The following is a 68,647-nucleotide window of genomic DNA, read 5'->3' as shown; positions in this document are numbered from 1 at the left end:
TGCAGCTGCTCGACCGCCACGGCCGAGGTTTGAAGGAAAAGAGCTAGGGTTAAACCCTGTTTTGCCGCTTAGACCGGCTGGTTGTAAATATTTTCTTGTAATAGACCTTTAAATTATATTTTTGGGATCCCAATGTATATAATAAACGTTATAATGAAACGTTATATCTTAACCAAAATTTTTAAATCCCTAAACCGCTAATCATACTTAGTTACACGATTTTGGCCAAATGACTCGATTAGCGAGTTTAGCACTGTTTACAAGGCACACTGTAACGGTCCTTGGAGTTTAGGGCGTTACAGATGACATCATAATAAAAATACATAAAATAAAATACATAAAATAAATAACTAACAAATTAGACTGATATAGAATAAAGACACATCATACTATTATAGACTATTCTCACTACATCATTCACTCCCTCTATGAAAGAACTCGACCTCAAGTTAACTCTTATTGATCTTGTGATAATGGTAAACCCCAAGTGAAAAGTCTCTTCGAATCTCATTTCAAAGCCACAATGGTATCAATGAAATATCCAAACAAAATAATAAGAAATTCCAAACTATCCACCATTATCGTCACATTTCCTTTCTAGTCTTGAAGCCCCCAAAATCAATACGAAGATTATCAAACAAATGGTCAATCACAAGCTTTGGCTTCACCACTAATTTGTGAAAAATTATTTTCTCAATCGTTGGTACTTCAATTTTGATGATAGCAACTTCTTCCGTGAGTGTATCTTGATTATTCTTGCTTCCATCAATAATCTCTTCTTCCAAGTCAACACAAAAAGAATTTTTAATTTAACCATAATAGAACCAGTTTTCTACAAATACCTCCATTTGCAAAAGTAGTGGGTCTTTCTTTTGGCAAGGTGGGCCTGGAATTGATGGATGATTGCATTGGTGACATGGCATTGGGCCTTAAAAATGGGCAGCCGAAAGAATGTGGGGAGCCATCTAATAAATTAAGTGTTGGGCTTATTTTGAACAAAATATTGAGGACCCATTTAGAATTCGGAAGACTTGAATGTTGGGCTTTAGTAGGGTTAAAAGAAGGTTGGCCCACTTCAGCGTATACTCATCATTTTGCTAGGTGATAAACTGTGCAGGAAACTCACCAGCCACACCTCTTCTTGCCGTACGTCCATGACCAGCCACACCTCCTCTTGCTCAGGAGGAAATGACTGTACTCGAGGGTTGTCAGACACTATTCACTGAGGACCTGAGGTAAGAAAACTGCACCTGATCTGTGTTTTAAGCTTGACCCAGTTATAGAACATGGTTATCATTATGCTTAGGATGTTTTATTAAACATGTTAATTGCATTGTTTTTACTTGTGTTAAGTAATAACTGCTTATCTGTATATGTGATTGAAAAGCTTAGTTTATAAGTCGAGGATTACCTATTATATTTGATTGGAAGGCTCGACTTATAAGTCGAGAGCTTATTGGTTATATTTGATTGGAAAAACTAGACTTATAAGTCAAGGTTCTATCTATTGTATCTGACAAAAGCTCAGCTTATAACTCAAGAATCCATCTATGATGTCTGATGAAAAGCTTGACTTATTAGTCAAGGATATATCTGTTTAAAAGACTCGGCTTATAAGTCGGAGGTTTAAAAGTCTCTGCTTATAAGTCGAAGGTTCAAAAGACTCGGCTTATAAGTCGAAGGTTTAAATGACTAGACTTATAAGTCGAAAGTTTAAAAGACTCGACTTATCAGTTGAGGGTTCAAAGGCTTGGCTTATGAGTCAAGGACGACTATAGGGTGCTGAATGCCGGCTGATGTGGTTAAGCTAACCAGGAAGTGTGATATACGCTTGGACAGTCCTAAGGCCGCCTGAAATAATAAGCGTCAAGTACGCTTGACCAGCTCTAAGGCTGGTTATACAAGGAACTGGGCAGTAGGCCCTGATGTGACTTTTTAGTCACTTAGCTGGATTGATTGCATGTACGAGTAAGGTTATTACTGCTAGGTATGTTGATTATGATCCGGTGATCTAATGATTTACTGCTTATAAGCATGATTATGTTTTCTTACTAAGCCTCGGATCACAGATGCTAAATGGTGCAGGTAAAGGAAAAGAAAAGTTAGATCAGTCATGAGTTTGAGAGCTTTAGGGGCAGAGTGTACATATGCGGCCTGCTCATCTGCCACGATCGATGTTATCAGTTGGAACTGGGGTTGGACCTTGATTTTGCCGCCAGGTCGGCTTTTGTATACATTTTGGAGTTTGTAATAGTTTTAAACTGTGTTGGGATCCCATGTATTGAAATCAAACTTTTTTAATGAAATGGTTGACTTTTGACTGAAATTTTTAATACCTAAACTTGTGATTAGTTTAATTACACGTTTTAAGTCCAAATTACTATTTTAGCGAGTTAAGCACTATTTAATTATACAGTGTAACAATCCTTAATTAGGAAAACGTTACAAAACACATCTCATACTATTTTAGACTATTCTCACTACATCATATTGTTATTGTAATTTATTACAAAAGTTATCTCTTGCAAGCCTGCACTTAGATCCTAAATCTTCCATCTCCATAAACCTTGTCACTTGAAAAAGCTTCAATGCCTCATTAAATTGAACAATAAATAGGTAAGATGAATAACAAAGTTGGACAATTCTGCAGCAGCAATTGCATGGATAGCAAAGTTTTGATTCATCAATAACTCATCCATCTGAAAATTAACCATATATGCATTCACACTTAGATGTACATGACTGTGTCTATGAAGATCAACCATAGTAAGAATCCAACTAAGTGAAGCCTTCCACTTGAACATCTTAATCTTTGCTGGAACATTGAGAGATCAAAGCTTTTTCCACCATAAGGAATGACCTGAAGACAATTACGCTTAACCCATTATTTTAGCCTCATGAACCGCAACTTGATAACCACTTATTTAAAAATGGTGTTTCTATTGACACTTCTATTTTTTTTCTCTCCACATCCTATTCTAATTAATTTTTTTTCTAAATATTTTTTTATAATAAATTTACACAAAAATGTCCTTCGGTTTTTATAATATCCTTCCTAGTTATTAAGCAATTAACTTATATTTCTTAACACACATATAGTCATCACTAGTATGCAATAGATTATCAATATTAAAAATGATCTTTTTACATATTTAAAATTTTTACAAACACGAAAGTAAAACACATTGTAATGTTACTACTAATTTTATTTTAATATAAGATAAGTTTTTATATTATTTGTTCTTATTTTGTGTATGAAAGAATAACGATTAATTTTGTTTTTATTTTTCTTTGACAAAAAATGTAATGCCCCGAATTTCCTAATAAGGGTTAGGACCTTGATTAGGAGGCTGGGTGGGCCATAATTGAATTATGATGCTATTTAATGATCATATGCACGTTTATGTGAATTATATTATTATATGATGGTAAATGCATGCATATGGGAGTATTTATAATTATGAGGGCATTTTGGTAATTTGGTCGCAGTGGCCGTAATTGTGTATTTTGGGTGTATGTTTGTGATTAATTAATATAGCCACATTATAAGGTGGATTGGTTCGAGCTATTCGGCATGAGACGATCATGAAATACAAGTGTTCGGTCTAGTCATAACGGGTTTAAGTTCGAGACTCGGGGTGAGTCTCGGGTGAATTTAGTGATTAGAGCATTACCGAGAATTAAAGGGTAATGGGATATGGATTATTGGTGTTTGAGGTTATTGAGAATACCGGGAATTGGAAGGTGTAAGTTATGATTAACGAAATAGGTGCGAAAGGACGGTTTTGCCCTTGGTGGTTGTTAAGGTTTTATTTTAGACCTAAGGGTATTTAGGTCCTTTCCCCTCAAAGGATATATATCAGCCATTAAGGCAGAAGAAGAATAATAGAAACAGAGTCTATCTCTTTTCCTCCTCTCCCGATAGATTTTCTTCCTCATTTCTCTTTGGATTTTCAAACTTTGTTTGAGGAATCAAGCCAAGGAACCAAGTTGGGATAAGCTAGGGTTATGCTCCACCATTGAAGAGGGTGTGTTGCTGAGATTGAGGTGAGTTTCTAGTCATTGGAACTCTTAGTTTTGCTCTGTTTTCTTAGTTAAGTTTCAGCTGGTTTTTGGGTTGGAAACTTGGGAAATGATTGGAGTTTGGCTAGGGTTCTTATGCTTGTGATGTTTGGGGTGTGTTAGGATGGTTTTTGGGTTCATTTGGCATCAAGAATGGGATTTGGAAGCTTGGGAATCAGGTTAGAATCGAAGGAGTTGAAGAAGGTCGGTTCAGGAAAGTTCTGGTCTGGAGGTAGCGCTATAGCGCCCATCTTAGGGCGCTACAGCGCTCCTCAGGAGGCTTTTTGGCATGTTGGTGGTTCTGAGTATAGCGCTGGGGCGCTAGGGGTTGAGCGCTATAGCGCTACCCTGTTCTTTCTAAGTCTAGTTTTGAGTGTTTTTAAGGGTTTTTGACTTGGGGTTTCAATCCTTAAGGCCCGGGATTGAATCTACTCACCGTGTGGGCATGTTTCGAGGTCCCGAGAGTGGGGTTTAGGTTAAGACCCTATCTTTGGTAATTTTCATAAATTGGAGATTATTTTGGTTATGACTAGGTGACCGCTAAAGGATTAAGGATCGATCGTTCTCAGGGGTCGTTCTTGTTCTAACTCTCACTCGAACCGGAGGTAAGAAAATTGCACCCTGTGTTTATGTGACACGCATGGCTATTCTTGATGCATGTTGGTTGAATATTAAGTATGACATGCATGGCTATTATTGGTGCATGTTGGATTGTTGCATATTAAGTATGACATGCATGGCTATTTGTTGACGCGGTTCTTCGGCAACAGGTAATTAAGAGAAGAAGAGAGAGAGATTAGCACTTGAAAGTAGAACCGCCGCAGATATGAAATCTTTGTGAGAAGAACTAGGTGACCCTAAACACGTTTTTTAAGTGGTTCGAAGGTTAAAATCCTTCTACTCCACTAGTCAATATTATTGATCTTTCCTGGGTAATTGGTTTACAAAATATATAGTTCTTACAAGACTATTTTTTCCAACCCCTATCAATTCCCAGGGTCTCCATATTTATAGGAGAAGGCACCTGGAAATTGGTAGGGAGGTCATCCCGTGACCTTACCATTTGTCATATCAAGTCTGATATTCATGATTACTTCCTAAACCTGACACACAAGTGTGGTCTAATCAGTATGGAAGGAGGTAATGGGCCGCACGGCCCAACCCATCCGTGGGTGTCTGAATACGCACGTTCCTGCGGCGTGTCCGAGAAGTCAGGGGGATATCGGACACGTGATGGCAGGATTATGCACGTTTATCTTGCGTGTTGACCTCCCATAGGGTCAGAGCTTCCTGAGAAGCTCGCTACCGGAGCAATCCATAACCCGAGCTGATCCTTCAGTGGTCGTCGGATGTTGTTCCCAGCTCCTGGAACAACAAGACGGAGCAGGAAACTCCATCCCCTCGAGCTAGAAAGGGCCCGTCCTGAAGATAAAGCCTCTGGCCTGTGGGAGCCTCGGGCTAAATCATGTTTAGTCCGAGGATCGTTCTGCTAAACAGCCCGTGGGAAATCCAGGGCGTACATCTGCCCCCCAAGCTCCTGCTCGTGGTACATGACGTCAGACATGGGAGACCACAGTTGGAGCTTTTAGACTTCTCCCACAACCCTTCGCATTCCATGCTTTTCGCATGCGTCTGATACGTGGAACGCCGCGGGTGGCGACGGTACATTCTACGAGAACCGCATTAAATGGCCTAGCCTACTGTCCAGCCGTCGTTTCACATTTCGAGTGGAGGGTCTCCCAGGAGCCTTTTACACGTGATCCCCCCTTGTATAAAAAGGGGGTGGTCATCCCACGCACGGACCACCTTACCATTCAGAACCTCTCAAATTTCCTTCTTTTCTCTCTGACCTTCGAAGAGCAAAACCCTCACTTCCATTGCTCTCATCTTCTCCGTTCACGAAGCTTAAGCGTGCGAGTTCCTTCAAGGCCTTGGAGACTACTGTGCCAACGAAGCCCCTACCCGCGCAGCAACCTCGCTCACCATCCAACCCTATACTGTAAGTCTTCTGTCCCCATTTATTTTTGAAAGCATGCCACTGTAGCCTAGGTAAAAATTTTTACTGTAGCCACATGCAGAGGTTTTCTGGGTCGCGCGGATATGGAGGGTGATGGCCCTTCTTTGATTAGGGCACATTTGCCATGGGACATCGCCTTAGAACATGGGTTCCATGATTCTTTCTTAGGAACAATTTCTGGTAGGATCCGTAGGAACTTTGGGTGCAAAAACCGGGTAGCTTAGGGAATACGCCTTAAAAGCGGTTTTGCCACGCCTTGCCTGTTGAAACTTTCCCCCCAAGGCAAAATTTTTATTTTTTATTTTTTTCTTACTCTGAGCCATCTGACACACGAATTCCGAGTAATCTGGGATCTGTTGAGGGCATAGGCGCGTGTTCCTTGGAACGCGTGGCACCACTCTCCACGGGCTGGGCTTACCCCAGCTCGTGCCCTTAATGTTTGCCTCACTCTCCTGCTTGGGTCGCCTTTTCTAAAGTGTTTTCTTTTGCTCGATAGGCGACCAGATGGCTCCAAAGAGAAATCTGCCACAGAAGAATGTGGGAAGTTTGTCCTCCCAGAAGGATAAAGGAAAGGCGGTGGTGACCAGCTCGCCAATTCCTCATTTTGGACCGGCGGTGGAGAAGCAGGCCGAGGTGGCTCCTGACGCGTTTTTCGAGGCGGAGAGAATCGTCTCGAAGATAACCAGCCAGGCAAAGATCACCAAAATCTTCCTTAACCACAACATTCCTCTGGGGAAGACCTCCGTGATCGCCCGACCTGCTGCGGATGGGGAGAGGAGCTGCACGCCGCTCGACGAGTCGTTCGCGGCCTGGAGCGGGGAACACTTCAAGGCAGGGGCCTTCCTCCCCCTGGATCAGTATTTTGCTGATTTTCTGAACTACGTGGGGTTGGCCCCATTTCAGCTCCCCCCCAATTCCTACCGTCTGCTGGCGGGACTGAGGTATTTGTTCCAAAAGCATGAGTGGGAGGTCCCCACTCCTGCTGATATCTTGTACTTCTTCTGCCTCAAAGCCAGCCCGGACCAGCGGGGGCGAGGCGACGGGTTCTATTACTTAACCCGCTTCCCTAACACAGCAGCAGTGATCGAGCTGCCGAGCCATCCAAACGACTTCAAAGACCAGTTTTTTATGTCTACTGGGTTCCGAAACTGCGATCATCATTATTTCAACCGCCCTCGTAAGTAATCCTCCATTTAGCTCGCCTTTTAACGGTTATCTTATTTTAGCCCGTCCCTTATTCCAATTCTGATTTCGACCAACCTTGCAGCCATCTACTCGAGGACCGAAAAGTCCGTGACCCTCGGGGGTCAATACGACACACTGGCGAACCTGCCTCCCAGTGAGAAAGACTACCGCGTGCTCGTGACGGACGAGACGATGGTATTCTGCAAGCTGATTTTCCCAAATCAGACTTTGAATTTGAAAAGGCCCCGGGGGCCTCCCCCAGCCCGCGACAACAGGCCGATCGCCGCGGAGGAGGTCGCAGATGACGAAGGCGAGGAAGAAGGTGAGGAAGTTCCTCTGGTGAGGAACAGGAAGCGGAGCTTGGAGGTCGCCCAGGGGATGATCGAGGAGAGGGCCCAATCCGGAGCAGCCGCGGGTCCTTCCGGTTAAGGTAATTTTTACTTGTTTAAGAACGTAGATAGGGCCACTGCAGACCCCCGGCTGGTTAGGTTCAACCCTAGGCAGCTCGTCCATCGTCACCCAAGGAATCCGGACCTGGACACGCTTCTGCTCCACTGCGTTGACCAGCTCGTGCTGGACAACCAAGAGAGTCGGCCCAAGGGTACCGTAGTAGTAGATAATACCCTAGCCTTTAGGTCGGCCATTTTTGAGGAGTACGGGACCAATTTACGCACGTGGCCTGCGCTCCAGAGGGGCGTCTACGCTCCGGGGATTAGGCAGTACGTAGAAGAGTCCAGCCCCGATTCAGAACCGGACCTAGAACCTTTGCCAGTTCGTGAGATAATCGTCCTAGGCTCTTCCAGCTCGGGGGGTAGGGCTCCCTTAGTATTTGCTTTCTTATTGCCTTTATTTCTGTATGATTGCTGATAACCGTGTTTTTTGCTCTTTGGCAGAAGAGATGTCTCAGCCCGGGAATAGTCTGCGGGGCGTTGTGTTTGTGGGAATCCCCCAGCGGGGCCGAGGTTAAAGAGGCTTCGCGAGTCCAAGAGCTCGACCGGGGTCTCCACCAAATCCCCAGCTACGGAGAAGGGGAGAGACCCGTCATCCCAGGTCGCGGGGGCGAACCTTCTTGTCGCCAGGACAGGACTCATGCATCCGCCACCCCAACGATCTCCACTGGCCGCCCAGGACGGGGTAATAGAGGTCGGGAATCAGGCCGCGGTAGCCCCGGACGTGCGTATCCCGGTCGACCCCCGGGCTCTGGAGAAGATGCCCGAAGCATTCCGGGGTACAGTGTACGAGTCGGCCAGCTACGCCGTCAGCCACTATTACAATATCAGGGAGAAGGAGCTCCGGGCCATCGAAACAACGAGCCCGGTCCGAGTTATAGAGTCCGCTATGGACATGACTTTAACGGTAAAGTGCCCCCTTCTTTTAAGGCTTTGACACTCATACGCCGCCTTTCTCCTTCCAGTTTGCTAATTTATCACTCTTTTCTTGCAGGGCATGGCTGCCGCCTATAGAGGCATCGTTAGGACCAAGGCCTAGCTCGAGGGTTTGGAAGCAGATCGCCAGACTGCCCTCCAGGAGTCTCAGGAGGCGAGAGACGCCTTGGCGGCCTCAAAAGCCGAGCTAAAGAAGGTCCGCTCGGAGAACCAAGAGCTTAAACGCTCCCTGGCCGCATCCGAGCTAGAGAAGCTTCGCTCCGAGAACCTAGAGCTTAAAAACTCCCTGGCCGCATCGCGGGCAGACCTTGAGGTGGCGAAGGCCGAAGTCCAGACCTCCCAGATCGCCCTGAAAGACGAACGGGTCGTGTCGGAGCAGTCCTTACAGGACCTATTCTATCACTGCTGGTCCCACAATCCGGACGCGGACTTCTCCTTCATGCCGCCGGACCTCTGGGCATTCCTGTTGCCGTGGCTTCAAGCCCGCCTGAATAAGGAGGCTCCTCCATCGGAGACTGGAGAGGCTTCTGCCGCGGCGGAGCAGGGTGAGACCGCGACCTCCAAAGGGCCAGCTGATGGGGCTTAGGATGCTTCTCGTTTTCGTATTTTGAACTCTTCTTTTTCTTTTATTGTAATTCTCTTTTTTATGTGAGGCGTTTCCGCCTCGAGACAATTTGCTCAACCAGTTTTACATATATATTTTCATGTATTTGGTCATAATTTATCTCTTTATTTTTATGAACGTAGTTCGAGATAACTTTATCCGTATCCCGGGCTCTTTAAATAAGATCCGCGTTCAACAATTTTCTAGTTCACTCCTAAGCTTTCTGACCTGGTTAAGACCAGGAGCTTATTTTTAAAAAAAAACTCAAATTGCGTCAACTTTTATCCGTATCCCGGGATCTTTAAAGAAGAACCTCGGTCAACAAATTTTAGCTAACTTCTAAGTTTTATGACCTGGTTAAGACCAGGAACTTATTTTGAAAAAACTTAGTTCGTGTCAACTTTTATCCGTATCCCGGGCTCTTTAAAGAAGAACCTCGGTCAACAAATTTTAGCTAACTTCTAAGTTTTATGACCTGGTTAAGACCAGGAACTTATTTTGAAAAAACTTAGTTCGTGTCAACTTTTATCCGTATCCCGGGCTCTTTAAAGAAGAACCTCGGTCAACAAATTTTAGCTAACTTCTAAGTTTTATGACCTGGTTAAGACCAGGAACTTATTTTGAAAAAACTTAGTTCGTGTCAACTTTTATCCGTATCCCGGGCTCTTTAAAGAAGAACCTCGGTCAACAAATTTTAGCTAACTTCTAAGTTTTATGACCTGGTTAAGACCAGGAACTTATTTTGAAAAAACTTAGTTCGTGTCAACTTTTATCCGTATCCCGGGCTCTTTAAAGAGGAACCTCGGTCAACAAATTTTAGCTAACTTCTAAGTTTTATGACCTGGTTAAGACCAGGATAGGACTTAGTTTGTGATAACTCTTATCCATAGATAAAAATTAACACCTAAGTCGTTAAGGAGACCTGGATATATCCGGGTACCATATGCCCCCCAAGTAACTGGGAAAGGGTCTTTCGTTGTTACTTTAAAATTACCCTTGCAAATAACGAGAAACATTTGATTTTTATTTATACATGGGAGGTGACCTTCTAGGTCTTACACATGTTTATTGATGATATTTCTTTAGGTGGATTGCATTCCAAGTCCGCGGGACCTCCCCTCCACCGAGTCGAGCTAATTTATACGTCCCTTCTTTGATGACTTCGATGACCTGGTATGGTCCTTCCCAGCTTGGTCCCAGAACCCCATCTTTGGGATCTTTCCCGGCCAGGAAAACTCTCCTCAAGACCAAATCGCCGACGCTAAAGGCACGTCTTTTGACCTTAGCGTTAAAGTAGCGAGTGATTTTCTGTTGATAATGGGCGAGCTGGAGTTGTGAATCCTCTCGCCTCTCATCCATCAAGTCTAAGGAGTGGCATAGGAGCTCGTGGTTCTTGTTCTGTTCGTAGGACCGGACCCTGTGCGATAGGACCTTTACCTCCACGGGGAGGACCGCTTCACTTCCAAAGGTTAGGGAGAAAGGAGTGTGACCCGTGGGAGTCCGATGTGAGGTCCTATAGGCCCACAGAACTTGGGGGAGCTGTTCTGGCCAGATCCCCTTTGCCTCATCTAGCCTCTTCTTGAGACTTGCCTTCAGAGTTTTATTGACAGCTTCGACCTGGCCGTTCGCCTGGGGATAGGCCACGGATGAGAAACTTTTCACAATTCCGTTCTTTTCGCAAAATTCGGTGAACAGGTCGCTGTCAAATTGAGTGCCATTGTCGGACACGATCTTTTTGGGTAGGCCGAAGCGACAAACGATGCTTTTAACCACGAAGTCTAGCACCTTTTTCGATGTTATTGTCGCCAACGGCTCTGCTTCGGCCCACTTTGTGAAGTAGTCAATGGCTACCACGGCGTAACGGACCCCGCCCTTTCCGGTGGGCAGGGCGCCTATTAGATCTATGCCCCAAATGGCGAAGGGCCAGGGAGACGATATCATTTTTAGCTCGGTTGGGGGTGCTCGTGCAACCGCGGCGAACCGCTGACATTTGTCGCACTTTTTTACGTATGAGATCGAGTCTTTGGACAGAGTCGGCCAGTAAAAACCCTGCCGAAGGATCTTCAAGGCCAGGCTTTGCCCCCCAGTGTGATCTCCGCAGAATCCGTCATGAACTTCCTGCAGGATGGCCTTCGCCTCACTTGGAAGAACACATCGGAGGAGAGGTAATGAATGCCCACGTCGGTACAACACCCCCTCGACTAGCGTATACCTCGGAGCTTGATAAAGGACTCGCCGTACGTCGTTGCGCCCTTCGGGTAACTTGCCCTCGACGAGGTACTCAACAATGGGAGTCATCCAGGTCGGCCTGATGTCAATCATCTCAATATCCGCTCGATCTCCGTCTATGCTTGGTTTGTCCAAGAACTCAATTGGCACCAACCCCAGGGTTTCTGCCTCCCCCGAGGTGGCGAGCTTGGCGAGAGCATCTGCATTGGCGTTCTGCTCTCGAGGTATCTGCTCGATCGACCCTTGCCCAAACATAGATAATTCGGATTTTACCTTAGCCAAATAAGAGGCCATCTTGGGACCCCGCGCCTGATACTCGCCTAAGACCTGATTCACCACGAGCTGGGAGTCGCTGAAGCACTGGACAGAGCTTGCCTTTAGCTCGCTAGCTATCCTAAGTCCGGCTAACAAGGCCTCGTACTCTGCCTCGTTGTTGGACGCCTTGAACCCGAATCTCAGCGCCGAATGGAATCTATGTCCTTCTGGGGATATCAGAATAATTCCGGCCCCGGAGCCGTTCTCGTTAGATGAGCCATTAACGAAGATCCTCCACGATGAGCCTGAGGATGTGAGCTGCTGTGAATCTTCTGATGGGATCTCACGGAATCCCGCGCATTCTGCCACGAAGTCGGCCAAGGCTTGACTTTTTATGGTAGTTCGGGGAGTATAGAAAATCTCGAACTGACTGAGTTCGACCGCCCACTTTAGCAAGCGTCCCGAGGCTTCAGGCTTTTGCAAAACCTGCCTTAGAGGCTGATCGGTCATGACGTGTACAGAGTGGGACTGGAAGTATGGCCTGAGTTTTCGCGAGGCCGTGATTAGGCAGAACGCCAGCTTTTCCATCAACGGGTACCTTGACTCAGCTCCGAGGAGTCTCTTGCTGATGTAATAAACCGGTTTCTGAGCCCGGTCCTCTTCTCGTACCAGAACGGCACTAGCTGCGTCCTCAGTCACGGCCATGTAGAGGAAAAGAGGTTCTCCTACCCTGGGCTTTGATAGCACAGGTGGCTCAGCCAGGTGCGTTTTTAGGTCGAGGAATGCGCCCTCGCACTCTACTGTCCATTCGAACTTCTTGTTTCCGCGGAGCAGGTTGTAGAAAGGCAGGCACTTGTCGGTCGATTTGGAAATGAACCGGTTCAGTGCCGCCACCCTTCCCGTGAGTCCTTGGACATCTTTCCGCGACCTGGGGGATGGAAGCTCGAGCAGTGACCTGATCTTGTCGGGATTTGCCTCGATTCCTCGGGTATTGACTATGAAACCCAAGAACTTCCCCGATGCGACACCGAAAGTGCATTTCTGAGGATTGAGCCTCATGCCATATTCTCGCAGTATGTTAAAACATTCTTCCAGGTCGGCAACGTGGTTGGTGGCAGTCTTTGACTTGACAAGCATATCATCGACGTACACTTCCATGTTCTTCCCGATCTGATCCGCGAACATTCTATTTACCAGCCTTTGGTAGGTAGCTCCGGCGTTCTTTAGACCGAACGGCATGACCTTATAGCAATAGACATTAGTCGGGGTCATGAAGCTGGTGTGATCCTGGTCTGCTGGATTCATCGCGATCTGATTGTAGCCCGAGTACGCGTCCATGAAGGACATGAGCTCGTGCCCCGCCGTGGCATCCACCAGTTGATCGATCCTCGGCAACGGAAAGCAATCCTTGGGGCAGGCTTTATTCAGGTCGGAAAAATCAATACAGGTCCGCCACTTGCCATTGGGCTTTGGAACTAACACGGGATTGGCAACCCAAATGGGAAATCTGGCTTCGCGGATAAAGCCACATTTCTTGAGCCGGGCCACTTCTTCTTCAAGGGCCTCGGCTCGGGTTGTCCCTAAACGCCTCTGCTTTTGAGACTTTGCAGGGACGCTTTTGTCTAGGTGGAGCGTGTGCATGATTACGCTCGGACTGATCCCTATCATGTCCTCGTGCGACCATGCGAATACGTCTAGGTTCTTTTTCAGAAACGCGGTCAGATCCGCCTTTCTTCTATCGCAGAGGTTCTTTCCGAGCTTCACCGTCCGTGAAGGGTTTTGTTCATCGATGCCTACCTCCTCGAGATCTTCAATAGCTTGGAGCTCGGACCTGTCCTCGCCTACTCGGGGGTCAATGTCCTCGCTTAAGGCGAGCTTTTCGTCTTCGGAAACCCGAGGTTTTTCAATCTCAGGGGCCGCCTTGGGTCCCTGCGATTCCTCTTCATCCTGAATGGCCATCGCCACCTGCCCGGGTTTAGATTTTCCCTTCATGGAAATGCTGTAGCATTCCCTGGCAGCGAGCTGATCGCCCTTGATAGTGCAGACCCCTGTCGAAGTAGGGAACTTCATGGCGAGGTGCCGGACGGATGTGATGGCTTCGAAAGCAAAGAGCGTCGGTCGGCCCAAAATTGCATTGTAGGCAGCGGAGCAGTCAATGACTACGAATTCGAGCAGTTTGGACACTGTTCGGGACTCGTCGCCTAGGGTGATCACCAGCTCGATCGTTCCTATCGCTGCTGACCCTTCGCCTGAAAAACCATATAGCATCATCGAGGTTGCCTTTAGCTCGGAGACGGTCAGACCCATTTTTTCTAAGGTTGAACGGAATAGGAGATTCACCGAGCTCCCATTGTCCACTAACACCCTCCTTACTCTTCAGTTGGCGAGCTGGACTGCTACGACCAAAGGATCGTTATGAGGGAATTGGACATGGCCCGCGTCCTCCTCCGTGAAAGTGACTGGTTGTTTCTCTAACCTTTGTTGTTTTGATTGACGCTGTTCCGGGATGAACTCCCCTCCATTGTGGGCCTTCAACTCATTTATGTACCTCTTCTGGGCGCCTCTGCTCGTGCCAGCCATGTGTGGTCCTCCAGAGATGGTGGAAATCTCTCCCTCGACCACGGGGGGAGGGACGTCCTGATCTACTCGAGGTCCAGGTTGACTGGCTGGGATCTCCGGAGCGGGTCGACCTGTGGGGACCCTGTTCCGCGAGTATTGCGCCAACGGACCTGCTCGGATGAGAGTCTCGATTTCATCTTTGAGGTGCCTGCAGTCGTCGGTATTGTGCCCGACGTCGTTATGAAAACGGCAGAATTTGGAAGCGTCTCTCTTTCCCTTAGGGTGCTTTATTGGCTCCGGTCTTTTCCAGGGGACTCGCGTAGCGTTGGCCAGGAAAATATTCTCTCTGGTTTGGGTGAGCTCGGTATACGCTGTGAACACGGGCTTGAATTTATCCACGGACTTATTCTTCTTTTGACCGTGCTGGACGTTTTCACCATTTCCTTTTCTTTTGCCGCCACCGGGCTGGTTGCTTTGCGTGACGTCGGGAGTCGCTACTACGATCTCTGTTCCCGCCCCAGCGGGCTTCTCGAGGGCCTGGCTGGTCCCCGCGGCTGAAGCTTCAGCTTCCTCCAAGTTTATCCATTCTTGGGCTCTGTTAAGGAATTCACTAACTGAGCTGACCCCCCTCCTTTGAATATCCTTCCACAGATCTCCGCCTACTAGGATCCCGGTCCTCATAGCCATGAGTTTGGAGCTGTCGTCGGCATCTCTGGCTCGAGCAGCGATATTTGCAAATCTGCTCAAGTAGGCTTTTAGCGTTTCTCCAGGTTGCTGTCTCACGTTAGCTAGGGAGTCGGCCTGGACCCTGGCGGCCTGAGAGGCGCGGAATGCCCTCTTGAAGTCAGCCGAAAAGGTCTTCCAGGAGCTGATTGACTGCCTTTTACTTTGTTTGAACCACTGCCTGGCAGGTCCAGTTAGGGTGGAAGGAAAGATCAAGCAACGAAGCTCTGGCCCGATGTTATGAGCCATCATTAGGGTGTTGAACATCCCTAAGTGGTCAGATGGGTCTCCATCCCCGTTGAACTTTGACAAGTGAGGCATACGAAAGCCAGAAGGGTATGCCGTTGCTGCTATGTTGGGGGCGAAGAGCTCCATCTCATCCCCTGAATCATATTCGTCTTTTTCTTTCTCTGACAGGAGCTTCTTCATCAGCTCCTCCATTTGAGTTAAGCGCTCTAAGGTTTTGTCCTGAGATCCTGGGTTATTCCGGGGCTGTTCAACAGCTCCGGACCCGTTGTACATATTAGGCGGGTTATTGCCCCTCCTATCTGGAGATAGGTCATTTGAGGCATTCCCGCCATTACGTACTTCGGATCGGACCCCAACTGAGCGGGCCTGGCCACCATCCCTAACTCGATCCTCTCTGTGAGAGTTGAGGCGATCTCGAAGGTCGCCTCCCTGGGTATTATGGTGACTTTGTGCTGAACTTAGTCGCTGTCGCAGGTCTCCTCCCGAAAGATCACTCCGTGCACTACCGGTCCTGTGACTCCTGCTGGACAGGCTCGATGTGCGTCTTTGGCGGCCCCGACCTGATCCTTCCCCCGGCACCCTGCTGCGCCGGGAAGTCCCGGCTGATGGCGGGTCTCTCCTACTATTTATGTAGGCCGGGATGTCTCGGATGGTTTGAGGAGACGGATATCTGATGGGAGAGGGAGGATGTCTGACCGGAGAGGCGATCCTAGTGCCGTCTGGACGGACTAAATTTGGTGGGGGCCTCTCGGCTCTGCCAGCTTGATGGTTTCGCGCTGGGCGATCTGGACGAGGAACTGGACGTTCTTCTGGGACGGGCTGACGTCTCCGGATCCCCTCGGCCCTCCTTTGGGAATTTCCCCGATCTCTTCTGGGCGTCCTCGAGGAAGGCTGAGAGCTAGGGGTTGATGTCCTAACCGAACGGCTGTACTGCTGCTGTTCGGTCTGAGGCATTTCCCTGAAGTTCGCCTCTTGACGGCGTGATGAAGGGGTGGAGTTGGCTGCAAGGAGTCTACCCGAACGGCTATGCCTGGATCGATTACTCCGGCGAGACTTAGGAGCCTCGCCTTGCCTCTCTCCAACGTTACCGTTGGTTGTGAGAGGGGGTAGTCGACTCAGAATATCCTGGATTTGCTGACCAGCTGCTGCTAGCTGGCTCCTCAGCTGAGCATTCTCCATCTCCACCGCAGTATAATAACATGGATTCGGATTAGGCGGCCGGGGCGCCGAACTACCAGTGTCGTCTTGGCCGGCCGGCTGCTTTCCTGGCCTTTGCTGGACTTCAGGAACTTGCTCCTCGGGGAGGGCAACATGGCGGGCCTCCTGCCCATCATGCTGTTCTGTCTCGTTGCCATGTTTGGATCGAGTGGTCACCATAGTTGTATGTTTGTGGTAGTACTAATTAGATTCGCTCTCAATGAAAGCACCAAACTGTTGACGCGGTTCTTCGGCAACAGGTAATTAAGAGAAGAAGAGAGAGAGATTAGCACTTGAAAGTAGAACCGCCGCAGATATGAAATCTTTGTGAGAAGAACTAGGTGACCCTAAACACGTTTTTTAAGTGGTTCGAAGGTTAAAATCCTTCTACTCCACTAGTCAATATTATTGATCTTTCCTGGGTAATTGGTTTACAAAATATATAGTTCTTACAAGACTATTTTTTCCAACCCCTATCAATTCCCAGGGTCTCCATATTTATAGGAGAAGGCACCTGGAAATTGGTAGGGAGGTCATCCCGTGACCTTACCATTTGTCATATCAAGTCTGATATTCATGATTACTTCCTAAACCTGACACACAAGTGTGGTCTAATCAGTATGGAAGGAGGTAATGGGCCGCACGGCCCAACCCATCCGTGGGTGTCTGAATACGCACGTTCCTGCGGCGTGTCCGAGAAGTCAGGGGGATATCGGACACGTGATGGCAGGATTATGCACGTTTATCTTGCGTGTTGACCTCCCATAGGGTCAGAGCTTCCTGAGAAGCTCGCTACCGGAGCAATCCATAACCCGAGCTGATCCTTCAGTGGTCGTCGGATGTTGTTCCCAGCTCCTGGAACAACAAGACGGAGCAGGAAACTCCATCCCCTCGAGCTAGAAAGGGCCCGTCCTGAAGATAAAGCCTCTGGCCTGTGGGAGCCTCGGGCTAAATCATGTTTAGTCCGAGGATCGTCCTGCTAAACAGCCCGTGGGAAATCCAGGGCGTACACTATTATTGGTGCATGTTGGATTTTTGACTATAATGCATATGATGCACGAGAAACATGTGATTAGGACATGCTTTATATACTGAGTATGATATCGTTCAGAGCTTGAGCCTCTGTGTTCGTGCATGGTCCTAATTGTACTAGTACTTGTTAAGTAAGCATGTTGAATGCCTTGTATATGGATATTGGACATGTGATATATGTTTGGTGGCATGGCTTACTTGTGTATGACACTGATTTATTAGTCAGAATCGACAATGGTGTTAGATCCATCTGTGAAGCTGTGATTTATTAGTCAAGTTCACAATGAGTTGAACACTGGTCGTGTTTTACTGACCTAAGAGTCAGAAATGGCATAGCGTCGTGAACGTCGAGCCAAGAGAAGATTAGATCTAATCAATATCAGCATTGAATGACTCATATGGGGTATTAATGCTGGACTGACCTGAAGGTCGATGAAAATTATAAGCGCTTGGCTAGTCTAAGACTAGTTATTCAGAGCCAGGGCATACGGCCCCGGTGACTGTTTGTCACATGGCTAGGGAACGATGTTCCATAGTTATGACTCTAGAGTCAGGAGGAAGGTTATGTTGGTGACTAATCACCATGCACCTATCCTGTTAAAGCTAGTGAAATGCTCACTTATTTGTTAAGCCCTGGTGATCCTATTGTCACATGGCTAAAGGGTGTTGTCCCCATATTTGTGACTTTTGCGATAGTCACCTATTTTTTTGGACTGTTGGTCCTGAGTAATTAATACGATCAATGTTGATATTATATCATGATATATTGTGTTTTCTTGCTGGGCTTCGGCTCACAGGTGCTATGTGGTGCAGGTAAAGGCAAAAGAAAGCTGGACCATCCTTGAGTTGGAGAGCTTAGGTGATGGCGTGTACATATGCAGCTGCTCGTCTGCCACGGCCGAGGTTTAAAGAGGAACTAGGGTTAAACCATGTTTTGCCGCATAGAATGGGCTGTTGTAAATATTTTCTTGTAGTAAACTCTTAAATTATAATTTTGGGATCCCAGCATCTATATATATTAAACGTTCTAGTGAAACGTTATATCTTATCCAAAAAAATTAATTCCTAAACCACTAATCATACTTAGTTACACAATTTTGGCCAAATGACTCGATTAGCGAGTTTAGCACGGTTTACAAGGCACACCGTAACGGTCCCTGGAGTTTAGGGCGTTACAAAAAATAACAATTAAATTTATGTATCAAAACATTTTAATTTTTTTAAAATAAAAAATAGTGTAAAAAGAACTCTTTATAAATGAGTAATTTTGTACTAAATATAAATTAAAAAGGTTTTAAATTTAAAAAAAAAAATATTTGGGACTCATTTAGAAGAAAAGGTGGAAAAAGTACATATAGGCGTGCGTGCTTGCATATAGTGACCGAGAGAATAACTCATAATTTCTCTCTAGTTTAGACTTTTTTAAGTCAATTATCTATACCATTAATTTAGCCAGTACTTGGTGTAGTCGTACAAATTATATCTAAATCATTTCCAAGTTCTCCCACATGACTTAGATTCCATCCCCTTGTAAGTTGTGTTTTTCTTAGCCATGTCGCGATTATGAACTGTTCAAAAAAAAATCGGTTGACTTTATGTGAGCGTAGAGAAACAGAGATGAATCTGCATTGATTACAAAGACTCATAAAATATATAAATATATATTAATATACAACTTGAATCAGCCCAGATATGGCTCGATAGTGTTTTGGATCCAAAATGTTAAGCCCAATGTGTACTTATATCCACGAGAAGAGAAAGAAAGAAAAAAAGGAAAAAAAAAAAGAAGGATAAAAGCTAGCGAGCGAGCTATTGCTAACTGTATTTGAGAGCCATGAGTCAGATGTTGACATACATACCTTTTTTCTCGAACAGCGACCAAGATCCCGTGCAGGAAGACCTTGTTGAAATATCTTTGGGGATCTTCGTTGTGTTTTCCATTGGCTTCTTCTATCTAAACTACAAAATTGTGCAATATTTAGAAGACAACAGCCGGTGGATCAAAAGAGAATGGAAGTTATTGGATGCTCTGACAAAAGATTTCCAGACCGCTAACAGGTCAGTCGAAGAAATAAAGCAGAGAGCTAATCAAGCGTGGGAGTCAGAGCTCAATCTGAGAGGGGTGACTCAAACATTGAGTGAAATCGAGAAGAAGTGGTTGATGAAAGAAGCAAAGGTGATCTCGGATGTGCAGCGCTATGTTGAAGATTATGAGAAACTAATAGCCACTAATGGCGCTAGTACTAATCGGATCAAATGGTACATTTCACTAGTCTTCAAAAAGTCCATACGAATAGTTGAGCTCGCCCTTGGAATACGTCGAACCAAGAAGGAAATAAAAGGCCAGCTTCAGCAGAAAAAAATATATACAAACTTCATCGTTAAGGAACTAGAGGAGTCGAGGATGAAAGTCCGAAGTTTGCAAGACAGGCCTATTGAGGAGGCAGAGAGGAGTTCTGTTATTCGTCCAATGCCGCCTTTTCGCTCGGCAGTTGCTTTGGTCCTAGAACGCCTGGTGACTGTGGAACCAGACCTGGTTCGAGGGGTAGCAGACAAAGTTTTTTCCTTGGTAATGCAACTGAAACTACTGCGAGCTTTCATAAAAGATATTAGAGAGCTTAGACTTGACAGTGAACTTGAAAAGGTTTGGGTGGAGGAGGTGCAACTAGTCACTGCTCGATCACAGAGAGACATCAATATTTTCATGCAAGACGCAGCAGATCAGCCTAGGTGGCTTGCCGTCATCACTGATTATCGACTCTTAAGGCGCAAGTTGGAAAACGTTATTACTAATGTTAGCAAAGAGGTCTCTCATCTCCTTGAAACAAAACAAAGGTATGGCTTTAGTTTTATCAAGAGAGAAAGAGATTCCTCCAGGGCTGTGATTCGTGGCCAGGCCAATGATGAGGAGCTTGGTGAAGCCGTTAACGATCTGTCCATTGAATTGGACAATACCCGGAAACAGTTGGAAGAAGAAGAGGCAACTAACGTTGCCATTAATACGAGAAAAACCTGCCTTGAGTTTTTGAGAAAAATGGATTCCAAAGTAAAATCTTCTGACGAGAACAAACGTATTCAGGGAATTGAGGAAAACTTTGTTCTTCTTAAGAGATTTATACAGGTGTTCACGATTAAAGTGATGGAAGAATCATGCTGCGCGGTCGGTTTGGAAGAAGACATACTCAAACTTTTGGAATTGATCAGTGATACTAATCAACATGGCTCGGTCATTTCTATTGTTGGTATGAAAGGAGTTGGTAAGACAACTCTCGTTAAGGAACTCTTAAACAATAATGCTATTATCAACAAATTTCATGCTCGCCACTTTGTTTCTGTTCCGGAAGAGGCTGATAATCTTTTACTCCTCCGCAATGTTGGAAATCAGATCCTTCGGACCCAAGATGAAAGGAATGAAGAAGAATACTGGATCAACAATTTGAAGGGTTACTTGAAATGTGATGGAAAGCCCCATCTTCTAGTTTTTGACAACTTTTGGTCCAAAGAAGCTTGGGATATACTCAAACCTGCAGTGGTTTCAGATGGAAACACTAGACCTACTATTTTGATCACCACTCGTGACAAAGCCGTAGCTTCTCATGTGAATTCGAGAAGCATCCACCAGCTTCGGCTAAGAACTAGAGAAGAGAGCTGGGAATTTTTCACCCAAATAGTCTGGTGTCCTAATGATGAAGATGTTGAGCTTGCAAAAAAGGTGGTGTTAAAGGCTGGAGGCCTGCCCCTTGCCATCTTACGCATTGGATATTTATTGTCAGGGAAGATAGCCACAAAGGAGGAGTTGTCTGTGGTGCTGCAGCGTGTAACTCAAGGTCAGAATCAAACGCCATGGGTGGCCGTTAGGGACACCATTAAAGAAGACTTGTCATTTCAACCAGATCTTGAAAATTGTCTTTCCTACTTTGAATTGTTCCCGAGGGACTTTGAAATTTCTGCAAGGAGACTAGTTGCTTTATGGGTGGCGCGAGGATTGACACAAGGTGATAACATCAATGGTGTGAGAACTCAGGAGAAGTTTGCCTACAATTATCTTTTGGAGTTGATTGGCCGTAATATCATTCAAATAGTCGAAAAAAAGCTCAATGGGAAAGTTTTGACATGCCGATTTCCTGGCATTCTAAGAGAACTCTGGTTGGCAAGCAGAACATACAACACTTCAGCTCACTCCTGGTCTTTATGTGGAACTATTGAACAAAAACTTGCGTATCGATTCGATGATGAAGACACCGGTTTCAGTCGGAGAATTCATCGTCTCGATCACTCAAATCTTTTGCCGGAGGAAAGTTGTCCCCTCTCAATTATGTTCTTTGATACCCGCGAAGGAGATCAGCCTGGTTTAGATATACGAAACTTTCTACGCAAAGCCATTAAAACTGGGCGGTTACTTGACTTGGTGATTCTTGATCTTGAACATGTTTACAAGCCTCAATTGCCCGACATCATAAAATATCTAACGAAGCTGACATATCTAGGCCTAAGATGGACTAAAATAGAGAATCTCCCTAAAACCATAGGCGAATTGTGGAATCTGCAAACTCTGGATTTAAAGCATACTCTAGTGCAAAAGCTTCCTAGCTCCGTATGGAAACTGAAGAAGCTTCAAAACCTGCATTTGAACGGGAGCTGTCGAATTAAATCTATGCCTCCACCGAACAATCTGCACAAGCTATCCGGCGTACTTGTGGATCATGAAGGCGGGGCTTTGATGGAAGGGCTGCCCAAGTTGGATAACCTTCAAAAGCTGAGGCTAACAATCCAATTGACACCAAGGCTGCAAGGGGATTTGGCAAGGCACATTCAACAACTGACCAACTTACGATCACTGAGTCTGAAATCCATTAATGAAAGCAGTGAACTCCAGGAGCTATATGTGCCACACTTGAATAACCTTACGCAGCTCTCAATCCTAAGATTGGCAGGAAAGATAAGAAAGCCATCCGTCATTTTTGATCTACCACGAAGCCTCACTGAGCTCACCTTATCAAGTTCGGAACTTTTAGCAGGCGGCCTAATAATGCAAATGCTAGGAAATTACCTTCCAGAACTCAAATTTCTCTGTTTGCGTGCCCATTCGTATTACGAAACAGAAATGATTTGCTCCAAGGGATTTCCCAAGCTTATTGTTTTGAAGCTTTGGGAACTTCCTAATCTGGAAAAACTGGTGGTGGAGGAAGGAGTGATGCCAAGAATAAGAATATTTGAAATCAGGTCCTGCATCAGGCTGACAGTACCTAATACTGAGTTACCCAAGTTAAGAACTCTTTCAGAATTGAAGCTAACTAACATGCCTGAAGAATACACAATCGAGTTGAAAAGGAAGCTGGCGAAGCTAAAACGCAAACTGCCGATTAAATCCTCCTCGTTCGCTCGTGTAGCAAGGTAAATATAATTTTATGTATATATATAACATGTCTTTATTAATGTTTGAGTTTGAACTAATTAACCGATACATATTTCATATATTGCACGGTGATTTTTGTCACAGGCCTTATCCTCGTAATGACAGACCTTGAACAAATTATTAAGCCTCAACTCTACTCTGCTCTACTCTACTATGCTTGGTTAATTGGCTATCCAATTGAGGCAGTATTTTTCTTTGACATGTTGCAAGGTTTTGTCTGTCCCATTTTCTATGCTTCTATGTAGTTTATCCGCATTTTCTGGGTCTCATAGCTTCTTTTCCTCCTGTTTTTGACCATTTACATGGAGCTCGATTCGACTTTCATAGCCAGCTAAAGTCAATGGAATAATTTATATTTAAAAAACAAAAATCAAATGACTACTAATGTAGAATGGCCATGATCAAAGTCCAATTTCTTAGAACGTGGTTTAATGCAATAAAATAATGCAGGAAACCGTTTCAGTACAATTCCAATTAGATTATAGTTTATTAAAAGCTGATCATATGCGAATTAATTCATTTACTTAAGATGATTTATTCATTGAAAAAAAATATTATATTAATTAAAAAATGCGGACAAAAACCATATTCTTCTTCTTGGGGGATTTACATATTGGATTGAATGCTTTACAAATATATTTTTTTTCAAAATACAGTAACTTATATATTAATAAGAAATATTTTTGTTTTTATTAATGATCTTTTTTTGTCACTTCATATGTTTCATTTTCATGATATACTATTAAGGGTAACCCTAATATTAATAAGGTTAAAATGATAAACATATTAATATACGATTTTCAATTTCTTGTAATATTTTTTAAGTATATTTTTCGTTGAAATCTAACAAAACATGGCGTTTTTTTAAGGAAACTTATTATATAAATTTTAACCAAAACAATTATCATTCTATATGTTAATGTGTGGTTGAAATAGGATCGATTAGTGTGGTATCGTTTTAAGGTAAATTTATAGAAAGAATTCACCAACTTACAAATATTGTTAATTGGCTTCTTCTTTTTCCTTTTTTTTTTTTTTTTCAATCACACGATTAAGTTTTATGAAGTTTAAATCGCACCTATTTGTGGTGTTGTTATGCATTCAATTTTTTTTTTAAAAATAGTTTAGTATACTCCAATGATCATCATTAAAATAAAATTTGAACCATTAGCAAAATACATATTACAAATCAATTAATTGCAAAATAATATTACAAAAATTATAAATACTAAGTATATAAATCTTGATACAGTTATTGCATTTTGTAAAAATATCAAATTGCAATTCACATTGTAATACAAAAATGAGTACTGTTATTTGTCATTTTAAGGTGCCCAACAACAACCTACGATTGGTTATTGGTGTCTTATAATATTTATTAAATTCAAATATATAGGATCCTATATTGAATTTAACCAATAAGTGTATAACAACCCTTTGTGTTGAACACCAATATTATTACTTAGCAATTTTCGAGTAAAATAGACTCTACTTTATATTGGGCAAAAAAAGAAAATCACACTACACCTGCAACATGTTATATTGTATAATTTTTTTTTTAAAAGATATCATTTGTATAATTTTTAAATTGAGAAGTAGTTATTTTAAAGAGCAGAATAAATAAATAAAACATGCATTGTAGTCGCTAATTTAAGAGTACTAAATTACGAATGAATGTGCCAGCTTTAAGATTCTATTTACAAGTTGAAAATTATTATTTTTTCATTCTTTTCCTTTCTTTCAGTAAAACTAGGCCCCTTACAAATAATACTAGTAATCTACCAAAATTTATTACCAGTCTGCCATTAGCAAATAGCAAGTTAGCAACCAAATTTTGCACCAAAACTTGTTATTTTTACTTTGTTATTTAGTTTCCATTAGATTAAATGGGAAGCAAAGGAAGAGACAAAATACCCAAAAACAGAGACATAACTTAAAAACTTGAAGACTTAGTGGGCGGCAGTATTGAATATGTTGAACCATTTCAAAAGGAAAGGAACATAGTACGTTGCTCTACTATTTCCCTGTTACTTTTACTCTTTAATTGTCTTTTGTACAAGTCCATGTAGCTATTACTAGTATTAACGAAAATTTGTTTTTCTTTTCATACAGTTGAGCTCAGAAAGCAACTAGAGAAGCAGAAAACTCGATTTCAGATTAGCAACGTATTGATATTCAAAAGAGAGAGAGAGAGAGAGAGAGAAAATGGCCCCTGTCCTTTCTGAAAGCTTTACTAAAGTTTTGACAGAATGGAGGATCCAATCAATGGTTCTCATTAGCCTCCTCTTCCAAACCATGTTGATCGTATCCGGAAGCAGGAGAAAATATTGGACTAGTATCCCACTCAGATTCTTTCTATGGATGGCCTATCTATTAGCTGATTGGGTTGCAATACTCTCACTCAGCTTAGTTTCTAATTCCAAAACCAGTGCAGAAGATCCTAACCCGGGCTTCGTTATAAAAGCCTTTTGGTCTTCTCTTCTTCTTCTTCACCTCGGTGGCCCTGACACCATTACAGCCTATTCCTTGGAAGATACTGAATTATGGTTGCGAAACTTTGTTGTTCTATCCGGACAGGTGATAGCCTCTCTCTACATCTTCCTCAACGCCTGGTCTGGCAATTGGCTCAACTTTCTCTCTGTTCCAATACTCGTGGCTGCGATCATCAAGCTTGGACAGAGGATTTTGGTTATGATGCGTGCCAGTAGCGAACATTTTAGAAAATCAATGTTTCCAACTCCTGATCCGGGACCGAACTATGCCAGGTACATGGATGAGTATAGCTCGAGGAAAGCAGAGGGGTTCAAGGTGACTTCAACAAGTATAGTTGACATTCCTAAAGTAGGTCACCATCTTAATTCCGCTCCAGCAAACGTCACAATTCCCGACGCGAAAAGCCTTTTAGACGCCTGCACTTTCTTCAACATGTTCAAGCCACTTTTCGCCGACCTCATCCTAAACATCCACGACATTGTCAATAGTCAATCTTTTTTCCAAAACAAACCATGTGAGGAAGCGTTTAGGGTGATAGAGATCGAGCTTGGATTCATCTACGATGTGTTTTACACGAAAGTGGTTACGTTCTACTCCGCTCTAGGTGTTTTTCTCCATTTATTTAGTTTGTTATGTGTTATTTCTGTATTTGTGGCCTTTGTCATTGGTAAAAAGGAAGCTCACTCAGTCGAACATGTCGTCGTCACCTACGTACTGTTGACCGGTTCTGCCATTCTTGAAATATATGCCTTTCTTTTTCTACTTTGCTCTGACTGGACAATGTTATGGCTAAGCCAGCGGAAGAATATTTTAGCGGATCTATTATACCAACTCATTTCCTATATACCGAAGTTTTTTATACCCAAAAACAAGAGATGGTCCAATAGCATGGGACAATTCAACCTTATAGGATTTTGCCTCAAATATAGGCCTGGGAAATGCGGTTTTTATTTGAAGCGCTTGATAAGCTTTTATGATAAGTTGGTATACGAGTACCATTTCAAGAGGAAAAACATTCCTAAAGAATTGAAAGAGGAGATCTTTAAGCAGCTTCAAAAGAAATCCAGAGGTACCTTGAGAAAGCTTAGCGCTTGTAAGGAATTATGTGATCATAGAGGTGAGACTGCACTTAAGAATGAGGAATGCGACAGCAGACTCGGCTGGAGCGTTACGGGAGAATTTGATGAAAGCATTCTTCTCTGGCATATTGCAACAAATCTCTGTTATAACTCTGATACGGATGAACACTTGAGCAGTTCTCAACTGAACCAAAGCCCAAACAAGATTCGGCCTGTAAATTTTAAAGAGATCAGTAAGCTCTTGTCCGAATATATGTTATATATTCTAGTCATCTGGCCATTCATGCTGCCCAATGGGGTTGGACAAATCAGGTTTCAAGACACTTGCGCCGAAGTGATCGAGTTCTTGGAAGGGAGAAAGTCCATAGCAATAAATGAGAAGAAGGCTTGTGAAGCGTTGCTCAACGTGAGCACCGAAATTCTTCCATCCGAAGTAAAAGGAGACAGATGCAAGTCAGTGTTATTTGACGCCTGTGGCCTGGCGAAAGGCCTACAATCCCTTGAAACAGAACAAAACTGGGAGAAAGAAAAAAAGTGGGAATTGATAAGCAATGTTTGGGTGGAGATACTGTCATATGCAGCCAGCCAATGCCAGAAAAATCAACATGTCCAGCAGCTAAGACGAGGTGGCGAGCTACTCACTCATGTCTGGCTTCTTATGGCTCATCTTGGTATAACCAAACAATTTCAAATTACAGATGGCCACGCTAGGACTAAGCTGATTGTGCTGTAAAAAAGATATATGACAAGCGTAATATGTTCTAAAGGTAGTTATCCTTGTAACGTAGTTTGCATAATATGTGATATATTTGTTTTGCTTATCGGCTGGTCTGTCAATGCTTTGGTCTATGTCCATGCCCACCATAAGTTCCCGACTGAATTGTACCGAATACCTGGCTAAATCATCAAAATAAAATTTTGATTTATTTTTATGAATAAATGGAACCTAATTTTCTTAAGAAATAAGCATGTATCAGTTAACTAAGGAATCAACTATTTTGATAAATTTAATCTATTTTCTGCTGTCTAGTCATCATCATCTTGGAAATCCTAACAGGGAAATATCATTTTAAGTATCTCAACATAGGTAAAGGAGGGATTGATGTAGTCTAATGTGTCAGCTATATCTAAAAAAAAGATTAAATATTCATACGCTCAAACATTATTCCTATTGATGTGCCACTATTTCTTAAAATAATGGGTTTAGTTTCAACCATTCATTATTTAAATTTAAGAGTAATGATACGTGCACAAAAAAATATGTATTCAAATATTAGCCCCATTGACATATTATATTACTGTGTATAATATTTTAGTACATATATTTTATGTACATATTATTATTCTTTATTTAAATTGAGACATACTATTTTAAAACTTAATATCACTTTATTATATATAATATTTGTATACATATTTTGAGTGCACTTAAACAAAAAAAAAAGAGAGACAGAGATGTTATGCCTAGAAAAATGTTGTCTTTTTTTAAATATTGTCGTTTTTAAGCATTGTCGGTTTTTGAAAACTCTTGTTGCTTTTCTGAAACAATGTCGTTTAAAAAAAATCATTGTCGTTTTTATTGACAAATGTCGTTTTTTTAAACAATGTCTTTTGATGTCGTTTATTTAAACGGTATCGTTTTTTGAAATCATTTTCATTTTTTTTAAATATTGTCGTTTTTCTTATAAAATGTCGTTTTCTGAAAATTGTCGGTTTTGTGAAAAAGCTGTTTTTTTAAACACAGTGCGTGTTTCAAGTTTAACAATTTTTGCCTATTGTTTTCGTCTTTCCAAATTATTGACTGGATTATGTTTGATCCTTTCTCTATTTTTTTTTAATCAAAATCTTTTGAAGTTTCAGTCATTCTTTATGTCGTTTTAGGTGTATTTAAAGATTGTGTAGTTTCCTCAAACGGTCTTTTTTAGAAAGAAAGAATAAAAAATCGGAGAAACAGAGATAGAAGGCCCATTATTTCAGATTGGATCAGGCCTCTCCAAAATCTCAGTCAGATTGGATCTTTATATGCGTTGTTTTCTACACTATTGTAATTGTACTATCTTTCAGCAGCCTGCTTTACTGTTTCGAGGATCTTAAACTTGCATACATACCAATCACCACAATAGGTGATACGAGATTAATAGTGGACATGGACCATGGTGTTCAGGTACCAATATACTTTGACTAAATACATACGACTATATATATATATATATATATATATATAGAGTACAATTCTAAAATTGGTGGCCATCTTGCTATAATTTTTAGACAGTCCCAAAATGTTAAAATGGATTATAAACAAAATATATTTGATGAGGATTTCGAGTGACATTTTCCTCTGTTTTTTTTTATATTCCATATCTTTATTAATATATTTCACCACTCTGCCACTTATTACACACAAAAAATTGTCAAGAAACCACATGTTTATATTTTCAACTAACCAAATTAGTAGGTCCTTAAATTAGGATCTATATATATGATCGATCACTAAGAAAATTCCTCCCACAGGCTAGTCGTACAAGAAGTTGTTTCATCTGGACAAGTTGGTTTCAATAAAAAATCATCTTAACACCCCTTGCATGGCCATCTGCAATTTGAAAATGTTTGGTTATACCAAGATGGGCCATAAGAAGCCAGACATGAGTGAGCAACTCGCCACCTCGCCTTAGCTGTTGAGCATGATGATTCCCTTGGCATTGGCTAGCAGCATAACATAATATTTCCACCCAAACATGGTTTATCAGATTCCACTTCTTTTCTCTGTCCCAATTCTCTTCTCTTTCAAGGGACTGCAGGTCTTTCGCAAGCCTACAGGCCTCAAACAACACCGTGCTGCTTCTACCTCTTTTCACTTCCGACGGAGCAATTGTTGTGCTAACTCTTAACAATCCTCTACGAGCCCTGCCTTCATCCGCTATGGATCTTTTTTCTTTGAAGAACTCAGTGGCCTCAGAGCATGTGTCTTGGAACCTGATTTGCCCAATACCATTGGGCAGCATAAAGGGTCGCAAGTCAAGAATGTACATCATATATTCCGACATCAACTTGCTCAGCTCCCCCGGAGGATACTCCCGTCGAGAAGTACCACTTGAGCTCTCATCACCACCACTATCTTCATCATAACAAAGATCTGTTGCAATATGCCAAAGAAGGATACTCTGGTCGAATTCTCCTCTGATGCTCCATCCAAAAATGTGGTCACATTTCTCATTTTTGAGAACCCATTCACCCCTTTGATCGCATAATTCCTTGCAAGCGCTAAGGTCAGTGTTTCTCTGTAATTTTAATTTCATCAGAAGCTGCTGAAAGATGAGTTCTTTCAACTTATTATTTTTTGCAATACTAGGTCTATCATAGCAGTACTTGAACATTAACTTATCATAATAGCGTAAAAACCAACACCTTTTAGTAGACTTTTTGAGGCAAAAACTTATAAGGTTGTGTTGTCCAACTTTATTAGACCACCTCTTGCTTTGTTCTGTGGATGGTGAAATTAAAGAAATTGCTTTGTATAAACGATTCACAACCACTCCATTCCTGTGCTTGCTCAGCAAAAGCATTATCCAGTCGGAGCAGAGTAGTAAAAATAAAGCATATATCTCCAGGAGAATAGCTCCAGCCAGCAATATGTAGGTGATGACTATGTCTACGGTGTAGTAGTGTCGTTTGTCAGTGATGAAGAAAACCACAGACACAGATACCACACAAGCGCATGTGATGAAACAGGAAAAACAACCAAGAGCGGAGTTAAATTTGAGAGCCTTCGTATAGAACACGTCGTACATGAACCCCAGCTCGATCTCTATCACCCTAAAAACTTCATCGCAAGATGTTTCCTGGAAGAACGACTGACTATGTACTATGTCATGGATGCTGAGGATAAGGTCTGCGAAAAGGGGCTTGAACATGCCGAAGAATTTGTGGGCGTGTTGGAGGTTGTGTGCGTAAGGGACTATGCTGTTTGGTCGGATGACACTGCGGAGATGATGATGATGAGTGTGACCAACCGTGGGAACTTCAAATGTTGTCTCAAAAGACACCTTAAAACCCTCCTCTCTCTTGGACCAATATTCGTCCATGTGCCTTGAGTAACTGGGGCCTGCTTCAGGAGAAGGGAACATGGATTTTCTAAAGCATTCACTACTGGCACGCCTTAGAGCCCAGATCCTCTCTCCAAACTTGATGAACCCAGCTATAAGAATCGGAATAGATAGAAAGTTGAGGATATTATTCGACCAAGCATTGAGGAAGATGTAGAAAACAGCTCCCAGCTGTCCCCCAAGCGTAACAAAGTTTCTCCACCATAGCTCGTTGTCTTCTAAGGAATAAGCCGTAATGGTGTCCGGGCCACCCAGGTGAAGAAGAAGAAAAGGAGCCCAGAATGATGTTACAGTGTAATTTTGGCTCGTTGAAGTGTCATCATCTGATTCGCTCCCTTGTAAATTGGAAAGTACACCAATAGATAGTGTTGCTACCCAGTCGGCTAACAAATATGACAGCCATAGAATGAATCTAATCCATATTTTTGTTGAATACTTTCTCCTTTTTCCCAACACTACCAGAATGATTTGTAAGACCAGACTCACTAGAACCGATACACGAATCTCCGATCGATTCCAAAATTTCCGGAAGCCTTTCGAAATGAACTCATGAGCCATGATCTTATATAAACATATATATATATATATATATTCCTGATCACAAAATATGTGACTAGTGAGATTGATATATGTAATTGAGATATTATTAATAAAACTTTATTTGCAAGGCTAAGTGTTGGTGCTCTTACCTCTTTAGTCTTTGCCAAAATATTATTACAAGAGATCAAGCTCCCTCCCTTCTCCAACCCACCAACCCAAGATGCTCAACTTCTTCTTTTCAAAAAGAGGAGAGTATAGTACTCGCTGTTTTGTGTGGAGCTAGCTAGAAATAAAAATAAGAAAATTAGAATTAACGAAAGAAAAATAAATTAAAGAAAACAAGGAGCAACATGATACGTACACATATGTCCCCGTTTGAATTGGTTCCGACGTTTTCATACCCGGCGCTGGTGACTGTAGTAATCAGTTGTGTAACATAATAAGTTATTTTATTTTTGTTTGAATTAAACAGATAACACTAGAAGAAATAAAATAAAACAATTTGCTGGCAGATAATCGTGTGTGATTCCATCTGCATCAATGAAAATAATTTTACGTTGTTCCCACTTCTGAGGCTATGACCCACATAGAAAATGCCTATGCATGTGAAGTAATTAATCATGAAATATTTATACATTACTTCTTTTTTAAAATTTATTTTGAGGGTAGTTAAATATTTAAATAATTAGAGAAGACTAGAAATATTACTTCCATATTCAAATCTAATAATTATTAAAGTATTGTATGTTGAGCAATAATTGCAATATTCAAAATATTGCATGGATTATGGATGAAGAGAGATCCACGGCTGAGATTTGGCAAAGTATGTAGTCTTTTTTTTTATATTTTTACTTTATTTGATACTATTTTTTAAATGTTAATTTTAATAATACTTGCCCATATGTTTATATTTGAATAAAAAAAACTAACGAGTTGAATAATCAATGAGATTTACAAAAACTTTTCTTGAGTACGTACACATGTGAAAACAGGGGGGAGAGTATTTATTTAAATTGTTGATTTCAATGCATAATATTTAATTCGTGGGACGAAAATTTAATAAACTAGCAGAGTTGAGTCTTTACCTGCCAGATCTAGATAACAAGACTTATCTTGTTAATTTCATCATTTATTTATATAAATATATATACTCACTACTTATTCTTTATACTTTATATAAGTACATCCTAAATATTAATTTTGTATGAGTTAAGTCCTTAATTTTTTTCAAATTTTATCATTTAAATTCCTAAATGTGATTTTTATTTCAAAATACATAAAAAAAATATATAAAAGAAATGGTGAATCAATTTAAAACAAAAAAATTGAATCACTTAATTTATGACAATACCAAACATGATATTAAAAAAATATATTTTCATGACATTTAAAAAAATATTTAATAGTTTTATAAATAAAATTAATTTTTCATTAAAATAAATTCTTACCTATATTTTTTTAATATTAATAACTAAACTATCACGAAATTATTAATATTTATCATGTACATATTTATTTTGTAATTTTTTTTTATAATGCAACTTATAACTAATCATATATATATTTATACTAGGTAGAAGCAATGTGCAATGCACATATTAGTTTTAAAGTTGTAAACATTGTCTATAATTTTAACAAAAATGAGTTCACTGTTTTTTTTTAAATATATATATAATATGATGAATTATAGTTCTATAGTATATATAAATATTTATATCAATAATCTCTACATGACATATAAACACAACATTGACATTGACATAGATATATATATTTACATGAATACATGATATATATATAAAATACAATAATATTTAAAAAAGAAATTAATATTATAAATAAAATAAGAATTGAAAAAGTCATAGTGTAGAATATACATGCATCAACTATTTTTAATTTCTAATATATCTCACAATGTCCTTTGGTGAATTTGATGAAGAAAAAGAGCTACAATCACTTGATAAAAAACAAACTATCACATAAATTTAGAAGATAAAAAATGATATGTAAGCCTTTATTATTTTGAAATAAATATAATTGCACATAAATAACTTTATATACACTATTAAGTTGCATTATTTAAAAAAATGTATGAAATAAATAAGCATAAGCATAAGGGATATTGCGGCAATAATGCCTATGTAGTTAAGTTTGTTGCACTTAAATGCTTATGTAAAAAATTTGGCGGCAATAATGCTTACCGTTAATGTTTTGATGCAGCCGTTGGTCCCTGAGCCGTTAGGGGTATACAGGGTACACGTGGCACAACCCGAATGAGTTAAATTATTAAAATTTAAAACAAAAACAATTAATGTTTATGTTTTCGAAATAACAAGTTTTAACACTAATAACAAAAAAAAAAACCAATTGTCTTAATAACAAGTTCTAAAACTAATCTAAAACAAAAAAAATCTAAAATTTCCTTACCCAGAAAAATGATCGAAGCTTTCCCCCCGACCTCACCCAAACGCTTTCCCCCCGACAATATAACACTTAAACCCACTAGAAGAGAACTTGTAATTCCTTCGAATTGGGGGTTAAGACATCTTTTGCATTGATTTAATGGAGATTGAAAAAAAATGTCATTGTCGACCCCCAATGCCAGTGGTAGAAAGAACGGCTTGGACAAACAAAAATCCTGGGTGAAGATTCAGAACATGCAACAAGTATCGGGTAAGATTGGTCTCCATTTGTTTTTGTAATCTGATACATTGAATAAATGATTATGGGTGTTGACTAGAAACTTTGTATGTTTGGGTCAACTCAGTTCATGGTGGGTGTAATTTCTTTGAATGGATAGACCCTCCCATGTGCCAACAAGCAAAGGTGGTCATCCCTAGACTACTAAGAAAAATTGGTGACCTTGAAACTGAAATCACATCCCTAAGTACGACAACTGACATTGGAAGTCATCGACAATGTAGTGGTTCTTCAAATGGATTTGAGACACAATCTCACAACCTTCAAAATGTTGGAAGAGAAAGCTGTGAAAGTTGTGTTGAAAGTAGGGGTAGAGTAAATGATGGAGGTCGAATGTAGTGTTACTACTTTTTGAATACTTTGTATTTTGCTGTAATTATATTGGTTGTGGTTATTTGGTCTACAAAATCAAAGTAGAAGTTGTTGGTATTGTTAGTTTATTTTTGGGTAATCTTCATGTGCAATATTGGCAATGACAAAGCTATTACACCCTAGGCATTGATTTGTAATGAATTTTGTTGTAAAATGAAACCCTGAATCAATGTAATCTATCTTGGTCTATTTTGAATTCAGCATTCTAGTTTATGTATTTTGTGAAATAAATATGATCAACAACTAGTTACATTTGTTGACCCTCGATTTGGCCAACGACGTGGAGTCAAAAATACGATAAGAAATGAGATAATAATCAAGAATATAATCTAATGGTAAAGAATAGACACAGACGATTTATAATGGTTCGACCCCAAAGAATGGTAATAACCTACGTCCACTTAGTGCTATTATTAATATTGAATCCCAATGACGTGATCAAAGAACTAGGGTTCTTGAGTTTCACAAACCTTGGGAGAATTACAACAAGATGATGGATGTTATATTATTTTATAATATAATGTAATATTATATTATAATATAATGTTTTAGATTACATAAATGTGACAAAGAGTGTCACATATTGTAACATATAATAGAGAGTTACAATATTTAGATATACGAGATATATCCAAATAATGTAACATATTTGGTGTTACAAATTTGTAACTTCCAAATATTACCCTTTATTGTGTAAATTTGGTGTTACACAATATTGAGATGAATTTCATAAATCCATTTGAGAAATGGCTGTTAGAGATATAGTTTTAACCCCAATAATATGTTTTGGGGGTTACAAAATCATTTGGGAGGGTTTGGAACCGTTTGGAAAAACGACACATTTTTAAGTGCTGAAAATGGTCAGTGGCCGCGGCCAGTGGGACAGAGAGTAGTGGCTGCAGCCACTAATGTCTCTGGCCGCGGCCACAGGCCAAAACTGACCATTTTTTTTCTTCAGTTTTTTCAATCTTTGTTGAACGGCTCAAAAAACCCAACTAACTCCCAAATCTCATTTTTGATTCCATATTAATCCAATTAAACATTGGTAACAACCATGGGGGTTGGTGGAATTTGAAATTCAAAGGGTGTCTCTAAACTCTATAAATAGGAGCCTATAGCTCACTTGAAAGACACAACATTTCTATCCATTAGAGCATTTGGCTAGAAACACCTTGAGGCTTGATAATTCCATAAAGCATTTCCACAATCTTAGAGAGATCCCTTAGTGCTTGAGTTAAGGGAAATAAGCTTTTGGACAAAGATTTTAAACCTTGTTCAAGTTGGTGATCCCCAACCATCTTCACTTAGGTTATGTAATTGAGAGTTTACTTGTGTTTCTGTTCTTCATTTTATTCTATTTCTTTTCTTTTTATTCTCTTGTTCTATTTACTTGTGTATTTTGTTTAAGAGTTGTAATCTTCTATTTTGTTTCAAACACCTTTATTTTACTTGTAATCTTTTGCTTAGAGTTGTATTCTCACTATTCTCTTCTTCTTCATCATCTTCTTCCTTTTCTTTGTTTATTTGTAATTTTCAGTTATAGAGTTGTAACTTTATTTAATCAGTCTATATTTACTTGAAATATTATTGCATAGAGTTGTATTATCTTACCATTTCCATTGAGGCAATCTAATTTTTCCTAACAATGGATAATCGCACTGTATCCTCTCTCTTTTAGTATTCCAAAAAGATTCAAAGGTCAAAAGTCCATTCCTTGAGCTATTTCATGCATATTTATAGGCTCAAGAGGGGTTACATGGGACAATGGGCCTTAACTATCCTTAATATACGTGTATCAAGGCAATAAAGAGGAAATAATCAACGTAGTTATTACAAGATTACAATCTTTTAAGGAAATAAATCGAATCATACGACCAGCCTGGTCGTATCTAATTGTGAGGTTTGGCGAAGCAATGTGTAGTTGGTCAATAGTCGAACAACATCTCCTTATTTCGACTCTGTCACGTGTCAACCACGTATGAGAAATCCTTGCCACGTCACCACCAGCCGTTTTTGGGTAAACAACATTCATTACCATAAGAGATAGGTACAAAAATATAGGCCTAAAAAGCCAAATGTATCTGATCTGTACATGACCAATATCATGGCCAGCATGATCCTATCATGACTCAAAAAATAGATATGATCAACAAGTCTATATGATTAGTGCAAAAGGTGATTTGTACATGACTCTAAAATGGTCAACATAACACTTTCATGACTCAAAACGCAGCCATCAACCACAACATCCAAATACCAACTTTGAATAACACATAACAGACACCAAAATACAAGATTCGACCACTAGTTCAAAATAAAATCAAAAGATGAAACTCCTTCTAGTCAAACCTTATTGGGTTGAGCATTCTTTGCGCCACTGTTAGGCTAATTTTAGCCTCCTTTTTAAGTGTCCTTATCATTGTCTTTTTAATGGTTTATGTGTTTTTGGAGCGGGTTTATGCTTGTTTTGCTTGATTTCAGGTTTAAGCATATGTTTTGGGCGTTTGGAGTGGATTGTGGAGAAAATATGCTAAACTGAAGAGTTATTCAAGTTTTGCTGAAATTGTATTAGGGCCGCGGCGCAAGAATTAGCGCTGCGGCGAGCCATTTTCCAGAAAACCGAGACGTCTCAATTTCAGAATGGCGCTGCGGCACTGACGTCCGTACGTGTCAGAATTTTAAGGGCAATTTCGTCATTTTGGGAGAAATATAGAATGAGGTCTTCGTTTTAATGAGGGGGAGTCGCGATTTTGAAAAAAAAAGGAGGCAGACTGCTCAAAACCTAGAAAAAGGAGAAAAAGAAGACGGGAGCAAGCGCTGGCGGATCGTGACAATCTCAACTAGTTTATTCTCTTCTCTCTTTATTTTTATAGTTTTTTAGTATGTTTGTTTTTGAATCAGTTAAGAATTTGTTAATGGAGATTATGAACTAAACTCCAATTTAGGGTTTTTAATGGAGATTGTCTGAAGCTTTCTATGGATTAATGCAATTTTGATATTTTCCTTTCTTCTATTGATATGTGATTTATTCATATTTTTTATCAATACATGTTTTAGGTTGGCCACCTTTTACATGATCTATGATTCTAATATGAAATCTGAAAAGTGAATATTAGGAATGCTCTAATTGAATAAACATAAGTTTTGATGCAAAATGAAAGTATTTGTGTAGCTTGTGTGGCTTTAGATTATTACTTAATGCTGATTGCTTATGTAATTTATCTCAGAAATGCAGTATTTTACCTTGCGATTTAGTACCTTTATGTCTTAATAGGAATATTGGTAATTTTATAATCTGCCATCACATTAGAAGAAGAATGAAAATTATTTTGCATTATTGAAATAGGAAGTGGAAGCAATTGAAATTAGTTTCCCTACATTTCATTTCTTGATTGAATCTTGTTTATTGTTTTGTTATTTATTTATTGTTCAGTTTATTTAGTTTAAACAATCCATTTTTCGATAGCCAAATAGAAACAAAAATTCAATTAATTGGTACTTAGCTACAGTCCTTGTGGGAACGATCTCACTTACATGAGTTATTACTTGTAAAGACGATACGCATACTTGTGTGTTGGATTTTCACAACAGCCACTAGTTCATTATTTTGCATGTTGTTTCAGCCTTCTTTCCTTCCTTAAAAGTGTGGCTTCAGTTGGTATCTGCGGTGGTGGACGACCTCGCTTTTTGACCACACGATTCTAAAATAGGTTGAACAAACAAATATTTAGCTCCAAATTCACAAAACAATGATAAAGCAACTAATTCTAATTCATTCTTGAATCAATGATAACAATTATCTAGGAAGAGAAGAAAGCATAAAGTTTATACCTCAACCACCTTAGCTGTAATGCCCCAAATTTCCTAATAAGGTTTATGACCTTGATTAGGAGGCCGGGAGGGCCATAATTGATTTATTATGATATTTAATGATTATATGCATGTTTACGTGAATTATATTAGTATATGATGGTGAATGCATGCATATGGGTGTATTTATACTTATAAGGGCATTTTGGTAATTTGGCCTATTGAGGGCATATTTGTAAATTGGGTGCATACTGTAATTTGTGAATGAGATTTCATTATTATGGAGATATATTCGAGCTATTCGGCATGGGACGGTCATATATAATGGATTAGCGGTTTCGTCATAACGGGGTCAATTTTGGGGTAATAGAAATGTTTATTTGGTGATAGATTGGGAATATTTGAGATCAGTGTGAAATTCTGGAAGTTTTGACTATAGTGTCCCCGAGGGTGTTTTCAGGACCCCGAGCACTAGGTTTTATTTGAGGTTACTTAAGCTTGAAGTAGCTTGTCAGATAAGAACGTACGTTAGAAAACCTTTCGTTTTCTCTCTGACGGTCTGTTATACCGTTTGAGCATTTTTTAGGAAATCTTGAGTTCCAGGAGTCGGAATCAGGCGAGGGTCGAGGCATAGTGATCCTAGGAAAGATTAGGAGTTTCTTAACCGAAGGATTTGACGGAAAACAACCCAATCAAAGGTAATCTAAGTTTGAAGTTTTAAGTTTTTAAAGTTTCTAAGCTTAGGATTGGACTTTGTTAATTGTTGAGTTTTTGGTCGGTTTGAGCCTTGAGTTTTGAGGGTTTTGGAGTATTGGGAAGCTTGGGAACTTTGATTTGATGATTGGGGAATGTTTGGGTATGTTTTTGGAGGATTTAGAGTGCTTGAAACACGTTTGGGAATGGCCCAGGGTTGGGGGCCGCGGCCCTGTTCTTGTGCGCCGCAGCCCTAGTTCGATGAAGCAGGTGTCAGGAATTGGCCTTGCTGGGCGCCGTGGCTCTTTCCTCAGAGAACCCTGGGGGCTGCGGCCCAAGGTGCTAGGGCCGCAGCCCTTGCCCTGTTTTCACCCCGTTTGCTCGTTTTGACCCCGGGAACTTAGCTATGGGCCTCGGGAGTGTCCCTACTACTTGGATTAGTTTGGATTGGTCTCTTGAAGGCTAGATATTGGTGTGGAAACCTTTGATTATCATGTTATTGATGGTGTTCCATATTTGGTTATGATTAGGTGACCGCTAAGGGCTTAAAGGTTGATCGTTCTCAAGGGTCGTTCTTATATTGGTTCTAGCTCGAATCTGAGGTAAGAAAACTGCACCCTGTGTATATGTGACATGCATGGCTATTATGGATGCATGTTGGTTGATTATTGAGCATGACATGCATGACTATTATGATGCATGTTGGTTGGCTATTAAGTATGACATGCATGGTTATTCTTGATGCATGTTGGATGTTTAAATGTAAACATTGATAGCATAATGAATGCCTGGCAATTTTGTCATTTGCATATGATTATTATTGAGGCATGCTGGATGATTAAGTGTGATGCATGTGATGCACGAGAAACATATGATTAGGGCATGCCATGAGTGATGAATATGAGATTGGCCAGAGCTTGAGTCTCTGAGTTTGTGCATGATCATGATTATGCTAGCAACTGTTTAGTAAGCATGTTGAATTCCCTATTCTCGGATAATTGACATATGATACATATTGATAGCATTGCTTACTTGTGCATGGTATTGACTAATTAGTTAGATTTGGCAAAGGAGCTAGGATCAGCTGTGAAGCTGTGACTTATGAGTCAGGTTCGGCAGTGGTACTGGGCACTGGTCACGTTGCACTGACTCATCAGTCAGAATTGGCAAAGGTGTTGGTATCAGCTGTGAAGCTGTGACTTATGAGTCAGGTTCGGCAGTGGTACTGGGCACTGGTCACGTTGCACTGACTCATCAGTCAGAATTGGCAAAGGTGTTGGTATCAGCTGTGAAGCTGTGACTTATGAGTCAGGTTCGGCAGTGATACTGGACACTGGTCACATAAGCGCTGACTCATTAGTCTGAATAGCCATAGCGTGGATCATGCAAGCCAACGGAGATTAGATCTAATCGACCATCGGCATTGAATGACTCAAAGAGCATTAATGCCAGACCGACCGTGAGGGTCGATGAATGAAATAAGAACTTGGAGGCTTGTGGTTTACCTAGCAGCCACTCTCCCTCTTGAATCATGATGTTCACTCATTGGTTTGAAAGCTTTACGCTAAGTGTGATTATAATGATAATCATTCGATAATATTTATAAAGTATTATGTTTTCTTGCTGGGCTTCGGCTCACGGGTGCTATGTGGTGCAGGTAAAGGAAAGAGGAAGCTAGACCATCCTTGAGTTGGAGGGCTTAGGTGATGACGTGTACATATGCAGCTGCTCGTCCGTCACGGCCGAGGTTTAAAGTGGAACTAGGGTTGAACCCTGTTTTGCCGCTTAGAACGGCCTGTTGTAAACATTTTCTATAATAAACTCTGAAATTTATATTTTCGGGATCCCAATGTATATATTAAACGTTCTAGTGAAACGTTACATCCTAGCCAAGGTTTTTAATCCCTAAACCGCTAATCATACTTAGTTCACGATTTTGGCCAAATGACTCGATTAGCGAGTATAGCATTGTTTACAAGGCACACCGTAACGGTCCCTGGAGATTGGGGCATTACATTAGCAGATTTGCATGTTTCTCTCCTGAGCCCTGTTTTCAGACTATTGTTGCATGTTTTAACTTGTCCAGTTCTTCGAGCTTTCTTTAAAGCAGGTGGAGGTTCATCTGTGTAATGCCCCGGATTCCCTAATGTGGTTTAACGGCTGGATTTGTAGGCCGGGAGGGCCATAATTGTTTAATTATGCCATTAAACGTGTTTATGTATGTTTATGAGAATTATATTATAATATAATGTTAATTGTATGCATGTCGATGATATATGTTGAGACCACATTATGATGTGGGTTTGTTCGAGCTGTTCGACATGAGACGATCGTAGTTATTGATTAGCGGTTTAGTCACAACAGGTTTAAGTGTCGGAACTTGGTTTGAGTCTCGGGGTGATTTTGATGGTTAGAGCGTTACCGGGAGATAAAGGGTAACGGGATGTGAATTATTGGTGTTTGAGATTATTGAGAATAACGGGAATTGGAGAGCGTTAATTATGATTAACGAGTTAGGAGGAAAGTACCAAAAATGCCCTTGGGAGTCTTTAGAAACCATTAATTGACCTAGGGGTAAAATGTTCATTTCACCCCTAGGATAGATATAACCTTATTTAGCTGAACAGGTGATGGAAAAACAGAGTATCTTTGAGAGTTCTCCCGTACCTTCTTTTTCTCTCTGTTCTTTGTGGTTTTTGAGCCAACTTTGAGGATTCTAGCTTGGGAAGCAAGCCTTGGGAGTTTGGGAGTGTGTTCCACTATTGAAGAGCTTCGAAAGCCAAGCTTTGGGTAAGTTTTTAACCATAGTTTCTCTGGTTTGCTCTGTTTTAGTTTTGTTTTGCAGCTGAAATGTTTAGGGTGAATTCATGGGTTTTGTTGGGAGTTTTGGCTAGGGTTCCCATGCTTGTGATGTTTGGGATGTGTTGGGATGGTTTTTGGGTTCATTTGGCATCAAGAATAGGCTTTGGAAGCTTGGGAATCGAGTTAGAATCGAAGGAGATGAAGAAGGTCGGTTCAGGGAAGTTTTGGGCTGGAGGTAGCGCTACAGCGCCCACCCTAGGGCGCTATAGCGCTCCTCAGGAGGGTTTCTGGCACTTGGGCGGTTCTGTGTTTAGCGCTGTAGCGCTAGGGGTTGAGCGCTGTAGCGCTACCCTGTTCCTTCCAAACCCCGTTTTGAGTGTTTTTAAGGGTTTTTGACTTGGGGTTTCAATCCTTAAGGCCCGGGATCGATTCTACTCACCGTGTGGGCATGTTTCGAGTTCCCGAGGATGGTGCTTAGGTTAAGACCCTATTATTGTGGATTCTCATTAATGGAGGTTATAATTGGTTGCGATTAGGTAACCGTTAAGGAGCTAAAAGACCGATCGTTCTCAGGGGTCGTCTTTATCATACTTCTCGCTCGAACTTGAGGTAAGAAAACAGTGTATGGACACAGTTGCACCCTGTACAGGTATATGACATGCATGGTTTGATATTGAGGCATGTTGTTTGTTATATGTGAACGTGGATTGCATATCAAATGCTAATGATTGCTAATCACCTGTTAAAGACACTGACTAGTCAGGGACCGACTCTAAAGTCGATGATCACGCATTGAGTGGCTCTATGGCACTAATGCGAGACCGACCTAAGGTCGAAGAAACTTACAAGCGCTTGCCTGGTCTACGACCAGATGACTATAGCCAAGGTATATGACCCCGGTGACCGTTTGTCACGTGGCTAAGGGACGTTTTCCATAGTTTCGACTCTAGAGTGGTGAGGAAGGTTATGTTGGTGACCAATCACCATGCACCTGTCCTGAACAAACTTATGGATGAAACACTTATCGATTAAGCCCTGGTGACCCTATCGTCACATGGCTAGAGGGAGCGATGCTCATTACTTTGACTTTTGGCTATTGTCACCTATTTGTTGGACTGATAGTCTTGGATGATTATTATGATCGTTGTTGATATTATACCGTATCTTATTGTGTTTTCTTGCTGGGCCTTGGCTCATGGGTGCTACGTGGTGCAGGTAAAGGAAAGGAAAAGCTTGGCCAGCCTTGAGCGGAGAGCTTGGGCGATGTAATGTACATACAGGGCCGCTTGACCGCCACAGTCGAGGAGTTCTCAGAAGGACTAGGGGTTTACCCTATTTTTGCCGCTTAGGCCGGCGGAGTTTGTAAATATGAAACTGTAGCGACTCTTTTGTAATACGAACTACTTGTAAACATTTTAAAAGGCTCATGAGCAGTTTATTTACTTAATGAAATGTACCCTTTCCTTTTACTGGTTTTCCACCTTAACCTGATAATAACACTTAGATCACGTTTTTAGCCAATGGACTCGGGTAGCGAGTCAAATTTCCGGTTCACCGTTCTCCGTAACTATTCTGGGGTAGCCAGGGCATTACAATCTGTCTCCCTTCTCCTATCTTTCTTAGGTTTTCCAGGCAGCTTCGTCTCAGGTGGTGGATCAATTGGGTTAAGTCCTGTTTGAGGCCACATATCTTGACTAGGCATAGGATGCACACTCTGTTCATATGCTTTTTGCAACGATTCCTTTTTATAGAATCCGTTGACATAATCAAAGACATTACCTCCCATGAACCAGATAGTAGCTAGTGCATGGCCACAAGGAAGCCCAGATAGTTGAAATCGACAACCAAGGCACTGCCATTGCTGCATTGAACCTGAAATTGAAACCTGTTAGACCTAGTAACTAGACAATGCTTTGCAACCTCTTTTTGCTTCTCAATTATCTTCAAAATTATCTTCCCCACAGGTTGAGTCATCTTCTCCAACTCAGCTTTTTTGTTATAAAACTGAGACATCAACCAAAGTCTAATTTTCTCTAGTAAAGTTATAATTGGCTTGTCGCAAGCATCAAGTATGGCTGCATTGAAACTCTCACACAAATTATTCACCAAAATGTCACATTTTGGGTACTCTAAAATATGTGACTTACTCCACTCTGTGGGGTTCTTCCCTGCCAGCCAATTGTAAGCACCATCCGAGACATCCTTGACTTCTTGCATTGCTCAAGCAAACTCAGCTAGTGTTGTAGTATTAGTTGCTGCCCACAAAAGTTGCTTAAGTAAAAGCCCAGGATATTCTTTTTTAAAGTTAGCATGAAGATGTCTAACACAATACCTCACCTCACACCCACTAAAGATGGCTCCCACTGCATTTTCTAATCCTTTTTTACGATCACTCATCATTGTCACCTTGGTAGGACTCAAATTCCTGAGATCATCCTTCAATAGCTCCAAGAACCAAGTCCAAACCTCAGTGTTTTCCTTTTCAGCAACACAGTAGGCAATAGGAAACATGGAGTTATTACCATCAATGCCTACTGCAGCCAATAAAATGCCCCTACAATACCCTTTTAAAATGAAGCCATCAAGACCAATTAAGGGTCTACAACCTCCCAACCAGCCATCTCTACATGCCTTAAGACAAATATAAATACGCTGAAATGTCCTTCTCCCATTAACCAAATCAATTTTCAACTTCACAGTAGAGCCAAGATTGGTAGCCAACAACCTTTTACAGTAATCATCAAGAATGGCGTATTGTTCCTTGACAGACCCTTCCAACATCTTCCTTGCTTTTGTCTTGGCTCTGTAAAATGTCCAGCTAGACACACGTGAGTACTTGGTCTTTGCAGTTATCTCCCTAAATGCAGTGTATTCCATACTCGGATTTAGCCTAAATTGCTCCAAAAAGTGCTTTGCAAGCCAAGTTGAGGTCAGCTTTTTATTGTCCAAAACAATGCCACAACTATGCTTGTCAACAAGTGTTTTGACCCTCATTGTCTTGCCATCTGTCTTGTTAACTATTGAAGAAAACAACATCCAATCACAGTTTTCACCCTTGTACTTAACTCTAACTCTATTTGAATCATTGGTAATAAATACATATTCTCGATCACCTTCAATAAAGTACTCCCTTGTTGCATTCCTTAAATTGTAACAGTGGCAAATTCCATGCTAAGAACAAATTGGAAGTTTTGCATTTTGGTTTTCGGGTTGAATTCTTTGGAATTTTTACTAGCATCAAACTCATCAACTGACTTCAATTCGTGTAACTCCTCCTTAGAACATATACCATCTGAGTCTCCATCAACAACATTTTGAGTACAAAAATCTGAAATTGATCGCCCCCACCTCCTAGGGTCAGACTGTGTACCCATCTCTATCCCAGCTTCAACATCTTGCTCAAATTCTTCCTCCTCCAATATGAAATCTTCATCATTCTCTCTTCTACTACAGCCAGTTTTCTTTCCTTTCCCTTTTCTGTCACGCTGAACTTTGTCCTGGCTCTTCTTAGCTGTATTTTCCCTTACATCAGCTTGCTTTCCTTTCCCATTTCTATCACCCTGAACCGGTTATTGGTTCTCCTCAACTGTATCTTCGCTCACATCACCAATATCATCCTCTGAATCTGAAAGCAAAACCACCTCTGGTATTTGGTTCTCCATATCACTTTCATAATCCATGTAGTCAAACTCTTCTTCAGATTCCTCTTCATCAGGTTCATCAAAGTCAACATCCTGAAATTCCTCTGAATATTGATCAGCATCAAACTCTTCCTGTTCCCCACCAATGGTTGCATCAACAGGGATACCAACAACATTTGCAGGGACATCACAATTATCTGGTAATTCCTCTATAATACATCTTTTCAGAGGAGGTAAAGTGGTAGCAGGGACATGTTTAACAGCTTCTGAATCTTCCTTCCAATCTAAAGGTCGGACTGTTTCAGGAAAAACAAGATATATGTCAATCTTTGTAGCCTGATTCTTCTCAATATCCTCTACAATTCTTAGGATCTCCTTATCCCCTACCACCATGAAGTCCATATTAAGCACATTTCTTATTGGTTTGTACATAAAACCCACTGGAAGTTTATGTCCTAAGTCCAAGGTCATTCCATCCAATCCCATCCTAGTGAAGTAATCAATATCCACCCAATCAACATAATCAACTTTACCTCCTTCATATCTTGTATTGCCGAATGGAGTAAACCAGCTTCCCCCATGGTGTATTGCAATAGTGAAGATCTTAGTATGACCACATGTTAAATAAAGACAACTCTGGTTTAGAATACTACCCTAGTCAACAGAAATAAAAAATGCTATGTCAACACTTCACACACACACAAACCGAAACACAATATAATTCACACACTTGAAGAGCAACATAGTCCACCACACGATTGAACCATGGACCATAACAACAAAGATTCCCTCAATAAACAAAACATATATTTCAATGGACCCCACTCTATCAATTGTATGCACATGCTTCCCAACAACAATTTTACCCAAATTTTGATAATACCACCTACTGTAAATCAACAAAACTCTCACCCCCAAAAAATTTGAAAATCAGCATCCTTCCCCGCCCAAACTACTCTATATAGAGTATCATTATCATTCTCCCCAAAAAATTGTAAAAAGACTTTGAGAAGAAATGAAACCCAGTCAACAGGTTCTGTACAAAAGAAAAGAACTCACCATAGTCGGGTGGTTGTTCCTCCAGTTGTCAAATGGTCGGCATTGTGGAGGCAAAACCGTCGTCGTCTATTCCGTGTTCCTGTCGTCGTCTCTTCGATCATCGGGGGGAAAGCTTCGATCGTCTTTTCTGGGTAAGGAATTTTTAGATTTTTTTGTTTTAGATTAGTTTTAGAACTTGTTATTAAGACAATCGTTTTTTTTTTATTAGTTTTAAAACTTGTTATTTAGAAAACAGAAACATTAATTGTTTTTGTTTTAAATTTTAATAATTTAACTCAATCGGGTTGTGCCACGTGTACCCTGTATACCCCTAACGGCTCAGGGACCAACGGCTGCGCCAAAACATTAACGATAGGCATTATTACTGCCAAAAATTTTACATAAGCATTTAAGTGCAACAAACTTAACTACATAGGCATTATTGTAGCAAATATCCCTAAACATAATAAAAAATTGATTATATCAAGTTAATGGAGATAATGTTGTTATTGATATTAATTATAAAACAACAATGTAGGTAAGAATATTTTTAAAAATACCATGAAGATATTTTTTTTTCTCATGTCATGTTTGTTATTGTCATAAATTAAATATCCAAATATTTTAATAATGATTCGCCATTTATTTTATATTTTTATGTATTTTAAAAGAAAAAATAAATAAAAATAGAATTTAGGGACCGAAATGATATGATTTAAAAAGGTTGGGGACCTAACTAATACAAAATCAACTTTTGGGACCTAAGTATTACAAAATGTAAAGAATGAGGACTCTAGCTAAAATAAACTCATATATATATATATGGGTGCACTCTTAATGGTTACTACATATATATATATATAAGATACAAGTAACGTGCAATATGTACGTTTGCTTAGCTTTATTTATAAAATTTATTAATTATTTTTATTAAATTTATATTAATGTCATATAAATTTCAGATAAATATCTTATTTCAATTAAATAATTTATTTATTTTTGTTTAAGTTCATATTTGTTCTGATTTTTTAATTTAAGAGTGACAACAAAAAATTATATATTATATGTTTAATGTTATATTAAATATTATATGTGGATTTTAAATTTAAGTTTCTTGCTAGTTTTTTTAAAAAAGTAATTTGTTGTTAATTGACAATAGATTATATTATATGTTTAATATGATATTATTCTAATAAGTGGGTTTAAATTTAATTAAATTTTATTTAAGTTATAAAAAGTATGATTTTATTATTTTTATATAATTATCATTGTAAAATATCTTAAAAATATCATATTTTAATTTATTTAATTATTTATTTTATTTTATTTAAATTTAAGTATTTACAAACTACAATTAAATATAAAAATACTCTATTAAATATAAGAATATTTCCTTAAAATTAACATTAAAAACATAAAAACCCTTCAAACTAACGAAATTTTTCGTTATTTGTACGTACATTTATTATATAGAAGAGATATGAGGTTGGGTTGGGTTGGATCTCAAATACATATTGTAATGTATGCATATATGACAAGTGTATATATATGGTCTTCAAATTAAATTGAAAAACAAGTGAATAAATGGTAGATAGTTAATTTATAAAAGCTGGGGATAGAAGCACTAAATGGTAGATCAAACATATTCTTCTGCGTTGAATATACAAGATATTATCTAATGTGTTAGTGTCAGTTCATCTGCGTTATTTTGGTCAAATTATGATGTTGTTTTGTCTGAGTTAGCTTCTCTCTTATCACCATGTAATATGTTCTGTTTATAGGTCTAGAAGAAAAAGCAGCTGAAAAGGAAGTAAGGGTGTTAAAAGACAGATGAATGATGGAAGCTTGTTTAGACAGGAACTAAATGGAGTTCAGTCAAGTCTTTAAATGGAGTTCAATGTGATTCATCTATAGATTCATACAAGAATAGAGTTTCTTTAGTTGTTCAAGAAATACTTTTAATTGTGTTACAATCTCTGCTGTGATAGATTGTATTGATTCTTTTCTTTAATTTCTTGATCAAATTTGTGTACATCTGTGCATGTATTTCTGTAAAGGTGAATGTATAGATTAGATCTGTAAACCTTTACTTTGTATGATAAATTGAGGTTTTGTTAGTTGTGTTTCTTGAATCGTAGTTATTGATTTGGTTCTGTTAAGATTTTTGTAATTTGAGTTCATCATCACTAAAGTAGCAAAACCAATATCATAGTCATTACATTAATATGTATCAATAATAAAGAGGCGTATATAGTAAGTAATTTCCACTTACATATGACATAACGACAATGAACATCAAATTAAATTGCTAATTGTGTGAATTAATCCTGATTATACTCGTAAAGTAAATGATGTTATTAGCTGCTAAGAACTCATTTTCGATGGCTTGTACGAGTTTTTCTTCCATGTCTGTTAACTTCAATTCTTGAAGAGTCTTTAAGTTGGTCAATCCAGTGGTATGTTTCAACACCGCGCATCTAATCTCTAACTCTCGGAGTTTCTGCATTGCTTCTTTCTTCACAACAAGTTTTACCAGCTGATCTAGATCCCATAGTTTCAGAACTAGAAGCTTGGGAAACCCGTCAGGGAAGATCATTTCTGGTTCACAGCAAAATTTAGACCTGAAATTAAGAATATTAAGCAGTGGAAGAGCTGCTAGCTTCCCCATTAGTACCGAGCTTTCCAATCCTGAGAGTTGAGATTTGGCCAAGGTAACTTCAATGAGGCTTTCTGGTAGTGTAGTGTTGCTATCCAGCGGTAATAACTTTCCTGACAAATATAGTTTAGAGAGATTGGTAAGATCTTTGAAACAATTTCCCAACACTAAATCCTGAGGTAACATGTTCTCGTCAACAGATTTCAAACTCAAAGAGTTTAGGTGAGTCAATTGTCGAAGGCATGTTGCTAGTTGCTGTTGTTGTGGCTCGGTCCATTGGATTAGTGTTAGTCTCAATTTTCTAAGGTTGTTCAGCTTGTGTAGCTCGTTCATTAAAGCAATATCCTTGCCTTGACCATGATCCAAAAAGGCGGATAAGATCTGCAGATTTTTCATGGAAATATGGCTAGATCGGAATCTACAACTCCTGTCCAAGTACAAGCATTGAAGTTTCTTCAATTTCCAAATCGAGACAGGGACTTTTTCTAGACGAGTATGCTTCAAATCTAGGGTCTGTAGATGCACCAATTTGCATATTGTTGATGGAAGAGTCTTTAGCTCAGTCCGTCTGAGACCAAGATATTTGAGCTTCTTTAGTTTTCCTATGGTGCGAGACAAGTTAGGTCCGCATAAACCTTCAAGATCAAGGACCACTAAGTCATGGAAGCGCCCACTTCGAATGCCCATGCGAAGAAAAAGACGTATATCTTCACCAGGAGCTCCTTCTCGATTATCAAAGACCATGATGGAGAAGGGGTATCCATCATGTTTTGAAACAGTGTCCGAGTCTAGACCATGAACACCACCGTTGTTGTCACTAGCTTCTTTATCATCAAAATGATAAGCAACCTGCCGATCTAAACTCGTATACAAGGACCAAGAGAGAGAATTCATGTTCTTACGTCTGCCTTGCAACCAAACTTCTCTTAGAATACTAGGAAAGCGACACGTCTTAACTTCCCCATTATTCTTTTTTGTCACAATCTGAATCATATTTCGATCAATGAGCTCGAGGAGAAGATCGTATGCTTTCTTTTCGTGAGTTGTCTGTCCTACTAATCCTTGTGCGACCCACAGAGCAACTAGTCTTCTTACAGGGATTTCAAAGTCCCGAGGGAACAGCTCAAAGTAAGAAAGACATTTATCGACATCAGTACTTGGCTGCGCATGCAAGTAATCGTTTTTATTCATGTCTTTGATCTCTATCCATGGTGATTGGTTTTGGTCACCTTGAGAGACACGAACAAGCACCCTTGACAACACCGCGGATGTGACTTTTTTTCCTGACAAAAGATACCCCAGACGTAAAATGGCCAGTGGTAGACCTCCAGTCCTCGCTACCACTTTCTTTGCTAGTAACTCCACTTCAGGATCAGCAGGGCATTGGACCATCTGGGTCAAGAAATTCCAACTTTCTTCTTTAGTTCGCAGTCGAAGTTTGTGGATGCTAGTACTCATAATGCTCGCATGTGCTGCTATCTCTTTGCTGCATGTGGTGAGCATAATCATGCTTCCATGTGCCATTTCCCTGAGTATTAATACTTGTCTAAGTAAATCCCAAGCTTCCATGGACGAAAGATCATCCAGAACTATAAGGCAGCGCTTCTCCCTCAAGAAATTTCTTATCTCTTCGGCCCAATAATGACTTTCGGAGCTTTCGTCTTTTGTCCTCATGATCTGGTTTCCAACGCCTTTGAGAAGTAGATTGTTGTCAGAGTAGTACTCCTTGCGCATGGAAACGAGACAACGTTCTCCGAATCGGTTGACAATGGATCTATGATTATAGATTATCTTAGCCAGAGTTGTCTTACCAGTGCCTCTCATCCCAACTATGGAAATGATCGATCCATCATTGCTGTCATTAGTAGTGAGCTTCAAAACAAGTTTGTGTATGTCTTCTTCTAGGCCGAAAACTGAGCATGATTCATCCATCACTTTGATTCTATATGAGTGTATGCATTTATTAAGAAGCTTGGCAGTGTCCATCAATTGCTTTGTCCGCCTTGATTCTCTCGAAGACACTATAATAGAAGCCATTTTCTTAACCAGCTTTAAACTAGCTATTCTCCTTAAAACACCTGTTGCTTCTCGATCGTCTTTCAGCAATTCCTGCATAACCTCCAGCATTTTCTTCAATATTTCAAAGCAAGCCATCCTCGTATTGGTCGCACCTTCATTTGCTTCTAGATTGCTCAACTTGCTCCAAACTGAAGTAAATTCATCAGACAAACCTTTTCTTAATCCTTCTGATATCTGGCTACGTTCATCGACCATGCGCAGCTGGCCTAGAATGTCTTCCATAAGGACCTTAATGCTAGTTTGTTGTTGGGAAAGTGGCCTGATCATGCGGGCATAACCCTTGGACGGGACTCTTCTGATGAAATTGAAACCGTATGTTTCTTTCAACTGGAGAAGATGAGATAACTCTCTATCAACACGCTTTACAATCTGCTTGAGCTTACGCCTCAATATCCAATCGCTGAAAAAGTTTTGATTTTGATTTGAGGCCTCTTGTAAGAATATATTTATGTCATTACGTACTTGGATATTCGTATCCATAGCTTCCTCCAGCCATGCCTTCTCCATGTTACTTTCCATCTTCAGCCCTCGTAAGTCTCTCATGTAAGGCTCAAGTAATTGCATTTGGAGGAGGATCGATCGCGTTTTGTTCACCATCTTTTTCCCACGAATCAAATGATTTGGCGTCTCAACGATCATGCGCTCCAGGACAAAAGGAACCACTGGAGCAACATGCAGCATTGCTGGGACATAACCGAGATGCTCAGTGTCGTCAATGGGCCGATCTTGTAGTGTGCTGAGTTTAGTCCGCGATTCTTCAACTGACTTGATGATGTGATTTGTGAAGTTTATTTTTTTCACAATCTTCTGCAACTCAGCTTTGACCGTCATCTCTCCCTTGGTTCTGAAAATTCCATAAGAAAACTTAGTTTTCACCGTAATCTCTCCCTTGGTTCTGAAAATTCCATAAGCAAGCTCAAATATAAGTCTGACGTTTCTGAGGACCAAAACAAGGCTTTTAGCAGCACCCCCGTCTCTTTTTTTCTTTAGCAGTTTCTCCAATTCTTCAGCCCATGTTTTGGCACAAATGCCTACTTTTCCTGTTTTCTTCACCCAACGCGTCTCGGCCTCACTCAACGTTAGAGTTATTCCTCCAAGATTGAGCTCGGACTCCCACACTTGATTGGCCCTTTCTTTGATCTGATTCACTGTACGATAAGCCTTGCGGAAATCTTCTGAAAGAGCATCAAGTAACCTCCACTCTCTTTTGATCCACAAGTTCTTCTCAAAATATCGGAAAGTCATCCATCTAAGGGCGAGCACGAAGAGAATGGAAAAACAAACAACGAGAAAGACCATGAACATCATGGTATGTATTATTTCACAATGAGCTAACTAGCAAGGTACAATTAAGTAATTATGTGGATTGACCCCGGCGCTGCAATAGTTACTTCCAGCAGCTTCCATATATTTATTCTCCTATATATTACTTTCTTCCTGGCTCCAGCCATTAACTATACGTATTATATTGTCTGATCTAGCTTATAATAAATTAATAATGTGGGTAACATTAACTGGTTCATCTCCATTATGGCATTGACCAGCGTGGGAGTTAATTACTTTGTCGGCCACTTAATGACAATGATCCATTGACCAAGCTAATTAAGAATTAATCATTAGCATGTACGTGATTCTGTATATCTCTGCAACTTATTATATTCATATATTTCATCTTGAATATCCAAACGTTTTTTTAAGGAAAAAAAAATAGCATTCACATCACACGTACACGCTATTACTCGGTTTTCTCACTGATAATGATCTCAATTAAGTGATATAATAGATGATAATTTAAGTATAATCGATCTGGTCATTTATGTTCCCGTTGACATTATATATATATATATATATATATTTGTATATATAAATATATTCAACTCCTAAAAAATTTAATATTGACAATATTCTACCACGTACGTTATTCTTCATTGGTATTCTTCATTGGACAACTCTCTGTGTCCCCATTCCATTGGTATTATTCGACCAAGCATTAAAAAAATTTGCATTGCAATTATACAAACTAATAATATCATACATTGCATATAAAATTGGTAATAATGTATGACGAGTTAAAAATGATCTGATTAATAAATTGTATTAGTGTGTTAATTATTTTTGTCATTAAATCTGTGGAGGATAAAGTAGAATTTATGAAGAATATTACATTTTTTGGGAATTAAAAAAAATACAACTATTATACTACCAAACAATATAATCTTTATACTTTCTCGTTCTCACGCTAACATACTAAGCGGCCCTTAGTTTTTAGAGTAATGATATGTGCACCAAAAATATACACCAAAATATTATACACAGTGATTTGGCAATTTAGCCTAGTCAATCACATTTATTAAAACTGGGACCCACTGTTTTAATCATTGTGTGTAATGTTTGTGTACATATTTTGGGTGCACATACTCTAGTTTTTATCATTTGTTGTAGTTTTTTATTATTATTATTGTTACTGTTATCGGGCTTTTTCCACTTAGCTTCCACGTCAACAACTCTCTAACACGTGGCAACATACAAGGTATATCTTCTGATGAGTCCTTGGGAAGGCATTACCGCACTGAGAATTGTCGTCTCTTACCGAGCAGCCGGTTACCCGAAGAAGGAGCTCGGAGACCTCCGCAGGTCTTCGAGGAATAACCATTCGAGAAGTCCCCGAGGCCAAGCTCACGAAAGAAGCCTTCACGTCAATTTTTTGGAGAGCCTGAGAAATCTCATTAACGGCTTAGCAAGATTCTCAAAGACCTAGGGACCACAAAGGACAAGCCCCGCGCGGGTTTCATTGTACGAGTGGTCCCGGGTACCTTTATGTTAAGATTTCAGGGACCACTTCCTTTTTCAGGTTAGAAGGTCGCCCAATCAGACCTATCGCTCATCAACAAGTGTGGGATATTAATCATGTAAGAGATAATTCTTACAAAATGTGAAAATGAATGTAAACATTTTATTCTAAATGCATGGCTCACAGCCTATTTACCCTCATGTCGCCTAGAAATAGGTCATTTTTAGGGATCCGAAAAGAAAAAAAAACCAATTTTGGACTCTCGTTTACTTTGGAGCAAGACAATCATCTGCCCAAGCTGTAAAACTCTAAAAATCGTGTGATTCCGACAAGTTTTTCTCAATATATGTGACTCATAGATTATACTTCTTTAACGGCCGAACCACGTAAAAATTGTTTATTTTCTCTTATTATTTTTTTTGCAAACTTTCTTCTATTATTTTTCATAGTTGACAGAAAATTGGGTCAACAATTATTATTATTATTATTATTATTATTATTATTATTAGAGCATGGTGCCTAGATAATTGACATTACGGAATAATCATATTTTTAAAAGAAGTACGAACCATAGTTATTATAATATAACTTATAAGTTATAACAAATATATACAAAACCCATGGTGTGAATATCAAGAAATTATGTTCCTTCAAAAAGTTCGGGTCATTTTTTATTAGTACCAATTGAATTGGATTAACAATTTTGTTATAAAAAATTAGAGAATTGATAATTGAAAAGGAATTGATCTAACACTTTACAGAAATTGATATTTATACAAACCAATCCACTACTACATGAGTTGTTTTTTTTTTAATTTATCCGACAACTACACGAGGTGTTTTTCACGAATTAATTTTCAGATTGACTTATTTCTGGTCTTTATTTAATAATATTGTGAATTTGCTGGTTATACAACTGCATAAATTATAAAATTAATTATTTTAAGAGAAATGGGTGAGAATGATTTTGTTTTAGTGATTTTGTACTTTAATTTAGTTTTGATAATTTTTTATAAAATCACATTTTTCTAAAAATTTGATTAGTTGTCTAAATTTTCCTATTAGCTGTCAAAAACTTTCGACAAAATGTCTAAATTGTCAAAGATCATTTTTCAAAGAATTATCAAAATTAAACTAGAGTGCAAAATAATTTTAAAAAAAATAGACAATTTCTACATGTATAAAATTATTTTGGTAAATTTATAAATGTAGTAACCTTTAAGTAAAATTTTAATAGGACCCAAAAAAAAAAAATAGCCAGCTCATATATTGGTTTGATTATTATGATTTTAATTTTCTTTCTTCATTTGGATTTTGAATTTTAAGACGGAAAACATAAAATAATAGAAAGTTATTTTTTATTTTGATTCAAATAAAATATTAACATTATTTTTAAAAAAATAAAACTTAAATATAATATAGTTTTATAAAATTAGAATATTTGCAGCAAAATTACTCAAAATTTAGAGTTTGTACGCGGTGTAGACACAATCTTTTTTTAGCACGGAAACCCAAACTTAGTAAAATAATAATAATTACGTCAATGCTATGTAGTTAATCTTTGTTAGGTGGTGTGTAGGACAACACGTGTCACCACTTAATTGAACATTCTCATAAATATTTTTAAAATAATTATTTTAAATATAAAAAATAATTTAAAATGTATTTTAAAATATTAAAAAATAATTAAAAACTAAAAAAAAAACCTAAACTAAAACAAAATAACTTTTTTTTTTCCAATAATGAATCTATTTCATTAAAAAGAATAAGAACGTATACAACTAGAGAACAAAAGAAGAAAAAGTACTCTAGGTATACAAATTTTTTATGCACCCTAAGAATATGTACAACTAATGAATGTGTAAAACAAACATAGATTAGGGACACCCTAGGAAATTGAACAACAAACTTATAACATTCACTCTAGAAGAACTGTAAAATACAATGAACTTTTAGATAATACATGGACTAAAGTCAACATGCCATATTCAACATAAAATGGAAGACTAATCTAAACCAACATTAAAGTCACACCTTCTACTTGGATAACTAAACACAACATCACAACCTACAAAAAATACCAAAAAATATTGATTTGAGTATTAGACTTTTAAGAAGGAAATAACAATAATAAAAACATGATTTTTTATAAAAATAAAATAACTAACTGTAAAATTAGATCTCACTATGAAATGACAATAAAAAGTATAAATTATAAACATGTGTTTTGCTTATAATAAATAAAAGGCCAAAAAGAAATTAAAATTGTCAACTAAATAAATTATATTAAAATAATAAATTCTCAATATATTTATCAGAAAAAACTTATCTTGGAATTGCATCAATCCTCCAAAGTCATCAAATTTTTACTAACTGACATCAACAACTTACATTAACAAAACTTACAATAACAAATAACTCCAATATTGAAACAATACCACTACTAAGATTACATGTTTTATTAAATAATATTAAATTATATCAAGCTTTAAAATAATAATAATAATTATTGTAACTTCCTGAATAAATTGCTTGAAAAAACCGATTAACTTCACTTCTTTATAAAAAATATATATATATCACTATCCTAGCCCGTAGCCATCCTAGCCTTCTCTTTCTTCTTCTTCTTCATATCCCAACCCTTACCCATCTTCTTCTTCTGATTCTAGCCCGTACCCATGCTTCACAGCCCCCTTTCCTTCTTCTTCTCTTCTTTAGATCCATTTTTAAACAAACAATTTGAAGAAGAAAAACAAAACGAGATCTGAGATCTTGAATGAGATAGAGGGAGAGGCGCAAAGGTGAATGACAGTCGAAGGTCAGTATGGGCATTGTAATGCCCTACTTCGTTAGAGTCGTTACCATGTGATTTATATATGTGTCATTAGCTCGCTAATCGAGGTTTTAGGTTAAAAAACGTTGTTAAATTGAGTTAAAGGCTCGTTTAATGAATATTAAGTAAAAGGGGTTCGTCATTCATTAAAATTTATAAAAATTGTTACATTGGGATCCCAAAGTACCATTTTAAAATACATTTACAATCCAAAGATATGGTACAGTCGATCTAAGCGACAAAAGCGAACATTTACCACGTGTTCCTTTAAACAACCCTAGTCGTAGCGGTCAGGTAGGCCAAAAGCACAACATACAATAATAATACAACTTAGCAAGACATACTTTGTAATGCCTCAAAATCCCTAATGAGGTTTAATGGTTGGATTAGAAGGCTGGGAGGGTCATAATTGATTTATTATGCCATTAAATTATTATATGCATGTTTATGTGAGTTATATTATTATATGATGATAAATGCATGCATGTGGGTCCACGTTTCATTATAAGGGAATTTTGGTAATTTGGCCCGTTGAGGGCATAATTGTATATTTTCATGCATGTGGGTGAATTATGAATAAGGCAACATTATAATATGGATTTGTTCGAGCTACTTGGCATGAGACGATCTTTTAATGCAAGTTAGCGGTGTGGTCATAACGGGTTAATTTCGGGGCTCGGGGAGAGTCTCAGGGTAATTTATTGATTAGATCATTACCAGGAATTAAAGGGTAATGTGATATGATTTATTAGTGTTTGAGATGAGAATTGGAGGGCATTAATTATGATGAACGAGATAGGTGAGAACGGACGGTTTTACCCTTGGTAACCTTAAGAGGGAATTAAATAACCTAGGGGCAATATGGTCATTTGACCAAGGATATATGTGAACTAAGATGGCTGTAGAAACCTTAGAACCAAAAACAGAGTATGTTTCTATAACGCCCTGGTTACCCCAAGACAGTTACGGTGAACTTTGAACCATGAATTTAACTCGTTAACCGAGTTCTTTGGTTAAAAACGTGCTTTTAGGTGTTATTAATAGGTTAAGGTGGAAAACCAATCAAAAGGAAATGATATATTTTATTTAAAACATAAAAATGTTCATGAACCCATAAAAACATTCACAAGTTATTTACAATTCAAAATGATCATTACAATACAAAAATTACAACCTGCCAACCTAAGCGGCAAAATGTAGGGCAAACCCCCTAGTTCCCCTAAGAACTCCTTGGCCGTGGTGGTCAAGCGGCCACATATGTACACATCGCCACCTAAGCTCTCCACTCAAGGTTGGGTGAGCTTTTCCTTCCCTTTACCTGCACCACATAGTACCCATGAGCCAAAGCCCAGCAAGAAAACTCAATACTGCATGAATATAATATCAACAATGATCATAATAATCATTCAGGACTTTTAGCCCAAAATAGAGGAGTGGCAGTTGTAAAAGTCATTAAGGTTGGTTCGGTACCCTTTACAGATAAGTGATCATTTCACTAGCTTAAACGAGGTAGGTATCTGATGAATAGTCACCAACATAAACATACCAAGTGACCATAGAGTCACAATTGTGGGATTCCGCTCCCTTAGCCATGTGACAAACAATCACCTAGGCCTTTGGCCCTGGCTCTGAGTAACTAGTCATAGACTAGACAAGCGCTTATAATTTTCATCGAACTTAAGGTCGATCCTGCATTAATACTCCATATGAGTCATTCAATGCCGATGTCGATTAGATCTAATCTTTTCTCAGCTCTGCATTCATGACGCCTATGACGTGTCTGACTCTTAGGTTAGTAACACACGACCAATGCCGATTCTGACTAGTCAATGCCATACACAAGTAAGTAAGATTTGCTACGCATTTAATATGCAATCAATGTCCACATTTAACAATCAACATGCTTCTATAATAACCACGCATGTCATATACATAGGGTGTAGTTTTCTTACCTCGGGTTCGAGCTATAAATAATAAAAGAATGACCCTTAAGAACGATATGCCCTTTAGTCCCTTAGTGGTCACCTAGTCATAACCAATTGGAATCCATTAATAAAGTAAATCAATAAGAGGTTCACAATCTAAACCTCACTCTCGGGACCAATCCCACACTCTCGGGACTCCCAATCCACCCAAACAGGGTAAACGGACCAGAACTGGGGCGCTGCTAGGTGGCGTTGGGATGCTGTCCCAAGTCAAAGAGACCCAGCTCTCTGCCCTGCCTAGCGCTTGGGCGCCCTCTACAGACCAGAATTTTTTCTGGTTTCCTTCCTTGCGACTTCCCCTGAAAACTAAGCTTCCAAACCAATCTCAAACATCAAATTCAACCCCTAAACTTCATTCATACCTCAACCTCATCAAAACCCAATCAACCCTACTAAAAAACTTCCATTGATTCCCAACTACACACTTCAAATTCCTCAACTGAAAAACCATAAGAAAAACAGAGTACAACTAAAATTCATGGATGAATTCTTACCTCAAGTGGGATTTAAGTCCTCTTCAATGGATGAACTAAGGCTCTAAGCTCCAAACTTTGATTCCCTAACTTCTTTCTTCAAATTGGGATAAAAAACTCCAAAGGAGGAAGGAGGAAAGTGATGAACGTGAGAAAAGGAAACTTGCTCTGTTTTGCTTCAGTTCTTTCTACAGCATACTAGAATCCCATGTATCTCTTGCCAAATGACCATATTGCCCCTAGGTTAAATAAAACTCTATAAAGGCTAGTAAGTGCAAAAATGTCATTTATCCTCTAAACCCGATAATCATAACTAACATTCTCCAATTCTCGTTATTATCGATATTCTCAAATACCAATAATTCATATCTCGTTACCCTTTAATTCCCAGCAATGCTCTAATCATAAAATCACCCTCAGACTCACCCCGAGCCTCAAACTTAATCCCGTTATGACCAAACCGCTAATTTATACTCAAAGTTCATCTCATGCCGAATAGCTCGAACAAATCCACATTATAATGTGGCCTCACCAATAGTTCACCAACATGCATACATACAATTACACCATCAATGAGCCAAATTACCAAAATACCCCTGTAATGAAATGTGGACTCACATGCATGCATTTAACATCATATTATAATATAATTCACATAAACATGCATATAAAAGTTTAATGGCATAATAAATACATTATGGCCCTCCCAACCTACTAATCCAACCATTAAACTGCATTAGGAATTTTGGGGCAGTACATTTTCCCTTCTTCTCCCAACGAGTTTTTCTTCTTCTTTTTCTTGGGAATTTTTTAACTCTATTTGAGGAATCAAGCTAGGGAATCAAGCCTTGAGGGTCTAGGGTTGTGTTCTACCATTGAAGATGGTTCCATATTGAGCTTGAGGTAAGATTCTCACCATAGAAACTCTGGTTTATACTCTGTTTTCATTTGATTTTCAGTTGGGATTTATGATTTGGATAGTGAGATTCAAGGGAGATTTTAACAAAGGTTAATTGGGTTTTGATGCCTATGACTTGTATGTTTGGTTTTTGGGTTCATTTGTGATTTTGAATGAGATTTGGAATCAAGTTTTGAAGCTTGGAAGTGGAGAAATCGAAGGAGGAAAAACCAGGGCTGAATCAGCCTGGTTCTAGTGCTACAGCGCCCAAGGGAGGGCGCTACAGCGCTATCCAGGGAAAGCATCCCTGTTTGTAACGCCTAGGCACTAGGGGGGGAGCGCTACCCTATTTTCTTCCAGGGTTCTATTTTGGGCACTTTTTAGGGTTTTTAACTCAGGGTTTCAATTCCTAAGGCTCGGGATCGAATCTACTAACCGTTTGAGTACGATTCGAGGTCCCCGGGGGTGAGGTTTAGGTCAAGAACACTTTATTGCTCATTTTCATTGATGGAAGTTATATTTGGTTATGGCTAGGTGACCGCTAAGGAATCAAAAGATCGATCGTTCTCAAGGGTCGTTCTTTTATTATTTCACGCTCGAACCAGATGTAAGAAAATTGCACCCAGTATGTGAGATGCATGGTTATTAATGAGGCATGTTGAGTGTTATATATGTGTACATTGATTGCATATTAAATACTTAGCAATCTTGCTTATCTGTGAATGGCACTGGCCTATGAGTCAGGATTCGGCAATGGTGTCAGTACTGACTGTGAAGCTGTGACTCACTAGTCAAGTTCGGCAGTAATACTGAGCACTGGTCGTATGGTATTGACTTATGAGTCAAGAACGGTATTAGCGTGTCTAACACAAGCCGAAAAAATATTAGATCTAATCGACATAAGCATTATCGTCATAAGCATGAAATTCTTGACCGACCTTAAGTTCGATGAAAACAAAAGCGCTTGTCTAGTCTAATGGCTAATTACTTAGAGCCAGGGCCAGAAGGCCCATGTGACTACATCGTCACATGGCTAAGGGTGCGGAGCCCAAGTTCCTAACTCACTCATCAGTCACTTATCTGATTCAAGTTTGTGACTCCATAGTCACTCATCTGATTTAAGTTTGTGACTTACTCATCAGTCACTCATCTGATTAGGACTACACGTCCCAACGTGATTATTAGAATCTCGATATTATCTTATTAGGGATACAAGCCCCAGCATGGTTACTAGAACCTTGAAGTGATATTCACTTATCTATTTAGGGTTATAATCCCAGTATGATTATCATAATCATCAATTGATATTGTAAACATGCAATAATGAGTTTTCTTGCTGAGCCTTGGCTCACGGGTGCTATGTGGCACAGGTAAAGGGAAAGAAAAGCTCACCCAGCCTTGAGTGGAGAGCTTAGGTGGTGATGTGTACATATGCGGCCGCTTGACCACCACGGCCAAGGTGTTTCTCAGAGGAACTAGGGGTTAACCTTATATTTTGCCGCTTAGGTCGGCGGGTTGTAATTTTTACACTGTAATAACCATTTTGAGTTGTAAATAACTTGTAAACGCTTTTATGAGCCCATGTAAAGTTTTATGTTTTAAATAAAATATATCATTTCCTTTTTATCGAAATTTTCACCTTAGCCTATTAATAACACCTAGATGCACGTTTATAACCAAATGACTCATTTAGCGAGTTAAGCATTGTTTAAAGTTCACAATAATGGTCTTGGAGTAACCAGGGCGTTACATACTTAATCAGAACAATAGACAACTACCAGTTCCTATTGGAATGCACAACAATACAGCAATAGAACAACTCAATAGCACAATGGCATAACATCCTAATAGTACATCAATACAATAACACAACAGTACAATAACTTAGCAGTATAATAACACATCAGGCTAATAACACAATAGTCTAATAACACAACAGCCTAATAACACAGCAGCGACCTTCACCAACCGGGGTACGCTATCAGGCACCAAGTTCGCGGTCCTAGATGAACGGGTGTGCTATTAGGCACCAAGTTCGCAGTCGTAGACGAACGAGTGTGTACAGCACCCTTAAGGGTCTCGCCCTGGCGGCCTGCATTATGGATGCTTAACACCGATCCACAACAGCCTAATAACACAGCAGCGACCTTCACCAATCGGGGTGCACTATCAAGCACCAAGTTCGCGGTCCAAGATGAACGGGTGTGCTATTAGGCACCAAGTTTGCAGTCCTAGATGAACGAGTGTACAGAAACCTAATTCCACAACAGCCTAATAACACAACAGCGACCTTCACCAATCGAGGTGCGCTATCAGGCACCAAGTTCACGGTCCTAGATGAACGGGTGTACTATTAGGCACCAAGTTCACAGTCGTAGACGAACGGGTGTGTACAGCACCCTTAAGGGTGTCGCCCTAGCAGCCCGCATTCTGGATGCTTAACACCGATCTCGGCCCCTTGTCGCTTTCGGCTCTTGCCTCTCCTAGCTCTTGCCGATTAGTCATAATCACATGTATGACATAACAAACATAAACAATGCATACAACGATATACGTCACATAGCTCTACGGGTACAAACAATTCTCTTACCTGGTGTCTCGAGTTAACAACCCAAAGCGATCCCGAGCACGACTCCTAATTCCGAGCCTGAGCGGTAAGACCTAGTCACAACGTATAAATAAATATCCATCACAATCTAAATCAATTAAAAGCCTTTGGAATAACATACTAGCCTCTGGGACCTCAAATTCTACTAAACTGGGTAGTAGAATCCTTCCCAAGCTTAAAACTCCAATTTGGTCACTATCCCTAATTTAAGTCGCGGTGCGCCTACAGGTTAGAGAGCAGAGCTCTCTCTGCTCAAGGACGCGGGCCGCAGCACCTGAAGAGCAGGGTCGCGGCTCGGGCCTTCGAAACCCAGAAATCCACCATTTGTTTACGAGCCAACCTCTCCAAAATCCACACAAATCAAAGCCTAGACGCATAATTCACTCCACAATTCATATCAAAGCAGAATAACTAATAAGATTACCCCAAAACTTACCCCACAAACTCATCAAAATTCAGAAATCATATCCTAAACTTCAACTCTATAGAACTTCTAAACCACAACAACAACTCAGTAAAATCAGCAGTAATTACCAGAAGAAACATAGAAGCAACCTTACCTCAACTGATGACCCACCCCTGAGCTAAAATTCAACTACCTCTAGCTTTAATCCCCCTTTAAATTCCAAACCTTCTCTCTTGAATTTCAGCAACAAAACTTCCTTCTTTCCTTCTGGCTTTCGCTGAGGACAATCTCTTTTACGATGCCCTTCCTGACCACAGTTATAACATTCCTTGGTGTTTGCGCGAAATTCTCCAGGATGCTTCTTCTGACACTTAGCACATGGCGGGTATTCCACGTAGCCCGGCCTATTTCCCCCATTATTTGTTCGTGCCCTTTTATCGCTGTCAGATTGCTTGTTGTCAGGATGCCTTCTCTTCTGACCGTTACCGTTGTTGCCTGACTGATTGTTGCCATTATAGTTGTTGTTCCGACTGGTCTGAGGTTGACTCTGCTGTCTAGGTTTAGGCTTACCGACTTCCTCTTTACTTACATTAGCCTGCAACCTTTCTACTTCTATTGCTGTCTCAAGAACGTCGACATATGTAGTATTTCTCGGGTTTGCTAACTTAACCCCCATCTCAATTTTCGGTCGAAGTCCTCTAACAAATTTTTTCACCCTCAGAAAATCGGTTGGAACCATCTCAGATGCGAACTTAGCTAAACGATCGAACTGACGAGCATACTCTGCCACTGATAAATTTCCTTGCTTCAAGTTGGCAATCTCCTCAACTCTTGAAGCGAGTACAGCCGAGTTGTAGTACTTTTTGTGGAACAGCTCCACAAATCGGGTCCATGTCATGGTGGCAACATCATGCGATTGCTGGACCAAGTCCCACAATATCCTGGCATCCTTCTTGAGCAATGATGAGACGCAGGATATGTGGTCCGCATTACTGAGATTCATGTGCGTCAGAATCGACTCCACATTCCTTAGCCATTCTTCTGCCTCAAAGGGGTCTGCAGTCCCTTCGAAGTTTGGAGCGTGCTGCTTGCGAAACCTCTCATAAACTGGCTCCATGTTCGGTACTGGATATGGCGCGTAGTTCGTCACTGGCCATCCCCCATATGGAACAACTTGTTGGGGTGCTGGGGCCATTTGTTGTGGCTGCGGCTGCGGCGGAGGCTGAGGCTGAGTTTGAGCCTGTTGGCGTTGTTGCTGCAAAAGTTCCTTGACTTGTTGTCGCAGTCTGGCGATCTCTGCAGTGTTGTCAGCTGGCGGTGCCGGTGCATTGTGGCTAGCAGTAGCACGCACTCCCCTTCTGCGAACTGGAGGGGCTTCATTGGTCGCTGGAAAAGCGTTGGAGGCGTTTCCGTTGGTGCGTGCAGATCTTCGAAGCGACATCGTAGCAGAGTTCTAACAGTTGAAAGAAACATGTTAGAACTTTACCTAATAGGCTCTAAGGCAAAAACTTATTCTAAGACAAACATATCTCGGACCTATTTATTATGACTTCTTATGAAAAATTATACAAGTCTCCTTTATTATTAAAGTGGACTTCTATACTTAGAAAAACAAGCCATCTTTATTTTCTAAGTATGTTTCTAATTATCCTATATGACTTAATTCTCAGGCTCGAAACTCATCTTTGTTCCAAAGTTAACCATATTGAGGGAGGGCTGGGATCAGTAAAATCGTTCCCACTACTAAGGCCCCCTAACTCTCAATAAGGAAACTTGGTTCATTGATTTGTATCCACCCTCACCGAACTTAGTCATTATTTATTTTACTTATTATTTATTATGATTGCAAAAATAAAAAAAAATCAAAATTATACATGATAATGAAATAACATGATATTCATTTGGAAAAAGTTTTTCACTTATTACAACCATAAAATAAAGAAAGAAATAAAACAAACAATGAAAACTACTATTCTGAAAATCAGGATCTTCTACATCCGACCCTTCATCTAGCATGTCGTCATCTATCTCCTCATAATCGTCGTTATCATGTGCATCAAAATGTCCTCTAGGAAGGTTTGTGAAAATCCTATGTTTTTGCTCATTTGTAAACTGAAATTCTGATTTTGCAGTGAACCTAACTAAGAGGAAGTAATATCGCATTGCTATTGGCAGTCTGTCTTCATCATCCATTGTTTCCCATATTTCCTCTAAGGCTGCTATTACAGGATGAAAATCTTTAAACAATCTAATTACTAATACATATTGTTCTGTTGCTTTCATCATAATTTGCTGAGACTCTTGAAGGTGATTCTTTCTAGTGCTCCTACGATGTTTCTTGGTTCCCTTATTCTTTTTAAAGCCTTAATGGCTCGGATATACTCATTGCTTAATGCTCCATTCATACTTAACTGAAAACATAAATACTAAAAATCGTTAGCTATACACATAAGCAAAATAACTATAACTTAAATACTTACTTGGCGGTCAGATTCGGAGATTTTGAGTGTGTGTATCGAGGAGAACTTCATGCGAAGGAACCGTTTCTCTGATACCAACTGTAATGACTCAACTACTCTAGACTATGGACCATTAATGAAAACTTAAGCATAGACACTAATCCCTAATAATACTTACAAGTGAAATAATCATACTTTATTAAAAACTTGTAAAAACAAATGTTAACTTACATAAACTCAAAGCAGGATATGGGATCCCATTGTTTTAAAAAGTAAAAACATAACTTAAATGTAATAAAAAAGGAGATTACATAAATAGGTGCGGAAAAATACACATAAACCATAAAACAAAGACTTCATCCTCGAAAATCGAAACTCTCGACTCCTTGAATCCATTCCGCATCAATACACATTCCCCAAGCATCCACGAACGTTTCCCGCCACTATAGCTATTTTCCTGCACATATAAACATAAAAGGAATGAGCCTAATGCCCAGCAAAGAAAATCTAACATATAGCCATATACATAAAAATTCATAATGCAACATAAAAACATACTATAACACTTATGTCACATACATATTATAATGGCCATTATTACTTGGGGTCCCATAAACTAAACAAGTCATATGCCCATTAGATTAGTGGGGTCTTGCTAGCTAAGCAAGTCATATGCCCATAATCTATTTGGGGCTTGTTAGTTGTATAGGTCATATGCCCAAGTCTACAAACATACTTAACATAGCATTTTTCATAACACATATTTATAAGATAACATATAAAAATCATACAATCACATAAATCCTATCCTATTTTCCTTACCAAAATAACCGGGATATGAGAACTGATTTGGGACCTTGGAACACTCCTAAAAAACCATTTATAATATGGTGAGTATATTGAAGAAAATGGATGAAAGTGAAAAAGGAACTATGCTATCAAAATATACTTACCAAAAACCTTGTGCTTAAGAACTTGGATTTCCTAACCAAGAATAAGAATAAGGTTAGAATGAGTAGAAGACTATGAGAATTTTTAAAGAACATAATACAGAAATGGACTAGAGTTTGGAAATACCTTGAAGACTTATATGACCAATCTAAACCTTGAACCGAAATGTGAATAAATCCTACTTCCCCAAGTGTTTGATAAGCTTATAATGATCAAGCTTATAATTCCCAACCCAAGTGTTTACACTCTCATACTCACCTAGCAACTTGCAGCCTCTGAACTTAGAGTAATAGATGAATAAATGGATGGGTACTAGGTCCTATTTATAGAGTTTAGGAATGAAAAGATCTTCATTTAACTTGAATAAAAATAATGGCTTTTTAAGTTAAAATAATTTGAATTATCGTTCAGCAGAGGCTGAAGACTCATTCAGAAAGGTGCTGGACTTATCAAGAGGTTGAAGGTTTGAATGGAGAACGTTTTTGAAAACTTTCAAAATATGCTGAGAGAGGCGATATATCGCCTGGTCCAGTATGCCCGAGGCAATCGTGCAACGTTTCGTGTTTTTCGTATCTTCGTGCTGCGATATATCGGCATACGCTGAATATTTAAACACGAAATTACACATTTTTAGCTTAATTTAAATTGAGTAAACAGCTTTGACTAAGCCCTCTAACGTTTTCAAAGCTGCTGACTGACCTTAGAGTATTCAAATTTTGACCTTAATAAATTTAATCCTCAAAATACTTAATCATTAATAAACCTATACATAACATGTGCTATTATCTAATTGGTTCTTATCTAAACCTTATAGTATAATAAATATTATCCTCAATATCAGTCATATTAATCAAACCTTAGGTTAAAATTAATATTCCTAAACTATAGGTTAAACTTAGAAAATCTACAAGTACTACTATGAGTGTCCAAATAAATCCCGGTCTGAACCAAAAATCCACAGTCATAAAGATAATACTATTATTACTATTATAGTACTATCTAACTTAGCTAAGTAAAGTTCTTTGGACTCTACAGTGTGGGTTCATATATCCAAAAAATACCATCATTTACCAACATTCCAAAACAATGCTACCATTTGTTTGTACCATTTTCATTTTTTTAGCCTCCATCTCTCTTCTCTCTCTCTCTCAGGTCACCCTTTGATTCTTTGCAGAGTCATGGAAACCACCACAAAACCATCATCACCACCAAATTTCTTTGAAAAAACGTCCCCAACTTTGGCATCGTCCTCCCTTTTTTTCTTCTCTCTTTCTTCTTCTATCTTAAAGTATCCATGGAGACTAAAATAAAATGACCGCTGATAGTTTTTGATGATATAAAACTTAAACCCACTAAAAATTCAATTAAGACATTAATTTATGCATTTCGAATAGATCTGTGCATGATTTTTTGGTTTTTTTTTTTTTTTTTTTTTTGCAATGAGTGAATGAAATGAGTGTGAAAGTTTGATTTTCTAGATGAAAAAAAATTGTATTTGGTTGGTGGGAAAGTTTGGGAAAATGAATAATTATATTTTTGTTTTATTATTTAAAGGGAAAATGAGGTATAAATGTCAATAATTTTTTTATTCATTACACTTATATACCCAAAAAAAATTACAAGAAAATGAAGTATAAACCATCCAACGTTAGATTTTGGGTGCAACAATCCGTCTCTACCAATACCATTACCATCAGCATACATCGCCATCGTCGTAGTTTTTCTTAACCAACCATTGCCATTGTCACCATTTTTGTATGAAAGGGATTCTTCGATTCACTAATAGAGAAAGACCAATGGAGAAGGAGAGAGAAAGAAGAATTTATAATATTTAGTTTTGATTTTTTTTATTAATAATTTTTTTGTTTTTTATTATTTTAAAATCAACAAGTTTTTTTTATTTTATTTTTCAAAAAAATAAGTGATGGACCAATAACAACATGACATATGTTAACATAGTCAGTCCAAGTAATACTTAACAGACCATGTAGTGATGGTTGCACCCAAAACCTAACGTTAGGTGGTTTTCCCGCAAAATAATAATAATAATAATAATAAGGGAATATACTCATTTGGTACCCTGTGTTTTTGCAAAGTATCATTTTGGTACTCTTTGTTTTCAATAATGCTCATATGGTACCCTGTATTTTAAAATCGTACATATTTGGTACCCTAAACTCAAATTTGATAGATAAAATTTTGTCAATATGTTAACATCGTTAATAGTGCTTGTGCGACATTGATGTGGCTTGACAGTATTGAGATGTCATTGTACTATAATTATTTTAAATAAAAAATTAATTTAAAATTTAGAAAGTAATTAA

The 68,647-nt window shown here is 39.3% G+C and overlaps 5 protein-coding genes across 5 annotated transcripts; 2 read left to right on the top strand and 3 right to left on the bottom strand.

The window, feature by feature from the left end:
- The first annotated feature begins 19,331 nt into the window (after nt 1–19,331).
- LOC133795003 (disease resistance protein RPP13-like) lies at nt 19,332–23,314 on the top strand. The gene is made up of 2 exons (XM_062232457.1): nt 19,332–22,891; nt 22,998–23,314. The coding sequence occupies exons 1-2, from the start codon at nt 19,332–19,334 to the stop codon at nt 23,023–23,025; spliced, it is 3,588 nt and encodes a 1,195-aa protein (XP_062088441.1). The 3' UTR covers nt 23,026–23,314.
- Nucleotides 23,315–25,118: 1,804 nt separating this feature from the next.
- LOC133795002 (uncharacterized) lies at nt 25,119–27,218 on the top strand. The gene has a single exon (XM_062232456.1). The coding sequence runs from the start codon at nt 25,119–25,121 to the stop codon at nt 27,216–27,218; it is 2,100 nt and encodes a 699-aa protein (XP_062088440.1).
- A 1,819-nt stretch (nt 27,219–29,037) lies between these two features.
- LOC133795001 (uncharacterized) lies at nt 29,038–31,146 on the bottom strand. The gene has a single exon (XM_062232455.1). The coding sequence runs from the start codon at nt 31,144–31,146 to the stop codon at nt 29,038–29,040; it is 2,109 nt and encodes a 702-aa protein (XP_062088439.1).
- Nucleotides 31,147–43,725: 12,579 nt separating this feature from the next.
- Nucleotides 43,726–44,499, bottom strand: LOC133795000 (uncharacterized). The gene has a single exon (XM_062232454.1). The coding sequence runs from the start codon at nt 44,497–44,499 to the stop codon at nt 43,726–43,728; it is 774 nt and encodes a 257-aa protein (XP_062088438.1).
- A 3,993-nt stretch (nt 44,500–48,492) lies between these two features.
- LOC133794999 (disease resistance protein RPM1-like) lies at nt 48,493–52,164 on the bottom strand. The gene has a single exon (XM_062232453.1). It carries the CDS (start codon nt 52,162–52,164, stop codon nt 48,493–48,495), a length of 3,672 nt encoding a protein of 1,223 aa, XP_062088437.1.
- Nucleotides 52,165–68,647: the final 16,483 nt, after the last annotated feature.

The sequence above is a fragment of the Humulus lupulus genome, chromosome 8 (genome assembly GCF_963169125.1).
Source record: "Humulus lupulus chromosome 8, drHumLupu1.1, whole genome shotgun sequence".
NCBI lineage: Eukaryota > Viridiplantae > Streptophyta > Magnoliopsida > Rosales > Cannabaceae > Humulus > Humulus lupulus.
The sequence above is the reverse complement of the archived record's forward strand: the minus strand, read 5'-3'. Positions and strand labels throughout refer to the sequence as shown.

Coding starts and splice junctions, on each gene's coding strand:
- LOC133795002 (XM_062232456.1), top strand. CDS start 25,119: ATGGCCCCTGTCCTTTCTGAAAGCTTTACTAAAGTTTTGACAGAATGG.
- LOC133794999 (XM_062232453.1), bottom strand. CDS start 52,164: ATGACTTTCCGATATTTTGAGAAGAACTTGTGGATCAAAAGAGAGTGG.
- LOC133795001 (XM_062232455.1), bottom strand. CDS start 31,146: ATGGCTCATGAGTTCATTTCGAAAGGCTTCCGGAAATTTTGGAATCGA.
- LOC133795003 (XM_062232457.1), top strand. CDS start 19,332: ATGAGTCAGATGTTGACATACATACCTTTTTTCTCGAACAGCGACCAA. Junction 22,892..22,997: donor TCGTTCGCTCGTGTAGCAAG/GTAAATATAATT, acceptor TTTTTGTCACAG/GCCTTATCCTCGTAATGACA.
- LOC133795000 (XM_062232454.1), bottom strand. CDS start 44,499: ATGAGGGTCAAAACACTTGTTGACAAGCATAGTTGTGGCATTGTTTTG.